This window comes from Rattus norvegicus, chromosome 14 (genome assembly GCF_021556685.1).
Source record: "Rattus norvegicus strain SHRSP/BbbUtx chromosome 14, alternate assembly SHRSP_T2T, whole genome shotgun sequence".
In the NCBI taxonomy this organism is placed as follows: Eukaryota; Metazoa; Chordata; class Mammalia; order Rodentia; family Muridae; genus Rattus; species Rattus norvegicus.
In genome coordinates this window covers 105,891,198-105,963,286 of record NC_141547.1, presented here as the reverse complement: position 1 = coordinate 105,963,286, position 72,089 = coordinate 105,891,198, and the positions used below count along the sequence as shown (strand labels likewise).

Genomic DNA, 72,089 nt, shown 5'->3' with positions numbered 1-72,089 from the left:
ATATATGTGTATATATATATATGTATATATATATATATATATTTGATATTCACCCTCTATCAAATGTAGGATTGGTAAAGATCTTTTGCCACTCTGTTGGTTGTTGTTTTGTCCAAATTACAGTGTCCTTTGTCTTACAGAAGCTTTGCAATTTTATGAAGTCCCATTTGTCAATTCTTGGTCTTAGAGCATAAGCCATTGGTGTTTTGTTAAGGAAAATTTCCCAAGTGCCCATGAGTTAGAGCTTCTTTTCCACTTTTGATTCTATTAGTTGGAGTGTATCTGGTTTTATTTGGAGGTCCTTGATCCACTTGGAATTGAGCTTTATGCAAGGCAATAAGAATGGATATATTTGCATTTTTCTATGTGCTGACCTCCATTTGAACCAGGGCCATTTGTTGAAAATGCTATCTTTTTTCCACTGGATGGGTTTAGCTCCTTTGTCAAAGATCAAGTGACCATAGGTATGTGGGTTCATTTCTGGGTCTTCAATTCTATTCCATTGATCTCTTACCTTTGTATCTATGCATCAAACCAAAGAACACCTAAGTTTATAAAAGAAACACTACTAGAACTTAAATCACACTGACCCCTTACACAGTGATAGGAAGAAACTTTTTCCATAGATAGGTCATTCAGAGAGAAGCTAAACAGAGAAATGCTGGAGCTAACTGACACTGCAATCCAAACTTACCAGACAAATATTTACAGAACATTTCATCCAAACACAAATGAACATAGCTTCTTCTCAGAACTTCATGGAGTTTTCTCCATAATTGCAACACGTTCAGATGCAAGCCTCATCTAGAGAATCATAGGGACTTCCTATAAAAACAGTACTCCACAAAATTGAAAATCCAAAATTTTGGATAATTTTCTCAACTTGCCAAAGTTAAATCAAGATCACAAAGGTAATTAATACAAACCTATTACCTCTAGTGAAAGAGAAGTAGTAATTAAAATTTTACCAATCCAGATGTCCCAGGCCAGATGATATCTCTCTAGAATTCTACAAAATTTTCATGGGGGAGTCAATGCAAATACTCCTATTTATTCTACAAAATCAAAAGGGACGAATATTAACCAATTCATTTTTCAAGGTCACTGTTACCTAATGCCTAAACCATAGAAAGATCAAAAACAATATACATAGATACATATTTCCCTTATGAATATTAATGCAAAAATCTCAATAAGATACTTATGAACCAATTCCAGAAACAAGTGAAAAACATCATTCACCATGAGTAAGTAGATGTGCTACCAGTGATTCAGGGATTATTTAATGTATAAAGATTTAATAAACGTAATGTACTATATATAAAAACTGAAAATCAAAACCAAAAAATAATGTCTCATTAGACAAAAATACAAGACCTTCAACAAAATTCCGCACTTATTCCACCATTTTCATTGTAAATGTCCTGGAAATCTTGTGGATTTCAGGAACATATCTCAACACAATAAACACAGTTTACTATAAACCAACCCCAATTAAATGAAGAGAAATCCAGAGCATTCCCTAAAACAAGACAAGTTTGTCCACTATCTCCATATTTGGTGTTTTAGCAAGATCAAAAATAAAACTGAATGGTCAAAGGATTACAGACAGAAAGAGAAGTCCAAGTATCTTTATATGCATATGAGATGATAATGTGCATACATGACACTAAAATTTCCATGAATAAACTCCTACTGCTATTAACTCTGTTAGAAAAGTAACAAGATACAAAAATCTACATACAAATATCAGTAGCCTTTATACATATATATAACAAACAGAAAAATCATGTAAACAGTAGCTGTCACAAAAGCTTCATGTAAGATAATATCTTATAACGATTCTAACCAAGCAAGTGAAAAGGTTGTATGATAAAAACTTTAAGATACTAAATAGGTAAATTGAAGAATATATGAGAAGAGAGAAAAAATCTACCACGTTCATGGATCTTTAGGATTCATATTGTAAGAATGACTATCCAATCAAAAGCAATCTACAGCTTTAGAGCAACCCCCATCAAAATTTTAACACAATTCTTCACAGAACTTGAAAGGACAATCTTCAGCTTCATATAAAAACAAAGATCCACCACCCCAAAAGATACCAACTTACCAGGATATCTAAAACCTTCATAACTAATAAAATAACTACTTGAGTTACTACCACATCTGGCCTTTAATTGTACTACAGAGCTCTGACAATAAAAGCAGAATAATAGTGGCACACAAAATTTTTTGACACATTGGTAAATAAGATAAAATTGAAATTCACATAGGTGAATAGATCATGAGTAATGTTTAACATCCTTAGTAATCAGCTAAATATCAATCAAAACTCTTTTTGATAATTAATCTTACACCAGTCAGAATGGCCAGGATAAAAAAAAAAGAAAGGAAAAGAAAAAGGATTATGACAAGTCTTGTTGACAAGAAAGGAGAAGATTCATCCATTCCTGGAGAAAGTGCAAAATTTTACAACCACTACGGAAAGCAGCCTTTCAAGGAAGCTGAGACCCAATAAACCTCAAGATCCAGCTGTACCACTCTTGGACACATACCAAAGGACACTTGTTACAGAAATACTTCTTCATCCATGTTTTTATAATTCATATTGTTCATTCATATTTTATTATGAATAATATAATAACTAGATATCTGTCAAGGGATGAATGGATGAAAACAATATAGTAGGTTTATATAGTACAATATTAGCAGACATTAAATCATGAAATTTTCATGTAAGTATATGGAACAAGGAAAAATTCATCCAAAGTGAGATGATAATCTTGATCATGAACAAGAGATATGGTATGTATTTACATATATGTGGATGTTAACTGTTAAGTAAATTATATACAAATTAAAACTCATGTAACCAAAGAGGTTAGGTTTATCGTAAGGGACTGGGTGATCCCAAGGAGATATAGCTAAAACTAAGTACCATTTGAGTGATCCTAGTAGAAGCACTCTCTTTCTTTCTCTCTCTCTCTCTCTCTCTCTCTCTCTCTCTCTCTCTCTCTCTCACACACACACACACACACACACACACACACACACACACACACACACACACCAAGTTGATTCAGATGAATTCACCAAATATTATGGGAGGCCAAGCCCCAACTGGACATGTCTTATCACCAAATGAAATGTCCAGTACCAGAAATGGTTTACATCAATTTCAGTTGTTAGTAAACGGAGTTCCATGGGAAGCCCCAAACAACTAAGTCAGGACACTTGGTTGCTTTTACAAATAGATGTTAAGGCCTTATTATTGGTTCATCTTTGGTAGTTGAAGCATAATGCAGATCTCAGGGCATTTTCTTTTAAAACCTTACAAATCTTTTGCATATACGTTATAACCTATGGTGTACTATTTTTATGGAATTCCTGTGTGTCTGAAAGTATGTGTTTTTGTTCCTACATGTGTTTCTTGTGCTTTTTCTTTTGGTCTTTTTCTTCTCTTTCTTTGTTTTCTTATTCTGATTTGGTTTTTTTTTAACCTAACTTTATTATTCCTCAGATTAGCTTTGTTTTCTAAAGGAAGATAAAGATTCACATGAGAAGGAAGGTAGGGAGGTACTAGGAGCAGTTGTGGTATGGGAAATTATAACAGTACATTGAAAAAATTTCAGTAAAAAATCCAAATTAAATTATATAAGCTATTCAGAACCAAATATACATACATTGTGAATATAAATATTTACATATTCATAAACTTCCTGTATTTTAGGTTCCTTCCTCTTTTCCACAGAAGTCAATGTTTCAGTTGTAAATATTTACACAATAGTACATCAAAGGAAGTGTGATTGGTTCAAGATACCAGTATTATATAAGTAGAACATCCTCACGATCTCTGACAGTGAACAATGAAAGTGAAAAATGGCAGTTTGAAAAGACTGAATGACTGAACCCATTGCAGAAGACAGAATGGAATGCATTGAACACTGCATATCAAACGTTATTTTCTGTTATGTCTGTGATATTAGTGAGTGAAAGAAAGAACGTGTATGTTCTAAGGAAATGCTCTAATTCTCAAATATGTTCTTGACTACTCAGTATCCTTCCAGAATGGCATAATGTATGTGTGTGTGTGTGTTTGTGTGTGTGTGTTTATGTGTGTTTATGTGTGTGTGTGTATGTGTGTGTGTATGTGTGTGTGTGTGTGTGTGGTGTGGTTTGTGTGTGCATGTGTGTTTCTTTCATTTCATAAATTAAGAGAATTCTGAAAGCCTCTGAGAAGCTTTTTTTTCTTTTCTATAGTGCAATGACTAGTAATCCAACTTCTTTGCAGTAAAGAGTCCTAGAAGATCACCAGTTTGCCATGACAGGGATCTATACCCAGATGACTCACATATTTTGTAGAGTGCACACATATCGTGCTATTAGAAAATTCAGGTACTAATGACATGCTTTTAGAGAGCAATGATAATAGAGAAATCATTTGTACATTACAATGATTTTATTGTATTTTAATTGGTCATTTAGATGGAATGCAAAACTGAATATTGTTCCATTGACAATAACAAAATGGCTTTAAAATCTTAAGTATTAGGAAAATAAATATGCAAAAGACCAAAGATCCTTTCAACTCCAAGTTTGAAGACCCTAACATTTTTCTTTCATCTTTTAGCCAATTGGAAAAGTCCTTTTCTAAAGGACTCATACTAAATAATATACAAAGTCCTGCAAACACATGCCTGGCTGGCTGTCCAGATCACACATAGGTGATAGTCATTTCGTACCTTAGTATTTTTCAAAAGCTAAAGATTATAAAAACTAGCATAAAAATGTATGTAGAAGATGCTGTTATTTTATGTCCAATAACTTACAATTTCCTTTAACCAGCTGTTTTGCTTTGATCTTGTCGTAAGTGAGAAAAAAGTAAGAATATCACAGTTATGTGGAGATGACTGCTGACTCATTTTATTTTCATGGAGGAATGCATTTTGAAGTGTTCATAATGCATGTTCACTCTGCTATATTTTTAATTATAGCATGACTAATCCATCTGTTCTATCAGAGATTTTATAAACTGCTAAATATTTTATTTTGAAATAAATAATAATTTTGAGTGTTTTAAGATTTTTTCATAGCTACACACAACATTTTACTTGTAATATTTGCCATAACACAGAAAAAGAATTACTATGCTTTTAATTATAACAGCCATATATTTGACGTAAGACTATGTTCTTCCAACTTGGCAAGATGTAGTTTAGCAAAGTACAGATGCCATCCCTGTTTATATAATGTCTACAAAATTTTCTATTTCTCTTTTCCTCCTTTTCGTTGGTGGAATTAAGATATGAAATTTCAGTGAATGACATTAAATACTTGATTCCTCAGATTGATGTCTTGGGAGTGTGGCAAGAATATATAAATGGTAGGTCTGATTTAATTGTTCCACAATTATTCAGTACTTGTACATGAAAAGCTCAGCTCTGATGAGATAGCTTCAAATTTTTCTTTTACCTTCAATTTGCAAGTTTACACAAATGTGATTTTGGGTAAAAAAGTAAACCTAAATTTGTAGCAAATAGCAACACACTGTAACTTGTGCCTCCTGATGCTAATGACCTTCCTGATACACCAGGACAAATAAGAAAAGGGGAAATGCTTATCACCCTGTACAAAGCTTAAGTCCAAGTGGATCAAGGACCTCCACATAAAACCAGACACACTCAAACTAATAGAAGAAAAACTAGGGAAGCATCTGGAACACATGGGCACTGGAAAAAATTTCCTGAATAAAACACCAATGGCTTATGCTCTAAGACCAAGAATTGACAAATGGGATCTCATAAAACTGCAAAGCTTATGTAAGGCAAAGGACACTGTGGTTAGGACAAAACGGCAACCAACAGATTGGGAAAAGATCTTTACCAATCCTACAACAGATAGAGGCCTTATATCCAAAATATACAAAGAACTCAAGAAGTTAGACCGCAGGGAGACAAATAACCCTATTAAAAAATGGGGTTCAGAGCTAAACAAAGAATTCACAGCTGAGGAATGCCGAATGGCCGAGAAACACCTAAAGAAATGTTCAACATCTTTAGTCATAAGGGAAATGCAAATCAAAACAACCCTGAGATTTCACCTCACACTAGTGAGAATGGCTAAGATCAAAAACTCAGGTGACAGCAGATGCTGGCGAGGATGAGGAGAAAGAGGAGCACTCCTCCATTGTTGGTGGGATTGCAGACTGGTACAACCATTCTGGAAATCAGTCTGCAGGTTCCTCAGAAAATTGGACATTGAACTGCCTGAGGATCCAGCTATACCTCTCTTGGGCATATACCCAAAAGATGCCCCAACGTATAAAAATGACACGTGCTCCACTATGTTCATCGCAGCCTTATTTATAATAGCCAGAAGCTGGAAAGAACCCAGATGCCCTTCAACAGAGGAATGGATACAGAAAATGTGGTACATCTACACAATGGAATATTACTCAGCTATCAAAAACAATGACTTTATGAAATTCGTAGGCAAATGGTCGGAACTGGAAAATATCATCCTGAGTGAGGTAACCCAATCACAGAAAAACACACATGATATGCACTCATTGATAAGTGGCTATTAGCCCAAATGCTTGAATTACCCTAGATGCCTAGAACAAATGAAACTCAAGACGGATGATCAAAATGTGAATGCTTCACTCCTTCTTTAAAAGGGGAACAAGGGATTTAGCTCAGTGGTAGAGCGCTTGCCTAGGAAGCGCAAGGCCCTGGGTTCGGTCCCCAGCTCCGGAAAAAAGAACCAAAAAAAAAAGGGGGGGGGGACAAGAATACCCTTGGCAGGGAATAGAGAGGCAAAGATTAAAACAGACACAGAAGGAACACCCATTCAGAGCCTGCCCCACATGTGGCCCATGCATATACAGCCACCCAATTAGACAAGATGGATGAAGCAAAGAAGTGCAGGTCAACAGAAGCAGGATGTAGATCTCTCGGGAGAGACACAGCCAGGATACAACAAACACAGAGGCGTATGCCAGCAGCAAACCACTGAACTGAGAATAGGACCCCCGTTGAAGGAATCAGAGGAAGAACTGGAAGAGCTTGAAGGGGCTCGAGACCCCATATGTACAACAATGCCAAGCAACCAGAGCTTCCAGGGACTAAGCCACTACCTAAAGACTATACATGGACTGACCCTGGACTCTGACCTCATAGGTAGCAATGAATATCCTAGTAAGAGCACCAGTGGAAGGGGAAGCCCTGGGTCCTGCTAAGACTGAACCCCCAGTGAACTAGACTGTTGGGGGGAGGGGGACAATGGGGGGAGGATGGGGAGGGGAACACCTATAAAAAAGGGGAGGGGGGAGGGGGATGTTTGCCCGGAAACCGGGAAAGGGAATAACACTCGAAATGTATATAAGAAATACTCAAGTTAATAAAAAAAAAAAGGAAAAGAAAAGGGGAAATCAAATTCATGGTTGAAAGTTTTGACATTGAGTACAGCTCACAAGAATATTTTGAGAGCACTTTATGGACTATAAAATAAGGAATAAAATCATGGTTGAAGCTTTTTCGGCATTGAGTATAGCTCACATGAATATTTTGGATCCATTTTATGGATTATAACATTATAAAAATCAATGATTGTAGCTTTAAAAAAACTACATAAAGTGGGGCAAGAGCCTGGCTTGACCTTCGCTACACATTTACATTCACCCTTCCAAAACCTGATTTCCTCCTCTCTGTTTCCTTCTCTAACCCTTTTCCCACTGCCTTCCCTCCCTCCAGCAACCTTCACTGACTATTTTATTTCCCCTCATGAGTGAAATTTAGGCATCCTGCCTTAGGCCCTAAATATTACTTTAACTTCTTTAAGTCTGTGAAATTTAGATAGGTATTATTTACCCTATGACTAATATCCACTTATCAGTGAGTACATACCATGCATGGGTCTGGATTTCCTCACTTAGAATGATGACTTCTAGTTCGATCCATTTGCTCACAAATTTCACAATGTCCTTGTGCTTAATAGCTGAGGAGTATTCCATTTTTTATAAATGAACGCATTTTCTCTATCCATTCTTCAGTTGAAAGACATCTTGGTTGTTTCTAGTTTTGGGCTATTGTGAATAAAGTTGTGGTGACATAGTTGAGCAAATGTCCTTGTGATATGATGGTTATTTATTGGATATGTGCCCAGGAGTGGTAGCTCAGGCTCTTGAGGTAGAACTATCTCCAAATCTCTGAGAAACTAGTCATGTAAGAATTCTGATAAATGGTCCTAGTGGCCACTGCCACAATTGAGCTGGGGTAGCAACCACGAAACATAGATTTTAAAGGATGTTAAATCCAGAGCACTGGAGGTGAGTGTTTGCTTGCAACAGAAGGATTAGAAGTGATCAGCATTTGAGCTGGCAAAGACAAATTAAAATTAACTGGCATGTGTGTGTCTTTCATTCATGAATTCAGAGAGCTCTGGGGCAGCTGCATATATGCAACCCATCATGAGCACAGCACAGGTTAGCTAATTCATGCTACACCTTGAAGCTTTGATCTCTCCAAGACTTTTAACACGAGAGATGTTGAATTTGTCAAAGGTCACTTCAGCAACTAACAATATGATAATGTGTTTTATCTTTCAGTTTGTTTATATGGTGGAATATATCGATGGATTTTTGTATATGGAATAATCGCTATGTTTCTGGGATAAAGCCTAACTGATCATGGTTTTGACGTGCTACTAGATACAGTTTGTGTGTATTTTTTTTTTTGCATTAGTGTTCCTAAGGAAAATTGGTCTGAAATATTGACTGCTTTATGTATGCATCATCGTGACTGTGGCCTCATAGAATTAGTTTGCCAATGTTCCCTTTCTCTCTATTTTGTGGAATATTTTGAAGAGAATTGATATTTTCTCTTCTTTGAATGTCTAGTAGAATTCTGAGTAAAACCATATGGCAGTGTGCTTTGTCTGGTTGGGAGATTTTTTTATACCTGCTTCAAGGACTATTTAGATTTTCTTTATCTGATCTTGACCTAACATTGATAAGTGGAATCGTTCTGGAAAATCACCAGTTTCATTTAGATATTTCAATTTGTGGAGTAGTGGTTTTTGAAGTAATACCTAATGATTCCTTGATTTTCCTCATCATCTGTTGTTATTTCTTCCTTTTCATTTCTAATCTTGTTAACGTGGATATTGTCTCTTTGCCTTTCAGCTAGTTTTGTTAAGGGTTTGTCGATGTTGTTGGTTTTCTCAAAGCTGTTGGTTTTGTTGATGCTTTGTAATGTTTTCCTGGTTTCTAATTGATTAATTTCAGGCCTGCTTTTGATTATTTCCTTCCTCTTGGGTCTGTTTGTTCTTTGTTATTGTTCTACAGCTTTCTGTTGTGCTGTTAAATTGTCAGTTTCTTTCCAGTTTCTTTATGAAGGCCCTATGCCCTATGAACTTTCTTCTTAGCACTGCTTTCATTGTGATTCATAATTTGAGTATGTTTTGCCTTCATTTTTATTGAATTCTAGAAAGTCTTTAAATTCTTTCTTAGATTGAAATTGACAAGAAATAATTTTTGGCATCGAAAACAGCTTGGGGTAGACTAGAAATAATTGTTAATTCTGGGAAGATTTTTGTAACAAGTTCATACTTAAAAATAACATCACTGTAAGTAATTCAAACCAACTCAAATATATTCAGCTTAACTGTTATGTATTGTCCATAAGTGGAATAGAACATGGAATATTCAGACCTTGACATCATTAACAAACAAATAACTATAAATTCAGCCACATACACTATTTGAGAGATAAAATATATTAAAAAATTAAAATGAATAATAAAGCTTATTGCTGCATTCTAAAGACTTTTATTTGCATCTTGTATTCCTAGGAAATTGCTCTATTAATGAATACGTAATTTAAGATTTCTTGAATTAAATCAATTATGGCTGTAGTAATAGCTACCAACCATTTTGTTTCCACAAAACAACCTTTTGTAGCAAAAAGAATATAAGCTGATTATTTTGTCCTGTTTGGTAAAAAGAACTAAACGATAAGATTAGTCTAAGAATAATCAGCATTATGATAAAATTAGCTTGGAAATTAAACAAATAAAATTTGAAGGTTTTTGCATTACTGAAAGCTTTAATATTTGCTTTGATTTTTTGGAGTATACTTTCCTCCATGGTGATCATAAGTCTACCACACTTTTAAATACATGCGCAGTTTAGCCAGTGACGTTCCCCCTCAGATAGGTGGTGAATTCAATTGTACTCTCAGCAAAGGAAATATACAGTCAGCAAACCCTAACTGCACATCACCTACTTTATAGCTTTACATCTGATTTCATCAGTTGCTTTTCACTTGAAGAAATTGTTTTTATCCATTAGTTGTTCAGTTAAAATGTTCTCTTTGTGTGTGTGTAAAATACATGACTCACTCATCAAAAATCTGTCTATTGCATTAGAAATATTAATCTTTATTCATTTAAAAATATCTTACCTAGATTTTGAAATGATTTCCACAACAATTTTGAAGATTTTTAAAATTTGTTCTGAGAGTGAAGGATTATTTAAAAATAATATGTGCATTTAAAACAATTTACAGAATTTTTTTTGTTCTGAAAAACTGATGCCAAAGTAGAATTTTAATTTTAGTATCATAAATAAGAGACGGGAAATTTCTTAACCATGTTAATCACCCCATCAAAGGATTATGTGATATATGAATCTTTAATATTCCTTTATCACAGGATATTGTCTGTCCTAAGCTTTCAGGGACAAATCCTGTTCCTTAACTAGCTTTCACAAAAGCAACAATTGAGTACCTCAATATGTTCCAACTCCATAAATTAAATGGAGTGTCTGACCTCAAACCACCACAATCAAAACATGAAAACAAAATTCTGTAATTGATTTAAATGTATTTAGTAGGTATACTTTTGACACACGATTGTAATTTGCTTATATTACCTAATTTAGTAGTGTATTTTCAAAACTTGCACACCTCTCATACTATTTGATTTCTTATTCTCCTATCTCCATGGAGGCATCTTACTGAAAATCATGTCTTAGCATGTGGACCTTTGAGGACATTTGTTCAAACTGTAGCAGAGGTGAATCATTACTACTACTACTACTACTACTACTACTACTACTACTACTACTACTAATTGTTGGGGTTTAAATCTTGGCTCGCTTCACAGATTGAACACACCAAACCAACATGGTTCCACATGGAAAGGTTTAATGAGAGAAGAGTAGAAGAGGGGAGGAAAAAATGCCAGCCATGAACATGTGGAGGGAAGGGTTAGGGGTAGGGAGAGAAGGGGCAGGAACAAAGGGGGCAGGAGAGCAGAGAGTAAAAGAAGAACAAAGAGCAAAAGAACAAGGAGGGGCTAAGCAGTCCCTTTTATGATGTCAGGCACACCTGGCTGTTGCCAGGCAACTGTGGGACAGAACATACTTGGCTATTGCCAGGTAGCTATGATGGTGGTGCTCAGACAGTATACCAACATTCCTCCATTTTGGTTCAATTAAGAAAAGAAAAATTAGAGTCGATGGTGGAGCAGCAATAGGGTCATTGTGATCTCTAACTACTTCTTGCTTGCTTTGGGATGACATGTCTCTAAGGAACCTAGAAAAATGGGTATGGGATGTTTGTACAGTCTTAGGAGTCAGCTGTTTCCTTGTTGTCCAGGGTCTGGGGAATCATCTGAGGATAGGTCAGAAGAACCGGGCCCAATAGAAGCATCTTTGTCTGTAAGAGGAGATTGGACATCTGGAGGTTGCTTCTCTGGAGCTGTCCTGGGTGTAGTAAGTGCCTGGACTTGACAAGATGCTGAAACACATACATGCACACACACACACACACACACACACACACACACACACACACACACAAACACACATATATATTACATGTAGAGAGTAAGATTAAGTGCCTTTGGGAGAAAACGAAATTTTTTGCTTAGGTGTATATTTGAAACCCAGAGGAATCCCACCCTTTGGAATAGGTAAAAAATGGGAACTTTAGGCAGATGTACTTATCTCAGTGGAGTCTATTTGGTCTATTTGAGAGGTAGTCTGAGAGGGTTTCCTGTAGCTTATAAGTTTACAAAAGAGATAACATAAGTTAACAACATGAGCTTTTTGTGGAGCAAAAGGAGGCATTTGTCCTACATAACATGTCCTGGATGTGTTAAAACATTTTGACACAAAAAAAGGACAGATAGAGAAAGCAGTTTCCAGATCTTATTTGGAAAGACTGTTTAGCAACAAAGGGTTTTGGACCTTCCAGAATTGGGAGTCTACCTGAGAAGCTGGTAAAGGAATCAACATGTCCGTGTTAGTAGGTTAGCCAGCTAGAAGGGCTGCTGGCAAGCCTGAGTTTGAGCAAATGGGTGGAGCAAAAATAGAAGCTTCCAATGTAGCTAGAAGATTCCTTCATAATAAGGGAACAGGGCATGTTGGCACTACCAAAAATGGATGGGTGAGATGTATATACCTTAAAATGTAGCTAAACGAAGGGGTTTGGTGAGGAAGGTAAGGCTGTTCCCTACCCCAACAATGGAGACATGGCAGAGAGAAGTGGGTCCCCAAAACTCTGTTAGGACCAGGTAAGTGGCCCTAGTGTCCAAGAGGAAGGAGATGGGCTATCCGCATACCATGATAGTTACTTAGGGCTCCCTGCTGGTAGTGGCAATAGTCAGGTTCAAGAAACTCAGGTCTCTTCATTGGCCCCATAGCCAAGCCTAAGAAATCAGCTGGAGGTCTGGATGTAATGTCCCCCTGTCTTATGCAGCCTGAGGGCAATTGACAGCCCAATGTCACTTTTGATAGCATCAAGGACACCCCCCCCCTTGGTTTGCAGGTATTAGGGCAAGCACTCACCCAATGACCTTGTTGACTACATTTATAGCAGGAGCCTGGTAGTCTCCTTGCCTTAGAAGACCAGGAGTTCTGGGCAGTGGCTGAGGCTGGTCCGACAGCCTTTGCCAGCATATGGTACTTTAGTCTGCAAGCCTTCTCATCTCTCCCATGGTATATTTGAAAGACCAGAGCCATAACTTCTGCCTGTGGAGTTAGGTGCCCCCCCACCCAGTGTCTTTAAATTTGTATTTTAGGTTGGGGTGGCTCTGGGCAAAGAAATAGGTCATCAGAAGTTGCTTACCTTCAGAGTTTTCAGGGTGTAGATTAGTGTATTGCAGTAAAGCATTGGTAAGGTGTTCTAAAAATTGGGATGGGTTTTCCTGTTTTTCTTGTATCGCCTCTTGTAGTTTTTGAAAATTCACTGATTTTAAGACTGCCCTGTAAAGACTGGCCAGGAGGCAGGTTATCAATCTATCTCTGGCTAAAATACCATTTGTGGAATTATAATTCCATCAGGGATCTTGGTCAGGTACTGCCTCAGATCCAATTGTGTATGTTCATCTGCATATATACTTGCCTCTTCCCAAACTGGCAGGTGTTCCTTGAAAAGTTCTTCACCGCAGGTGGCGGTGTCAGCACACTGGCAAAGACTGTGTGAAAGCTATTTTTCTCAAGGCTGTGGCAGGTTGAACAGGAGAGCAAAGTCCCAGACAGAAAGAGAGAGAAAGAGAGCTTGCACTTGGGTCTTAGCAAGCAGAATCCATGGCAGGATGCAAGGGATGGGGACAGACTAAATTTTCCTGCTGCTGCAAATCAGGGGCTACAGCAGTATAGCAACAATGAGGACCAGTAGAGGGGAAGACTTGGGGATGGGGCCAGACAGAGACACTGTTTTCTGCTTAGTGTAAATTAGACCAAAATATCCGAGGAAATAGGGACAGGCCACCGCCTGTAGACCGATAGACCTGTAGGTGAGAATAGGAATTGTTAATTGCCCCTACCAGTGCTGGGGCTACCCTCAGAGCTGCTGTTGCTGAGCCATACAGCAGTTTATCCAGGTCCAGACTGGCATGTTAAACTGTCTCAAAAAGGGAGGAAAAATCTCACTCAAGGGAAAAGGTCCTAGAACAAGGGTCAGTTAAAGGATCCACCCCCAGAGGCAGCACAGGAGTAGCTCCAAGCTCAAGAATGCTTCCCTGAGACCATCATGGAAAGTCAAGCTCTGAGGTAAAGAAAGCACACAGAGGTCAAGTAGGTCACCACTCACCAGCACGTGATTGAAGAGGGCACTTTCCTCGGTGGGCAGCTGCATGCAGGGTATCACAGAGATGGGGAGGCCTGCTGGGCATTAGCATGAAGAGGTCAGGCGCTGTTTGTTATGTAACTATTTATAGTTACCTTAGTTGAATGTTATGGTTACATGCTCCAAAGTAGGCCCAGAGGCATGGAGGGAGAAGGCCCACCCATGCAATGTGGAATCTCAGAGATTCCCAGGGTTTGAATCCTGTTCACCTCAGGAATTCTTATGCCTATTTGGTGGTACATTCCACATGCCTTACATAGTAATAATACTAGTACTGCTGCTGCTGCTGCTGCTGCTGCTACTACTACTACTACTACTACTACTAGAAGCAATAATAATAGTACTAGTACTACTAGAAGTATATTTTATATGTGTTATCAATATGGGTGTAGGTACATGTATGCCAGGGTGAATATATGAGTTCCAAAGACAACCTCACCTGTCTGTCTCTGACTTTCACCTTGTTTGTTGGTCCATGTTATTTTGTTGTTGTGTCATGTCCTCATCCTCATCCCTCTGTTCCCTTTCCTCTGATAGGGTGCTTCCCCCTGGATATTTCCCCACCCAGACACATCAAGTCTTGAGCAGATTTGGCAAATCCTCTGCTACCAAGGATGGAAAAGGTAACCGTGAAAACTAAGCTGTCTGTCTGCTACATATGTGCCAGGGGTCATATTCCCATACATGTATATTCTTTGGTTAGTGACTCAGATTCTGAGAGGTCCCAGTGGTCCAGGTTTATTGACTCTGGGGTTTTCCTGTGGGTTCTATTTACTTCGGGGCCTTCAATCATTTCCCTAACTCCTCCATAAATGCCCCAAATCTCCCTCTAATGGTTGTGTCTGGGTATCTGTATCTGCTTCAATTGCTGCTGAGTAGAGTCACTTAGAGGAGAGTTATGTTAGGTTCCTGTCTGCAAGCATACAATTAATATCATTAATAATGCCAGGGATTGGTGCTTATTCATGGGATGGGTTTCAAGTTGGACCAGTTATTGGTCGGCCATTCCTTCAGTCTCTGCACCAACCCTACATTTCTTGTAGACAGGATAAATTTGGGCTGAAAAGTTTTGTGGGTAGTTTGGTGATTGAGAATTTTGGTGAGTGTAGCAGTCTGGGCTGACACCTGTGGTCTTTTAGGCTCTGCTAGACATCTGTCTAGGAACTTCTGTCTTTTATAATCATTGTTGAGAATTCACATGTAATTCTCACAGGTCTGCCTTTGTATGTTACTTAGCTCTTTTCTCTTACAACTTTTAATATACTTTCTTTGTTCTGTATATTTAGTGTTTTGATTATTATGTGGGTGGGAGGATTTTCTTTTCTGGTCCAATCAATTTGGTGTTTTGTAAGCTTCTTGTACATATATATTCATTTCTTTCTTTAAGTTAAGGAAGTTTTCTTCTATGATTTTGTTGAAGATGTTTTCTGGGCCTTTGGACTGGTAATCTTCACCCTCTTCTATTTCTATTTTTCTTAGAATTGGTCTTTACATAGTGTCCTAATTTTCCTGGATAATTTTACTTAGGGACATTTTACATTTGTCATTTTCTTTGATCGATGTATCCATTTCTTCTGTGGTATCCTTTATGTCTGAGAGTCTCTCTTACATTGCTTATATTCTTTCGGTGAAGCTGGTTCTATAATTCCTATTTTCTTTCCTAGGTTTTCCACCTCAAGGTTTGCCTCCATCTGTGTTTTGTTTATTGCTTCTATTTCCATTGTTATGTCTTGGACTGTTTTATTCTTTTCCTTTGCCCATTTGATTGTATTTTCTTGTATTTTTAAAGGGACTTATTTGTTTGCTCTTTAAGGGCTTCTACCTGTTTGATTGTATTCACCTGTATCTCTTTAAGGGAACTACTTGTATACTATTTAAAGGCCTCTATGACCTAAATGAGAGGGGGTTTAAGGCCACAGTCTTGCTCTTCAGGTGTATTAGGCTATCCAGGGCTTGCTGTAGTAGGAGAGCTGGGTTCTGATGGTACCATATTGTATTGGCTTTTGTAGATTGTGTTCTTGGGCTTCCCTTCTGCCATCTAGTCTTCTCTGGTGTTAGTTGGCATGAATTTCCCTAATTGGAGTACAACTCCAGCAAGAGAGATGGAATTGAATGTCTTGGGTTTGAGCAGGCATCCCGTGTATGTGTCAATTTAGAGCTGACCTCTTGAGAAGCAGGCAGAGCTGTGGCTTGTGGCATCACGTTTTCTGCACCACAATCTAAAACCATCATTGCTGTTCAAAGTGTGGATAGAAAGAAGATAGAACTCCAACTGGGCAGGGCTGAACCCTTGGCTGATAGGTTTGCTGGGGTCCCTGAAGTCAGGCGGACTGAAGCAGGTTCATGATGGTCTTGCACCTGTGTTTATTGGATTAAAGCCTGATACTTGGGAGGCAGGTAGAGGTTTAGACTTGGGCACTATTCACACTGATGCAACCACCACTGATGGAACACAGGTTTTTTTTTTTTAAATTTAACACTTTCTTTAAGAAAGATAACCATCCCCCTACTTCCCTGCCACTCCTCTAATTGCTTCTTCAGTGCCTGGGATTCTCTTTTCCATCTCTAGCATTCTAGCATTCTCAGATCACTTTTCAAGTTTCTAAATTAGCCTTTGTTTGGATTTGTTACTGAGGCTCTTTGAGTCTTACACTGTTTTGTTCATTTTCTCCTTGTCCTGTTTTTGTTTTCATAGGTTTAGGTTCATGCCGTCTTCACAGATCTCTACAGTATTCATAGTGCTATTGTAAAGTCCATGCCTCGTGCTTTACCTAAATTGCATTTTTAGGGCCTTCTCTAATAGGATTGCTTTGACTCTAGTGAAGAGTTACTGTACAGTCTGTTGTGTTTTTCTGCCGGCATCTAATCATTTGTGTTTGAGATGATTGTATTCCTTAATATAGATATCTGGTCCTGTTTTTGTTAAGTAGAGTTTTTCCTTGGTTTCTGTTACATTTCTTGGTTCATAGAAGGGTGTAGGTTGCCTGCTAGGAAATGATTCTGAGATTCTGCTATTTGTGGCAACTGGGAGTTGTATGTAGAATGTGTTTCTAGTTATTTTGAGCTGACACTTAGAAATAGAAATAGGCTAGACTCATGGATGGGGAAGCTAAAGTAGTCTACCTGAGGAAGGAAAGCAGGATGTTTTGCCAGGATCTGCTTAATGTCTTAGGAATGTGGGTTGAGATCTGAGAGAGGATGTAACAGGTAGACTGATAAAACGTAGTGAATTAGTCTGGGGGATTCGATTTGGACACCAGATGTGAACCGAATGTAGCCTACCTTGACCAAGACAGTTCAGTCAGTCAACCAAGTCCCAAGGGAGAGAATGAGGATTGAAAATAAAAAGACAGGGCTGGGGATTTAGCTCAGTGGTAGAGCGCTTACCTAGGAAGCTCAAGGCCCTGGGTTAGGTCCCCAGCTCCGAAAAAAAAAGAACCAAAAAAAAAAAAAAAAAGAAAGAAAAGAAAAAGACAATTAGATAATACTACAACATGACTACAGCCAGAGCTGAAGCTGAAGTGGGCTTACTTTTTTCAGTGTGCTTTTATATCATTCTATGTACATGCAAAGTATAAGGTCAGTTCTAGGTCAAGAAAGAAACAAGGCAATAATCAAAGTTCAGGGATCAGTTTTTCTAAAGGCTTATCAGGATGCCCAAGATAAAAAAAATAATATATACTCCTCATTTGAGCTTATGTTGAGCTTTATATTAGCCCAAATGTAAATATTCTTATCTGAGCCTACTTTTCTGTCCTGTCCCAAAGTTTAATTCCTGCCTAATACTGTGTCCAGGCCCAATGTCAAATTCTTGGCAAGTTTCTAGAAGCGGTCCCAAGAGCTCTCTACACTACCTACATCTGAACTATTTGTTTCCTGGCTGGCTTGGCTTATATATTCCCAGATAATTCATGATGGAAATAGTGTTATCCCACTGCATAAGAAGACCACCGCTACCTCAATTATTAATCCAAGTATGAAGTATTAAAAAACACTAGTCAGGACCATGGATACTTGCCAGGTCCATGCCCAACACTCATGCTCAAAATATGGAGTCAAATCACATTAGTCATGGGCTTATAAAGACAAACTAATGAGGCTTATGTAATTGCCACCTTCATCCAATCAAAGGCGCCCATACATCCTGCTGTACTTCCTGCATACATACCTTCTGCATGTGTATGATCTCTCACATACATCATGTGCAATTGGGTAACCTTGCTTGTTTGCAGAAGTGAAATGTGTTTTGTTATCTTTCATGAATAAAAGCCCCCAGCATTTCAGGAAATTGTCTGTCCTTGGGCAAGTGAGCCTTACAGATTAGAAGCATTTTTGTTTTATACATTTCCTAAATAGAGTAATTTTAATTTAAAACATAATGTTAGCCATCACATCCCTCCCTTCAGTAGTTCCTGAGTCAAATCCTTAATTATGTGGTAGGTAACTTTTCATAATGAGTTATTATAACCATCAGCTTGATGACACCCAGAAAGGATTTTATGTATCTAGTTAAAACTCTCATGCTGCAAGTACAAATAGTAATTATCAGAAACCAAATAGCCAAAGGTCCTGCAATGGATAAAATCAGAGTTACTGTCCAGGAGGAGCCCAAAAATGTGAAGTGGAATTAGTTGTTTATTACATTGTAAATTCTTTTTGATACTATTATTATTATTATTTTGCACAATTATTTATAATTTGCATAGAAATGTTTTTCTTAAAGTCACAAAATAACCTCCTTTCTGGCATAGAGCAGGTTAAGAACTTATTATATTACAGAATTAGTTTAGCTAATTATCCTAGTTAGGGTTTTTATTGTTGGGAAGGGACTCCATGACCATGGCAACTCTTATAAAGAAAAACATTTAATTAGAGCTGCCATACAGCTTCAGAGTTAAGTCAATTATTAAGCAAGAAACATGATGGCAAGCAGGAAAACATGGTACCATCAAAGCAGCTGCAAGTGCTACACATTTAATCCACAGGGTGCAAAAGATTCTCAGCTTAAACTTTTATGGGACATTATGCTTAGCTAAGCCTTTATGAGACCACAAAGCTAATCCCCACAGTGACATACATCCTCCAAGTAGGCCATACCTATTAATAGTGACACTTCTTATGGCCAAGCTTTCCCACACATGTGCCTATAGAGGCCATTCCTATACAAAGCACTCTATTCCACTTCTTGGCCTCCATAAGTTTGTAGCTATACATAATGCAGAAGTGCATTTAGTCTCGCTTCAAATGTATCTACAGTCCATAAAAGTCTCAAACCTGTTTAACAGTTCATAGTTCAAATCCTCTTCTAAGATACATGAAATCTCTTAACTGTAATCCCCCCAAAACCAAAATCAAAAGGCAGATCATATAGTTCCAACATATGGTAGAGTATATGCATTACACTAGCAAAAGATAATAAAAGGAACATAATGAGTAAATGTTGGGGAAAAGCTAGACTGAAAACCAGCTGGGCAAACTGCAAACTCTCCATATCTGATGTCAAAGGGCTCTTCAGAGGACCTGCTTTCAGCTTCGTTGTTTGCAATATACTTTTATTTCTTGCCTGTTTCCACTCCCTGTGATCAGCCAGCTGTCCTTGGCAGGTATCCCATAGCTCTGGCATCTCTAAAATCTTGGGGTTTTCAAGGCAATCCAGGCTTCACATTTACAGCTTCACACAGTGGCCTATCTGGGCTGCCATGCAGGGACATCCCTCTCATATATCTAGCCTTAATGGCTTTCCTTGGTTATGAAGGGAGACTCCATAACCCCTTCTAATACCAACTCTAAACTCAGAACCACACAGCAAAACATGCCAAGTTTTCCTGCTTGCTGGGACTGGAACATAGCCTCTTCCCTCAATTATATCCTTACTAACTTTCTCCTTTTGATGGTTTTCCTTCACTGCTTAAGATGGGCTGTCCTGTATCTTGCTGTACATACCTTGGACTCAGAGATTTGCTTGCCTCTGTCTCCTTTGTGCTGACATTTAAGATGTATACTACTCTGTCTAGACTTGGGATGCTTTTAATTTTTTCTCAGAAGATGGAAACTTAGCTGGGTAGAATCTTGCCATAAGGTCTCCATTTCCTTTATTCCATTTACAATTAGGCTTTCCTTTAATCTGTTTATCTCCTTGAACAGATATTTTAGATCCATTCTACTTCTTGGTACCGGTTCTCTCCTTAGATTGTACAGCTTGCTCCATTTTTGTAAGAGTGAAAACTCATAACCACATGACAGACTAAATACTATACTGTTTTGAGATTTCTTCTGCCAAGAGAATTAGGTCAAAACTCGACACTTTAGTCTTAGGCAGACTTCTTGGACAAAGGCAAAATGCAGCCATATTGTTAACCAAAATAATCACATGAGATGTCTCTAGAACGCATACTAAATTTCTTCTCCTTGGAAACCTCTTGATCTAGAACCCCACAGTTCAAATTACAGCCAGTACCACTCTCTTCCATATCCTGACTAGTATGGCCCATTAAGTCTCACTTGTCTCCAACTCCAAAGTCCCCAAATCCACATTCCTCCAAACAGAAACATGATTAGGCCTATCACAGCCCATGTCCCCAGGTCCCTGGTACCAACTTCTAACTTCTGTCTTAGTTTATGTTTCTACTGCTATGAAGAGACACCATGGCTATGCCAACTCTTATAATGGAAAACATCCAGTTGGAGCTGGCTTACAGTCTCAAAGTTTAGTCTACTATCATCATAGCAAAAATGTCATCATAGCATGCAGGCAGACATGGTGCTGAAGAATTATCTGAGAGTTCTACACCTTAAGCCACAGGCAACAGAAGACTGATTTACACTGGGCATAGTTTGAACATATACTGAGACCTCAAAAGCTATCCCTACAATGACACACTGTCTCTAACAAAACTTCACTAACACTACCACTTCCTATGGGACAAGCATTCACACACATGAGTCTATGGTGGCCATTCCTATTCACAGTACCAAACTAATGAATCTACCCATCTACATATTTGGTTTATTTAGGTTAATTCAGTTTTAGTGGGTACCTTTTCTTGTATGCCAATAGGCACTATAGGTAGCTATTTTGCCTTATTGCCAGGGAGTTTTCTTTCTAGCTAACCTTCTAGTCTCCTGTTACAGATAAGAAGCTATGCCATGTCTCCTGTAATTATTTCTTAGCTGGATTATGAGTCATTGTCAGGGCACAGAAATGCTAGAATGTAAGTCAAAGGTTGGTTGGGAGTTCATGCAAAGGGGCATTCATCAGAAACATCTGACTTGCTGCCCCAGCTGAAAACAGAGAGCAATCACATCAGGTGGACTGGTTCACATCAGCTTTCAGCAGTTCAAGACTCTCTATTTTGAAAGACTACTTGGGTGTGATGTAGATCACTTTTGGAGTAGTTTATAGTCTCCAGCTGATTCCAGAATGATGTTTTCAGCCAAATGGAAATCTGGGAAAACACATATAGACTGGAGGTAGATGTTTAAGAACATAAAGAAATATGTTACATTTGGAATTCCCAGGCTCATGTTCATTGTAGTTGGGTGAGAGGAGGAATCCCAAGATCAGAAAAAGGGGAAGAGATCCCACCCTCAAGAATAAGCAGATGGGAAAACTGAGGCTGTTGATGGACAGAAATACTTACCTAATACTAACCCATTAGAGCAAGATTTCATCTTAGGTCTGTCTCAAATCTTTGAAGCATACATGATGTTTTTAGTTTACAAAAAGAAAAAGTAGTGCTTTATCAAGTCTAGACTAATAGCTTATCAAAACTCTATTGACTAATGTTAAAACTCTGAAATTTTGAAATATTAGTATAATAACATACAGGATGAAAGAAATTTGAAATATTTCTCATTCTAAATATTTGTTATACTTTATAATTTATATAATCCTGGAACCATTTATTATTAAATTATCACTAGAGACAAGTTGTTGATTACTGAGAGCAGTCATTGCAAAACAAGTTCTTTTAAATAAAGGAATAGTGAAAAGTCATATCTGAAAGCTGATTATCCTCTAATAGGAAGCCTCTTGGCAAGGGAAACTTGACTGATTTGCTTTTCTCACCGAGGGACTTAATAGCTCCAGAAAAGCAAGCCTAGATTTTATATATGAAATTTATTGACCAGGCAACTGCTGAAAATGTGATAAGGCTACAGTTATCCATCACATTATCAGAGATCTAAAAACTATGGGTTATAGCATGAAGTATATACAAGTGTTAGGTATCAATTAATATGACAAAAAATTATCTACTAAACGGTTACCATAGGCTCTGAAAGTCCCCATGATTTCATTGGTGGCATCAGTAACAGGTCTTAAGCTATCATATAAGAAAACATTATATTATCAGTTGCTGCGAAGAGAGCATAGGCCTTCAGTTGCCAGATATAGAGTATCTAAGGGATTATCCTCTGGAGAAGGAATTGGGGAGAATTGACTTCTATTGGCCATGAAGAATAGAGCATTCAACCCAAAGTATGCAGAGTTTGGTTTGAACCCCAGAGGTAATTTTTCCCAGAGGTTAGCATCATCATAATCCAAGTGTGTGCCAAATAATATCCTATAGAGAGAGACCATAGGATTGCTCTAAAAGCTTCTCTCTCTCTCTCTCTCTCTCTCTCTCTCTCTCTCTCTCTCCCTCCCTCCCTCCCTCCCTTCCTCCCTCCCTCCCTCTCTCTCTCTGGACACCACTAGCTTCCTTCTTCTAATGCAGTGACATTGTACTGGTATCTTAGTATTAAAGATTTTTTTAAATTTTTTATTAGATAAATTTCTTTATTTACAATTCGAAGGTTATTCCCCTTCCCAGTTTCCTGTCCATAAGCCTCCGTCCCCTCACTTCCACCTCCCCCATAAGGGTATTCACCCTATATATTCCTCTTACTGCCCCCCCATATTTTCCTGCACTGGGGATCCAACCTTGGCAGGACCAAGGGCTTCTCCTCCCATTGGTGCCCCCACAAGGCCATCCTATGCTACATATGCAGTTGGAGCCCTGGGTCAGTCCATGTATAGTCTTTCGGTAGTGGTTTAGTCCCCCGAAGCTCTGGTTGGTTGGCATTGTTTTTATGGGGTTGTAAGTTCCTTCAACTCTTTCAATATTTCCTCTAATTCCCCTCAAGGGGGTCCTGTTCTCAGTTCGGTGGTTTGCTGCTAGCATTGACCTCTGTATTGGACATGACCTGGATGTGTCTCTCAGGAGAGATCTATATCCGGTCCCTTTCAGCAAGCATTTTTTAGCTTCATCAATCTTATCTAGTTTTGGTGGAGATATGTATAGAGCTATCTATATCTATATCTATATCTATATCTATATCTATATCTATATCTATATCTATATCTATATCTATATCTCTATATCTATATCTATATCTATCTATCTATCTATCATCTATCTATCTATATATATATCTATATCTATCTATCTATCTATCTATCTATCTATCTATATATATATATATGCCATGTGGGGCAGGCTTTGAATGGCCATTCCTTGAGTCACTAAGAAGGAGCGGGAGCATTTGCATTTTGGTCATCCTTCTTCTTGAGCTTCCTGTGGTCTGTGAATTGCATCTTGGATAATTCAAGCTTTTGGCTAATATCCACTTATCAATGAGTGCATACCAAGTGTGTTTTTTCTGTGATTGAGTTACCTCACTCAGAATGATATTTCCTAGTTTATTCCATTTGCCTATGAATTTCATGAAGTCATTGTTTTTGATAGCTGAGTAGTACTCCATTGTGTCAAAGTACCACACTTTTTGAATCCATTCCTCTGTTGAAGGGCATCTGGGTTCTTTCCAGGTTCTGGCTATTATAAATTAGGCTGCTATAAACAAAGTGGAGCATTTGTTGTATGTTGGAGGATCTTTTGGGTATATGCCCAGGAGAGGTATAGCTGGTTCCTCAGGTAGTAGGATGTCCAATTTTCTGAGGAACCTCAAGACTGATTTCCAGAGTGGTTGTACCAGTTTGTAATCCCACCGAAAATGAAGGAGTGTAGCTCTTTCTCCACATCCTTTGTTATTCCAAAAGAATTTGCAAATTGCTCTTTCTAACTCTCTGAAGAATTGAGTTGGAATTTTGATGAGGATTGCATTGAATCTATAGACTGCTTTTAGCAAAATGGTCATGTTTACTATATTAATCCTGCCAATCCATGAGCATGAAAGATCTTTTCATCTTCTGAGATCTTCCTCAATTTCTTTTTTCAGAGACTTGAAGTTCTTGTCACACAGATCTTTCACTTGCTTGGTTAAAGTCACACCAAGATATTTTATGAAGGGTGTCATTTCCTTAATTTCTTTCTCAGCCTGTTTATCCTTTGAGTGAAGGAAGGCTACTGATTTGTTTGAGCTAATTTTATTTCCAGCCACTTTGCTGAAGTTTATGAGGTGAAGTAGTTCTCTGGTGGAACTTTTGGGGTCACTTAATACACTATCATATCATCTGCAAATAGTGATATTTTGATTTCTTCCCTTCCAATTTCTATCCCTTTGATCTCCTTTCACTGTCTGATTGCTCTGGCTAGGACTTTGAGTACTATATTGAATAAGTAGGGAGAGAGTTTCTTTCTATTACAGGACACTTTTTCCAGTAAACAATTTGAATGCTATATTCAGCAAGTTACTGAAAAGTTTTAAAGGTCATCTATATACCATGCCTAATTTTAAGTAAACTTTACTTGTTTTTAGTTGTTTCTTTTAGGTTTAAACCGAAAAATGTATACAAGAGGCTAAATAAAGATTATTCCTGTATATAATTTACATTAGTTCTTATCATGACTTAAAGTATACTTCTAAACACATTAAAGCATTTGATCACTGATTAGTTGGCTATTAACTTATATGTCTTAATTGTCTTACAGCATAAAATAAGTTAGTAGCTTTTTATAACATTAGGATTTGTCCTTTTTATCCCTGTTGGTGTAGCTGTTAAAATTACTATTTTTGAATTGAAGTTCTTTTAGTATAAAAATAAACCTTCAAATCATACAGTGCATAGAGAGACTGACAACTTTACTTTTTCTGACAATATCCCTGTTTCTTTTATCAATCAGTTTACCAGAATAGCATAAGTTTTGCCAAGATAGCAAAGACAAGGAGGCTAAACACACATGATTAGGTCAGTCTCTAGTATCCTGAATAGACCATAGGTAGAAAGCAACATTCTGTAGGCCCTTTGCCATACAATTTAGGTAAGCATCTGGCTGCATCATGAGGTAGGGATATCCCAGTTTCTGGTGTTTTGCTTTTATTGTTTATATCTGTGTATCTGTGTTCCTAGAAGACATACTAATATAAAGCATGTTTATAAACTTAAAATATCCGACAGCCTTATAAATTTAAATATTCTAAGTATGTTTTGAAAGAAGGACAGGTTTTTATTATCATCTGTAAAAGTTTAACATTTTATGTTTTAGAAAATTTAATCAAAAAGTCGGGGGCGGGGGGAGGAGGCCACAATCACAATTTAGACAAGGCATGACCAAACTTCATCTATATGAACAACTCCATGTTAAATATCTGGGTTTCAGTCAGAATCTTCTGGGCTTATCCAAGGGGCTTGGGTAATCTCTCCAGTTCAGCCCTATGCAACATGCACAGCCTGTCTTCTAGTATCTAGCAGGCTTCATGTCATTGTGGCTGTCATTCCTAATTGCTACCACATGGCACCAGCATCTCTAAAACTTCTGGTGCCCCCAATTCAACTGGGCTTTCTTTAAGAACTCCAGCCCAATACATGGTGCCAAGACTCAGCTTTTTTTCTTGATCCCTATATTAAACCAGGAACATCTGGGGTACTCTTACATTATAAAGTCCACCTGGTAGCATGAGGTACATTTTTAAAACATTGAGGTACAGCTTTAATACCTTATTAAACAAGCACTGGTTTTAGATCCTATATTTCATTAACTTTATTTTTATAATTTTGTTTTCAGGACAAGAATAATCTTACAAAATAGTCATCCAAATTAAAAATCTCTAGGATACCTATTGTTGCCTTCTTTGTTGTTTTATCCCACGTGGTCACCATTACTCAAGATGGCAGTGACGTCACATGGCACTTATTCCCACTAACCTTAGTGAAGATTGCTGTAAGCCATGTTTGCCTTCATTCCAATAAAACTAAGTTTGTAGCAAACCACATGATGCAAACAGTCTGATCAGTCAATATGGTCTCATGCCACATGGTTCCATTAAGATTATCTACGTATAGACTTTTAGTTTCCAATCTTTTGTGTTATGAATTTTACATTATTCTCTTATTACAGATCTTCAAACACATCCAATAAACTTAAAATTCTCAAGGTATAGAAATATTTCATTATATTCTTACATATCTTTAAATAAGAATTACATTTTAACAAACATGTTTTAAAGTGAAATTAAACCAATCCTCTATTTCTTTTTTTTAAATTGTTTTGCTTTCCTCTCTTTCCTTGTTACAAAATCAGGTGGTTCACCTGACATAGAACAAGAGAGCACATTTAAATAAACATGCTTTGGTCTGTAGATGGGAAATCCATAACTCAACTCCAGAACCACTTTTTCGATAAAGTAGAACAATATAAAACAACTTCATTATTATCTACAAACAAAAGATATTTGAATCCCTTCTAACATGAATCAAATGACCAGAAAGCTAATAGAAAGGAAAGTTTGAACATTAGCAATCCAATAAGCCACGGCAAGTAACAGCAGAGAAAACACAATCAAAACCAATAAACGCAGAACACAGAAAGGGTAAGGGTTAGAGGCAGTAAAATTGAAAACAAAAATAAGATATGCAAAGACAAAGCAAACAAGAAAAAAAAACAGAGCAAGAATTCCAAGTATGTGGTGTGACCTCTCATTTTTACCTTGGATGGGAAATTATTGGATGTCATCAGAAACAGAACTTGATCCTGCTGTTAAAGATGCAACCTGAAGACTAAAGTGTACAACTGTTATAAATGTGCAGAGGCTTAAATCCATCTCATACATGATCTCTGATTGGTGGTTCAGTCTCTGTGAGTCTCCATGGACTAGGTGAGTTGATTCTATAGAATTTTTTATGGTGAGCTATCTAGAAGATAGATATCAAAAGGTGTCTTGTCAAGTACCAGCCTCGGTTGGAAAGGGGGTTCTTAAAAAGGTGTTTGTGGGAGGTAAAATGAATAAAAAATTGACTCAAAGTCAAATTGTGAGTCCAAGCTGACAGCGTAGGTTCTGTTGAGAGGGCTTTCTAGATTAGATTTCTCTCTCTGTCTCTCTGTCTCTCTGTCTCTCTGTCTCTCTGTCTCTGTCTCTCTCTCTGTGTGTGTGTGTGTGTCTTTGTCTCTGTTTCTCTGCCTCTGTTTATGTGTATGAGAGAGAAAAAGAGAAAAAGAGAGAGAGAAAGAGTGTGTGTGTGTGTGAGAGAGAGAGAGAGAAAGAGAGAGAGAGAGAGAGAGAGAGAGAGAGAGAGAGTTATGCTCTTCTTGTTTGTCTAAAAATACTCTGCTTGAGATAGCTCTCTCTACTAGTAAAATTTCTAAAAGCTCCCTGGATAGCTCATGCGTTTTCTGACGGAAGTCAAAAAGACAAAACAAAACAGCTGCTATAAAAGAATTCTTGGATATTACAGCCAAGTCAAAATCCTGTTAGTAAAATTCTAAAGGTAATTCTTGGGTTTTCTGATCAAAAGAAAAAAAAAGAAAAAAGAAAAAAAACTCTAAAAGAGACATTTTTGGTCTTCAGACAGCCTTGTCTGGTAAGCTTCTAGAAAAAATTTTAGAAGAGCTGTGTCAGCTCTCTAAGTAATTCTTTGGACTCTGACCAAGTCAGAAATCCTGTTAGAAAGCATTTTAAAAGAGCTATAAAAAATTCTGAAGGACCTGTGTTTTCTCTCCATGGATTTTCTGATCAAAATGAGAAATCAGGTTAGAAACATTCTTGAAGAGTTGTTTTTACTCTCTAGAGACCTCTAGATAGCTCACCTCTAGATAGTTTCTAGAGAAAATTGTGAAGGACTGTTATCAGTACTAGCTCATCTCATGTAACAAAAGCCCATTTTTTTAAATTTATATATCAATTGAGTTATTAACTCATGGTTCTCATTTGGTGATCCTATGAATCCCATGACCCTAGCCTCATAGTTCTTAGGAGACAGAAAGCACACATTTTCTTTTAACATTTTAAAAGGATTCAGAGAATTGCCTGCCTCTGGTAAACACAATGCGGTAGCTGGCTTGGACTTCCATCCTGAAACTGCCATTTCTACCACAACTGGGCCTAACCATGCTGTGTCCCAGGCTGACCCTGAACTTAGGAAATTGTCTGCCTTTGTAAGCAAAAAAACAAACAAAACTTAGCTGGGTGGAATCTCCTGCAATCACAACTCCATAAATGTCTTTATATCTTTCTGGCAAGATGACTCATAGCGTAGGTCCTTCTTTTTTTTTATATTTATGAGGTCCCTCATATAATTCATATAGCATCTTTATTTTTGCATACTTGAGAAATTATATATTTTCTAGCTCATGTTTTTAGAGTTCTTTTTCATAGCCTTAAGGTCTGTCCTGAAGTATCCAGCATTTATCAGTTTAGTAAGACATTGACTACACCTTTGCCTCCCAGACTTGTGCTAATTCTGATTATCATAGAATCATTAACGTTAACAGGGAGAATACCCTTTAAAGGAAGACTATAAAATATGTATATTATTATACAAATAAGCCTTATGCCCAAAGCAAGGCATCAGTTCTTGTGGAGGCCCTTGTGAGCTGGTCTTTTCCCAGGAGCAGTAACTGTTTCATTCTTTCCCCACCAAGGCCATGCTGGACTCCACAGCATCCTTGACCTCTCAGACTCCTTCAATTCTTCCTCCCCCAGTTCCACAGGATCTTGGTTGCCTAGGAAAACGCTTGGCTGTGGGTCTCTGCATCTGTTTTTAACAGTTGATGGGCGAAGCCTATTAGAGGACATGCCTATATGCAAGTATAGGAAAATATCGTGAAAAGCATCAGCAGTAGGCCCTCTCTCTCATGGCACGAGTCTCAAATTGGGCCAGTCATTGCTTAGCTGTACCCTAAATTTCTGTTCCATTTTTACACCTGCAACCAATATGATGATAGATTATCTTATGGTAAGGAACTGGTTGTCTGTATTCTGGCTGTCCAGCTATAGTTAGCTTAGCTCTCAATGCATTCAGAAATGTAAGAAGAATACATTATAATCTAGATGTCATATATTAATTAAAATGACAGAGATTAGTCTACAGTCTACTACCTACACTGTCCTCCCAGGTCCCTGGGTCTCCCTTGCAACTTGGGCAGAGGCAGTCTGGCCATCAGGCCTAGAAGATGAGAAGTTTTTTTTTTTTTCTGTGGAGGAGGATTGTGAAAGAAATGACTCATTATGACTTAGTCAATATGAGACATTTAATTCTCCAGGTGTTCTCTGTTTGTCCATAGTTTAGGCTAAGCCCTGGCAGCAAGCAAAGCAATGGAAGGGTCTTTCTCAGTGATTATTATATGATAATTGAGAGCCTCTTGTTGCTGTGCCCACATCTTCTGAGAGACCTTGGGGATGGGGGTCACTGTTAGGATTTTGGGAGCTATCATAATAAGCTTAAACCTTTAAAGTTATGTTTAGCAGATTTCTGACAAGATTGAGAGCTAGTATCAACCAAGCACATCTGGGTTAGATGATCTACATTTGTTTTTTAATTATTTGTTCTATAATATCAGGCAAAGAAATAGAGTGCATTATAACTTAATGATAGTAGCAAAAACAAGGCTAAATGTCTTTAAGGCAATGATTTTAACCTTTTTATTGTAAATCTTTAAATTAATGTTAAAATTTTTCTTTACCGAAGGATAGAAATCATATGAAAACCTATCTGAGTTAAAAAGTGTCTTTGGAGACCTTAACTCAGGCTATTGGAAAGTGAGAAGGCAATGAAGTGGGAACTGCCCATCACAAAGACGCTGAATAGTCTTGAGACTTCTTTTAACCAAGATGGTGCTGAAGCTACGGTCAGCCATATGATGGGCCTTAGCTAAGATGACACTGAAGTAATTCTTCCACCTGTGGAGGAAAGCCCTGTGCTTGGTATACTTTAGAATAGAACAGCATTTTATCTATAGAAGCATGGGTATGTATCTGCAGAGGCAAATAAACCAAGAGACAAACAGACATGTTTTGTCCTGCAGACAGGGCATCATTATGTGAATGTGAGATTTGTCCCTGTCACTGCAGGCAAATTCTGTATGAGGATCAGAAAGGCAACATAGCAGGGTTAGGCAACACATGGCCCACTGGAGCAAGCAGCTGGTGACTGCAGCAGTGGGGAGGAGCAACAGAGTGAATTAAGTCTGAAACAGGATCTGGAGAGTGTGGTTGAGCATCAGAAGGGTGGCAAGCCAGGAACAGACAGCAAAGGAATAAACAGGTTGGGAGCAAAGGTGGGGAAAGCTTCCATAAAAACCTTTCATTTCTCCATATCACTGGTGAAAGAAGTAAAAGCTTTTTTCCCCCCAAAGCACTGTTATCAGGACATTTAGAATTAGTATCTAGTGGGTATTGCAGCCAAATTTGCATGTGAATTTGAAATCTTTTAAAGAGGCATCCCAGTAGGGACCCTGGAAGTAGCAGTAATCTCTTTGAATGAGAGTAGAATTTATCAATTATCCTAAGAATCAATAACTAGGAGTGGCAGCAGCCAGGCCAGATCACCAGGTCATCATTAGGTGAACTAGGGGCTGAGATCCAAGACAGATCCTCAGAGGCAGGGGAACAGGGTTTCTAGGCCTAGGATTTTCCAGCAGTGAGAGAAAGAAACTCTATCAAGGAGAGAAAGAGAGCTGACCCAAGGGAAGAGGTCCTAAGAAAAACAGTCAGTGAGGAGGACCAGTCATGATTGTGAATACCTCTGTCCCCAAGGATACCAAAGGATGGCTGCATCTCAACAGCCATCTCTTGAGACCAGAGGTCATTTATTATGACCAGTGGGGGAAACTTATCAAGTTGCGAGGTGTTTGAATAGATAGGTATAGCAATCTAATGTCTGGAAAGTCCAGGTAATGGCAGTAGGAAATGTGAACCTGTGAGTTTGGAAATCCAGGTCTTGGCACCAAATGATGTGTTTTATAAAACTAGGATATGTTTTGTGGAGCACAATGTGGTATGGTGGGAGAGGGTGACTCAGTGGGCCCATGTTGAAGGATCTATCCCCACTCAAGGTCCCAGTCATATAATGGGCCTAGTATAGAACAAAGTTTATTTGGGAGCATGGGAAAGGTAGTTGAGAATGGAGTAGAGGCAGAGAAAGAGAGTGGAGAGAAAGAGAAAACAAAAGGGAAAGAGAAAAGGCCAGCCAGGAACACATGAAGAGAGAGGAGGGAGGGGGAAGAGGACAGAGGGAAAAGAGGGTTATAGAGAGAAAAAAGGGGCAGAGAGTCACTGAAAGTCAGAGGGAGAGGGAGAGGCCAAACAGTCCCGTTTACAGCAATTTACGCCTACATGGCTGTTGCTAAGTAATTTATAGGTGGATCATAGAAGGAATGTCATTGCCTTCAAGGCTATTCCCCACGTTCTCTTCTAACAAATTTAGTGTTTTCAGTTTTATATTGAAGTTTTGTTCCACTTGGACTTGAGTTTTGTGCATAGTAATATATATTGATGTATTTGTATTCTTCTACATGCAGCCATTCAAACATACCAGCAATATTTGTTAAAGATACTTCCTTTTTTCCAGTATTGTTTTCGCTTTCTTTGCAACAATTCTCTGTAGGTGTGCAGATTTTCACCTAGGTTTTCAATTTAATTCCATTGATCAACCTCTTTGGTTTTATGCAGTTTTTAGTACTAATGCTTGGTAGTACTGTGATGTCTGATCTGAACCCCTTCACGGACCCATTGAGTGAAACTCAATGAGGCAATGATTGATGCAAAAGCAAGAGGAGCTTTATTGATCTAACTCATAATGGAGTTGACTCCCTTCAGAAAGAGACCACCCTGAACGGACTCTAACAGGGAGTTATATACCTTGCAAACAATCTGGGGAGAATTCAAACAATTGGTGCAACATTTGTACAATGTTAACTGGGCAGGGTACTATTGGTGGTGCAAAGCGACCTCCAAACTGACTCGTGGTCAGTGGACCATTCCAGGACTCTCTGAAGGGGTCAGATGGGGAGACACATGTGGCTTTGTTCAACAGTTTGGCTTGCAAGTGTCCCAGGAACTAAACAAGCTCTACTCTTCCTGGAAGGGAGGCATCTTTCTGCACTCAGAGGTTTGTGGTGGAAACTTCCTACTGGCCTCAGATTGACCCAACTCTGGCCCTTTCAGTACAGCTTGAAATCAAGAATGATGATACCCCATACTTTCTTTTATTGTACAGGATTATCTTACCTGTACTGGGGTTTTTTGTTTGTTTGTTTGTTTGTTTTTGTTTTTTTTACTTTCTGTTTGTTTTGTTTTGTTTTGTTTTTAATCTTGTTTTTGCATGTGAAGGTGAGTATTGTTCATTCACAGTTTGTAAAGAATTGTGTTTGAATATTGACAAAAACTGCATTGAATCTGTAGATCGCTTTTGGTAGGATGACCTTTTATTTTTTACTGTTTCTTTTATTGATCCACGAGAATGGAAGATCTTTTCATCTTCTAATTTATTGCTCAATTTCGTTCTTTTAATACAAATATATTTGTCTTTTGCTTGATGAGCTAGAATTGCACCTAGACAATTTATATTATTTATGAATATTGTGAATGATATTTTTACCTAATTTCTTTCGGAGCCTGTTTAGTGCTTGTATAAAGGAGGGCTTCTGATTTATTTATTTATTTTTTACTTAATTTTGAATCTATCCACTTTGCTCAAGGTGTTTATCAGCCATAGGAGTTCTCTGGTAGAATTTTTGAAATCGTTAATGTACATTATCATATTATGTAAAGATAGTTAAATTTTTATTTCTTCGTTTCTATTGTACATCCCTTGGATCTCCTATAGTTGTCTTATTGCTCTAGGTAATACTTCAAGTACTATGCTGAATTGATAGGGAGAATGTGGTCATTCTTGACTTGTTGCTAAATTTGGTGGAACTGCTTTAAGTTTCTTTCCTTTTGATTTGATACTGTGTATCTTCCCCTAATGAATAAAGATTTCAGAGGACCAATCACTAGGCAACTAGTAGGCAGGACTTCCGGCTTGGAGAGGGAAGAGGGAAGACAGAAAAAAGTGACTAACTTTTGGATGAGAGAGAGGTTGCGGAACAACATGTGGCAAACAAGAGGCACAGGCTTAAATGGCATATCTGCCAGGATTCACCATCAAAGGATTTAAAGGTACAGTGGCAGGACACCCCAGCCAGCCACGGCAATTTGAATGCACGGGCTGGCATGGCAGTGACCCACCATGAGAACTTAGAGAGTGAGGTGAAGAGATTTCAGAACTCTGGATCAGTCTATGGAGATGAGAACAGGCCAGTCTCCCCCAGCCCACAACAAATGACATGAGACAGTAGTGTGGGTGATTGGAAGCCATGGAGGCAGCGCGGCCACAAGAGCGAGAGAATAGTCGACCTTAGTATGGGTTGGTGCATTTTTAAATATTTGATGCAACAGGTTGTCACATGCAGCTTTTATTGTTTTTAGGTAAGTGCCTTTTAGCATTGATCTCTCAAAGACTTTTAATATGAAGGGGTACTGAATTATTTTCAAAGGATTTTTCAGGCTCTATTGAGTTGATCAAAGGCCTTTTTCCCCCATTCAGTTGGTTTACATGGTGGATTACTTGGTAGATTTTCATATGTTCATAAAGCACTGTATTCTTGGAACAAAGCCTACATAATTATGGTGGAAGTTTTTTTTATGTATCCTTAAAATTGATTTGGGAGTGTTTTGTTGAGTATATTTACACCAATGTTCCTAAGGGAAATTGGTTTGAAGTTTCATTCTTTATTGTGCTTTTCATGGTTTAGGTATCAGGGTGACTGTGGCCTATAAAATTTGGCAATGTTACTTCAGTTTCTATTTTGTTCAGTAAAACTTTGGTTTGTTGTATTTATTGAGAAATCCATCCATTTCATTTAGATTTTCCATTTTCTTTGGAATAGTCTTTTGAATTAAACCAGTGATTATTTGTAATGCATTGTTTTCTTTTGTTATGTCTCCTTTTTTTCTTCTTCTGATTTTGTTAATTTGGATACAGAGACAGTATCTGTGCCTTTTCATTAGTTTAGCCAAAAGATTGTTTATCTATCTTCTTGATGTTTCTCAAAGAGCCAGGTCTTGGATTTGTTGATTCTTTGTATCACTTACCTTGTTTCTAGTTGATTGATTTCTGCCCCAACTTTGACTACTTCCTGCAGGCTATTCATCTTGGGTGTGCCTATTTCTTTTTTGTTCTAGAGCTTTAAGATGGGCGATTATGTTGTTTCTTTGTTACGGTACTTAGTGCTATGCAATTTCCTCTTGGTACTGCTTTCACTGTTCCCCGTAAGTTTGGGTATATTGTACCTTCATTTTCATTGAATTCTAGAAAGTCTTTAATTTCTTTCTTTGCTTATTCTCTGACCAAGTTGTCACTGAGTAGAGAGTTTTTCAGTTTCTGCCAGTATGTGGGCTTTCTGTTGCTTCTGCAGCTGTTGAAGTCCAGTCTTAATCTGTGGTGATCTGATAGAATGCAAGGTGCTATTTAAATCTTCTTATATTTGTTGAAGCTTGCTTTGTGTCTGATCATATAATTTGGACAATGTTTCCTGAGCTGTTGAGAAGAAAATATATTCTTTTGGATTGAAAAGTACTGTAGATATCTGCTTAATTGTATCATAATATCTGTTAGCTTCATGTTTCTGTTTATTTTCTGTTTCAATGACCTGTCCACTAGTGAGAGTCAAGTGTTGCAGACCTTCACTGTTATTGTGTGGGTTTCAATATGTGGCTGGAGATTTAGTAAAGTTTCTCTGATGTATGTGGGTGCCCATGTATTTGGGGTATAGGTGTTCAGAATTGAGGCATCATCTTGGTGGAATTTTTCTTTGTTGTATATGAAATTTCCTTCCCGATTTTTTGTGATAGCTTGATTTGGAAGTCTATTTTATTAGATATTAGAATGACTACTTAAGCCTGCTTCTTGGGTTTGTTTAGAAAACGTTTTTCCAGCCCTTTATGGTGAGGTAGTAGCCCTTTATGGTGAGGTAGTGTTTATCTTTGTTGCTGGGGTATGTTTCTTGTATGCATAAGAATGAGGGACTTTGTTTACATTTCCAGTCTGTTAGCCTGTATCTTTTTATTGGTGAATTGAGTACATTGATCTTGAGAGATATTAATAACCAATGACCAATGACTATCAGTTCCTGTTGTTTTGATATTGGATGTGTTGCCGTGAGTGTGATTTTCTTCTTTTGGTTTTGCTGTGACATAACTCATTTCTTGTGTTTTTGTGGTTATAGTTACCATCCTTGTTTCGAGCTTTCCTTCTAGTATCCTCCGTAGAGCTGGATTAGTAGAAAGATATTGTTTAAATTTGGTTTGCCATGGGATATCTTAGTTTCTCCATCTATGGTGATTGATAGTTTTGCTGGCTACAGTAGTCTGTGCTGACAACTGTGGTACCTTAGTGTCAGGAGGACATCTGTCCAGGATCTTCTGGCTTTTAGATTCTGTGTTTAAAAATCAGGTAAAATTCTCACAGGTCTGTGTTTATATCTTACTCGGCCATTTTCTCTTGCAGCTCTTAGTATTCTTTCTTCCTTCTTTACATTTAGTGCTTTGATTATTGTGCGGTGGGAGGATTTTCTTGTCCAACTATTTGGTGTTCTATAAGCTTCTTATACATTTATAGCAATCTCTTATTTTAGATTAGGGAATTTTCTCCTATGATTTTGTTGAAGATGTTTTTGGGCCTTTGAATCTTCAGTCTTTTCTATTCCTATTATTCTTAGGTTTGGTCTTTTTCTTAGTGTTCCAAATTTCCTGAGTGTTTTCAGTTAGTATCTTTTTACATTTAATATTTTTGTAGTGTCCCAAATTTTCTGGGTGTTTTCAGGGAGCATTATTTTACATTTGGCATTTTCTTTGATTGTTGTATCCATTCTTTCTATGGTATCTTTTACACCTCAGATTTTCTCTTCCATCTCTTGTATTCTCTTGGTGGTGCTTACATATGTAGTTCCTGCTCTTGTTTCTAGGTTATCCATCTTCAGGTTTGACTCCATTTGTGGGGATTTTTTTTTTTTTTTGGCTTTTATTTCTATATTTAGGCCATGAAACAATGCATTAATTTCCTTCTCCTTTATAGTTGTATTTGCTGTATTTCATTAAGGGGATTGTTTATTTCCTCTTTTTTTTATTCCCCTTTCCCCCTCTACCTTATCCTCCTGCTCTGTCCCCTTCTATCCCTAGTCCACCCATAAAATCTGTTCTCTTTTCCCCTTCCAGGGAGATCTATGTGTCTCCCCTTCCTACACCTCAGTCCCTTCCTCTATGCCTGTCTTCTTTGGGTCTTTGGATTGTAGCTTGGTTATCATTTATTTAATGGTTAATATTCACATATAAGTGATTATACACCGTATTTATCTTTCTGAGTTTGGGTTACCTTCCATGGGATGATTTTTTTCCTAGTTCCATACAATTACCTGAAAATTTTATGATGTCATTTTTTTTTTATTAACTTGAGTATTTCTTATATACATTTCAAGTGTTATTCCCTTTCTCGGTTTCCGGGCAAACATCCCCCTCCCCCCTCCCCTTCCTTATGGGTGTTCCCCTCCCAACCCTCCCCCCATTGCCGCCCTCCCCCATAGTCTAGTTCACTGGGGGTTCAGTCTTAGCAGGACCCAGGGCTTCCCCTTCCACTGGTGCTCTTACTAGGATATTCATTGCTACCTATGGCATCAGAGTCCAGGGTCAGTCCATGTATAGTCTTTAGGTAGTGGCTTAGTCCCTGGAAGCTCTGGTTGCTTGACATTGTTGTACTTTTGGGGTCTCGAGCCCCTTCAAGCTCTTCCAGTTCTTTCTCTGATTCCTTCAACGGGGGACCTATTCTCAGTTCAGTGGTTTGCTGCTGGCATTCGCCTCTATATTTGCTGTATTCTGGCTGTGTCTCTCAGGAGCGATCTACATCCGGCTCCTGTCGGTCTGCACTTCTTTGCTTCATCCATCTTGTCTAATTGGGTGGCTGTATATGTATGGGCCACATGTGGGGCAGGCTCTGAATGGGTGTTCCTTCAGTCTCTGTTTTAATCTTTGCCTCTCCCATCCCTGCCAAGGGTATTCTTTTTCCTCATTTAAAGAAAGAGTGAAGCATTCACATTTTGATCATCCTTCTTGAGTTTCGTTTGTTCTAGGGATCTAGGGTAATTCAAGCATTTGGGCTAGTAGCCACTTATCAATGAGTGCATACCATGTATGTCTTTCTGTGATTGGGTTAGCTCACTCAGGATGATATTTTCCAGTTCCAACCATTTGCCTACGAATTTCATAAACTCGTTGTTTTTGATAGCTGAGTAATATTCCATTGTGTAGATGTACCACATTTTCTGTATCCATTCCTCTGTTGAAGGGCATCTGGGTTCTTTCCAGTTTCTGGCTATTATAAATAAGGCTGCGATGAACATAGTGGAGCACGTGTCTCTTTTATATGTTGAGGCATCTTTTGGGTATATGCCCAAGAGAGGTATAGCTGGATCCTCAGGCAGTTCAATGTCCAATTTTCTGAGGAACCTCCAGACTGATTTCCAGAATGGTTTTACCAGTCTGCAATCCCACCAACAATGGAGGAGTGTTCCTCTTTCTCCACATCCTCGCCAGCATCTGCTGTCACCTGAGTTTTTGATCTTAGCCATTCTCACTGGTGTGAGGTGAAATCTCAGGGTTGTTTTGATTTGCATTTCCCTTATGACTAAAGATGTTGAACATTTCTTTAGGTGTTTCTCAGCCATTCGGCATTCCTCAGCTGTGAATTCTTTGTTTAGCTCTGAACCCCATTTTTTAATAGGGCTATTTGTTTCCCTGCGGTCTAACTTCTTGAGTTCTTTGTATATTTTGGATATAAGGCCTCTATCTGTTGTAGGATTGGTAAAGATCTTTTCCCAATCTGTTGGTTGCCGTTTTGTCCTAACCACAGTGTCCTTTGCCTTACAGAAGCTTTGCAGTTTTATGAGATCCCATTTGTCGATTCTTGATCTTAGAGCATAAGCCATTGGTGTTTTGTTCAGGAAATTTTTTCCAGTGCCCATGTGTTCCAGATGCTTCCCTAGTTTTTCTTCTATTAGTTTGAGTGTGTCTGGTTTGATGTGGAGGTCCTTGATCCACTTGGACTTAAGCTTTGTACAGGGTGATAAGGATGGATCGATCTGCATTCTTCTACATGTTGACCTCCAGTTGAACCAGCACCATTTGCTGAAAATGCTATCTTTTTTCCATTGGATGGTTTTGGGTCCTTTGTCAAAAATCAAGTGACCATAGGTGTGTGGGTTCATTTCTGGGTCTTCAATTCTATTCCATTGGTCTATCTGTCTGTCTCTGTACCAATACCATGCAGTTTTTATCACTATTGCTCTGTAATACTGCTTGAGTTCAGGGATAGTGATTCCCCCTGAAGTCCTTTTATTCTTGAGGATAGCTTTAGCTATCCCGGGTTTTTTGTTATTCCAGATGAATTTGAAAATTGTTCTGTCTAACTCTTTGAAGAATTGGATTGGTATTTTGATGGGGATTGCATTGAATCTGTAAATTGCTTTTGGTAAAATGGCCATTTTTACTATATTAATCCTGCCAATCCATGAGCATGGGAGATCTTTCCATCTTCTGAGGTCTTCTTCAATTTCTTTCCTCAGTGTCTTGAAGTTCTTATTGTACAGATCTTTTACTTGCTTGGTTAAAGTCACACCGAGGTACTTTATATTATTTGGGTCTATTATGAAGGGTGTCGTTTCCCTAATTTCTTTCTCGGCTTGTTTCTCTTTTGTATAGAGGAAGGCAACTGATTTATTTGAGTTAATTTTATACCCAGCCACTTTACTGAAGTTGTTTATCAGCTTTAGTAGTTCCCTGGTGGAACTTTTGGGATCACTTAAATATACTATCATGTCATCTGCAAATAGTGATATTTTGACCTCTTCTTTTCCGATCTGTATCCCCTTGATCTCCTTTTGTTGTCTGATTGCTCTGGCTAGCACTTCAAGAACTATATTGAATAGGCAGGGAGAGAGTGGGCAGCCTTGTCTAGTCCATGATTTTAGTGGGATTGCTCCAAGTTTCTCTCCATTTAGTTTAATGTTATCAACTGGTTTGCTGTATATGGCTTTTACTATGTTTAGGTATGGGCCTTGAATTCCTATTCTTTTTTTTTTTTTTTTTTTTTGAATTCCTATTCTTTCCAGGACTTTTATCATGAAGGGGTGTTGAATTTTGTCAAATGCTTTCTCAGCATCTAATGAAATGATCATGTGGTTCTGTTCTTTCAGTTTATTTATATAATGGATCATGTTGATGGTTTTCCGTATATTAAACCATCCCTGCATGCCTGTGATGAAGCCTACTTGATCATGATGGATGATTATTTTGATGTGCTCTTGAATTCGGTTTGCCAGAATTTTATTGAGTATTTTTGCGTCAATATTCATAAGGGAAAATGGTCTGAAGTTCTCTTTCTTTGTTGTGTCTTTGTGTGGTTTAGGTATAAGAGTAATTGTGGCTTCGTAGAAGGAATTCGGTAGGGCTCCATCTGTTTCAATTTTGTGGAATAGTTTGGATAATATTGGTATGAGGTCTTCTATGAAGGTTTGATAGAATTCTGCACTAAACCTTCTGGACCTGGGCTCTTTTTGGTTGGGAGACCTTTAATGACTGCTTCTATTTCCTTAGGAGTTATGGGGTTGTTTAACTGGTTTATCTGTTCCTGATTTAACTTCGATACCTGGTATCTGTCTAGGAAATTGTCCATTTCCTGAAGATTTTCAAGTTTTGTTGAATATAGGGTTTTATAGTAAGATCTGATGATTTTTTGAATTTCCCCTGAATCTGTAGTTATGTCTCCCTTTTCATTTCTGATTTTGTTAATTTGGACGCACTCTCTGTGTCCTCTCGTTAGTCTGGCTAAGGGTTTATCTATCTTGTTGAATTTCTCAAAGAACCAACTTTTGGTTCTGTTGATTCTTTCTATGGTCCTTTTTGTTTCTACTTGGTTGATTTCAGCTCTGAGTTTGATTATTTCCTGCCTTCTACTCCTCCTGGGTGTATTTGCTTCTTTTTGTTCTAGAGCTTTTAGGTGTGCTGTCAAGCTGCTGACATATGCTCTATCCTGTTTCTTTCTGCAGGCACTCAGCGCTATGAGTTTTCCTCTTAGAACAGCTTTCATTGTGTCCCATAAGTTTGGGTATGTTGTACCTTCATTTTCATTAAATTCTAAAAAGTTTTTAATTTCTTTCTTTATTTCTTCCTTGACCAGGTTATCATTGAGTAGAGCATTGTTCAATTTCCACGTATATGTGGGCATTCTTCCCTTATTGTTATTGAAGACCAGTTTTAGGCCGTGGTGGTCCGATAGCACGCATGGGATTATTTCTATCTTTCTGTACCTGTTGAGGCCCGTTTTTTGACCAATTATATGGTCAATTTTGGAGAAAGTACCATGAGGAGCTGAGAAGAAGGTATATCCTTTTGCTTTAGGATAGAATGTTCTATAAATAGCCGTTAAGTCCATTTGGCTCATGACTTCTCTTAGTCTGTCGACATCACTGTTTAATTTCTGTTTCCATTATCTGTCCATTGATGAGAGTGGGGTGTTGAAATCTCCCACTATTATTGTGTGAGGTGCAATGTGTGTTTTGAGCTTTAGTAAGGTTTCTTTTACGTATGTAGGTGCCCTTGTATTTGGGGCATAGATATTTAGGATTGAGAGTTCATCTTGGTGGATTTTTCCTTTGATGAATATGAAGTGTCCTTCCTTATCTTTTTTAATGACTTTTAGTTGGAAATTGATTTCATTTGATATTAGAATGGCTACTCCAGCTTGCTTCTTCTGACCATTTGCTTGAAAAGTTGTTTTCCAGCCTTTCACTCTGAGGTAGTGTCTGTCTTTGTCTCTGAGGTGTGTTTCCTGTAGGCAGCAGAATGCAGGGTCCTCGTTGCGTATCCAGTTTGTTAATCTATGTCTTTTTATTGGGGAGTTGAGGCCACTGATATTGAGAGATATTAAGGAATAGTGATTATTGTTTCCCTTTATATTCATATTTGGATGTGAGGTTATGTTTGTGTGCTTTCATTCTCTTTCTTTTGTTGCCAAGACGATTAGTTTCTTGCTTCTTCTAGGGTATAGCTTGCCTCCTTATGTTGGGCTTTACCATTTATTATCCTTTGTAGTGCTGGATTTGTAGAAAGATATTGTGTAAATTTGGTTTTGTCATGGAATATCTTGGTTTCTCCATCAATGTTAATTGAGAGTTTTGCTGGATACAGTAACCTGGGCTGGCATTTGTGTTCTCTTAGGGTCTGTATGACATCAGTCCAAGATCTTCTGGCCTTCATAGTTTCTGGCGAGAAGCCTGGTGTGATTCTGATAGGTCTGCCTTTATATGTTACTTGACCTTTTTTCCCTTACTGCTTTTAACATTCTTTCTTTATTTTGTGCGTTTGGTGTTTTGACAATTATGTGACGGGAGGTGTTTCTTTTCTGGTCCAATCTATTTGGAGTTCTGTAGGCTTCTCGTATGTCTATGGGTATCTCTTTTTTTAGGTTAGGGAAGTTTTCTTCTATGATTTTGTTGAAGATATTTACTGGTCCTTTGAGCTGGGAGTCTTCACTCTCTTCTATACCTATTATCCTTAGGTTTGATCTTCTCATTGAGTGCTGGATTTCCTGTATGTTTTGGACCAGTAGCTTTTTCCGCTTTACATTATCTTTGACAGTTGAGTCAATGATTTCTATGGAATCTTCTGCTCCTGAGATTCTCTCTTCCATCTCTTGTATTCTGTTGGTGAAGCTTGTATCTACAGCTCCTTGTCTCTTCTTTTGGTTTTCTATATCCAGGGTTGTTTCCATGTGTTCTTTCTTGATTGCTTCTATTTCCATTTTTAATTCCTTCAACTGTTTGATTGTGTTTTCCTGGAATTCTTTCAGGGATTTTTGCGATTCCTCTCTGTAGGCTTTTACTTGTTTATTAATGTTTTCCTGTGCTTCCCTAAGTGTGTTCATGTCTTTCTTGAAGTCCTCCAGCATCATGATCAAATATGATTTTGAAACTAGATCTTGCTTTTCTGGTGTGTTTGGATATTCCATGTTTGTTTTGGTGGGAGAATTGGGCTCCGATGATGGCATGTAGTCTTGGTTTCTGTTGCTTGGGTTCCTGCGCTTGCCTCTCGCCATCAGATTATCTCTAGTGTTACTTTGTTCTGCTATTTCTGACAGTGGCTAGACTGTCCTATAAGCCTGTGTGTCAGGAGTGCTGTAGACCTGTTTTCCTCTCTTTCAGTCAGTTATGGGGACAGAGTGTTCTGCTTTCGGGCGTTTAGTTTTTCCTCTCTACAGGTCTTCAGCTGTTCCTGTGGGCCTGTGTCTTGAGTTCACCAGGCAGCTTTCTTGCAGCAGAAAATTTGGTCTTACCTGTGGTCCCGAGGCTCAGGTTCGCTCGTGGGATGCTGCCCAGGGGCTCTCTGCAGTGGCAGCAACCAGGAAGACCTGTGCCGCCCCTTCCGGGAGCTTCAGTGCACCAGGGTTCCAGATGGTCTTTGGCTTTTTTCTCTGGCGTCCGAGATGTGTGTGCAGGGAGCAGTCTCTTCTGGTTTCCCAGGCTTGTCTGCCTCTCTGAAGGTTTAGCTCTCCCTCCCACGGGATTTGGGTGCAGAGAACTGTTTATCCGGTCTGTTTCCTTCAGGGTCCGGCGGTGTCTCTGGCAGGTGTCCTGCTGCTCCTGGGCCCTCCCCCACGGGAGCCCAGAGGCCTTATACAGTTTCCTCTTGGGTCAGGGATGTGGGCAGGGGTGAGCAGTGTTGGTGGTCTCTTCCGCTCTGCAGCCCCATGTTTGTTTTGATGGGAGAATTGGGCTCCGATGGTGCCATGTAGTCTTGGTTTCTGTTGCTTGGGTTCCTGCGCTTGCCTCTCGCCATCAGATTATCTCTAGTGTTACTTTGTTCTGCTATTTCTGACAATGGCTAGACTGTCCTATAAGCCTGTGTGTCAGGGGTGCTGTAGACCTGTTTTCCTCTCTTTCAGTCAGTTATGGGGACAGAGTGTTCTGCTTTTGGGCGTGTAGTTTTTCCTCTCTACAGGTCTTCAGCTGTTCCTGTGGGCCTGTGTCTTGAGTTCACCAGGCAGCTTTCTTGCAGCAGAAAATTTGGTCTTACCTGTGGTCCCGAGGCTCAAGTTCGTTCGTGGGGTGCTGCCCACGGGCTCTCTGCAGCGGCAGCAACCAGGAAGACCTGTGCCGCCCCTTCCGGGAGCTTCAGTGCACCAGGGTTCCAGATGGTCTTTGGCTTTTTCCTCTGGCGTCCGAGATGTGTGTGCAGGGAGCAGTCTCTTCTGGTTTCCCAGGCTTGTCTGCCTCTCTGAAGGTTTAGCTCTCCCTCCCACAGGATTTAGGTGCAGAGAACTGTTTATCTGGTCTGTTTCTTTCAGGTTCTGGGGGTGTCTCAGGCAGGGGTCCTGCCGCTCCTGGGCCCTCCCCCACGGGAGCCCAGAGGCCTTATACAGTTTCCTCTTGGGCCAGGGATGTGGGCAGGGGTGAGCAGTGTTGGTGGTCTCTTCCGCTCTGCAGCCGCAGGAGTTCCCACCTGACCAGGCGGTTGGGTCTCTCTGTTTATTTCCTCTTTAAAGACCTCTATTATCTTAATGAGATGAGGTATATGGTCTAAGTCTTGCTCTTCAGGTGTGGTGGGCTCTTCTTGGTTAGGTAGGAGAGTTGGTTTCTGATGGGTACCATATTTTATTGGCTTCTGTTGATTATGTTCTTGTTCTTCCCTTTCACCAACTAGTTGCCTCTGCCTTTGGTTGCTATGAATATCCTCTTGGATCCGTTGTCTCAAGCAGCATATGGAACTGAGTGTGTCAATTTAGATGGCCTCTTGGAAGGCTGGCAGTGTGGCAGTGTGGTGAGGTGGAATACAAACCACTCTTGCTGTGGTCCCAGACCACGATGATGCTGATACTCTGACCAATGGTAGTACAAATCCCACAGCTCCTAGCCTTGCTGCAGTCTTTGCTGGGGGTTATTGTGGAGGGTCTATGGGGATGATCTGTGTCTTGGGTAAGAGCCGGCCTCTTTGGGTATATGCAAGGTGGTTCAGTGGGGGTTTGAGAGTTGTTTTTTTGAATTACCATTAGAAGATTATTACTTCTATTATTATGGTCAAATCCATTGTCTAGAGCTACAAACCATCATTACAAGTAATAGAAGATCCAGATAGAATCTGTAACTATATGATGTTCCAGTTTAGAATTTATTATATCAATACATCAATTTAAGAATAATTAGTAGGAATGAATCTGAAATAAACATCAGTTCCCTTCTTTCGCCTTCTTAATTCACAGTTGCACTTTCCACAGGCAAAGGCCACAGGGAGACAAACCATGAGGAAGTTCATAAAGATTATTTATTACCTGTTTTGTCTGACTGCAAGCCAAGTTTCTACACTTCTTGCAGCTTCAAACACCAGGAATATACCCTCTTATAATTCTGCAGGTCAACAATTTGAGCAGGCAGAACTGGGGCCTGTGATTGCTTCTCATTTCATTTAGTTACATACAGGATGTCAGCTTTATAGGATGGAGGTTTTTCTGAATATAATGCCTTCATCTTATGCATGTTGTGGCAGAATTCAGTTGCTTTGGTTACAGTGCAAAGGTCTATATGTCTTCAATTCCTCAATATCTTCATCTCCAAACTCGAGATGGTGGGTTAACTACAGCTCATGCTTCATGCCTCTCAGCTATTTACTCTGCTATTTCAACGTTAGGAGTTGTATCATCCAACTTTGTGGTTTTTCTAGGCTTTCTTTATATTTTAGGGTTCCAGGAAATTCTGTGGCAAATACAGTATATGAATTATCCCTTTCTGCAAAAGAGTGTGGTTTGAACTTTTATAAGAGTTTGCATCAAATCTATGTATTGATAAGTAATATTCTTACTAACTTTGATATGCTCATGAATTTTATATCTATGTATTTTGTCTAAGCAGATATCAAAGTTTCCTAAATCCCTAATATTTTAAACATTATTGAACGCCTTAATTCATCAAGAAAATTTCTCACTATTCTTCATCCCAGGGATTAGGAGCTCTACGATAAATCAATCATAATTTATTTTTGACCCATGGAAATATAGACTTTTTCATGCTTTCCAACATTTTCTGTCAGTACTTGTAAAACTGTAGACTGAATAGCTTCTGAGGAAATTGAAACAGAGAGGAGACATGCCATAGTCCTTCAAATAAAACCAAGACAGCAATAAACATAACATAATAACATTAAATTAAGGTCAATTTTATCATGTTAGCTGTGATACCGGTTACTAAGCTTCTATAACAGTAACCAAGGGAACTGTCATCAAGAATACATCAACTTAAAACAGAGTATAAGTTTTACCATTTTGTATGATTGGCATATAATTTATATTGGTTTGAAATGTGCTTTGAAGATAAATCACCTTATCCTCTATCTTTACTTTTATTTTCCCTTTCTCATTAGTCTCTGTTACTGCCTGAGATACTATAGCTTCTGTTTTCATGTCATATATATGTCCATGATTCCATATCTTAATATAAAATCAACTAACTACAAGTTACAGAGTGTATGATGTTTGTAATCCTGAGTTCGACTTAAAATATTTAATATAATTCTCTCTAGTAACACCAATTTTTAGCAAACATCATAACTTTATTAATCTTTATGGGTGAAACCAATTTCTCCAAGGTATGTCACATTTTCATTTTCCTTCCTCCTTTGACTACTTTCTTCAATATGTTAAGTCTTACTTCTTTGTTTTCTTTCTATATTGTATATTAATTTTTACTAGTTTGACCAATGCCTTACTACTTTATAAATTTTTAATCACAATCCAGTGTTTTAACCTCACCTTTGACCATTTAGATCCCAGATAAAGGACATATACACAACCTTTACATGTACAATAAGCCTTAATCAGCACTAGATTAGTGGTGTAAAGATATCTATCAATTGTGCTACTAGAATAGACTTTCCTATCTGTAGTAATCCTGAGTTATTACTTATTTTGGTTCACCTTGGCTGTCTGTAACTCCAATTGGCTAGTCCTTAGGGCATTGAATTCTTGACTCCTCACCCATGGCATCTTCCTCCTCTGATCTCAAGCCCAGGAAACCTCAACCTCACCTGTGTCTCTTCTTCCCAACTATTGCCTGCTGACATCTTTATTTACTAGCCAGTCCTAACTAAATTAGAATCTAATATGACCATGAGTTTGACCATCTGACTTGGATTACTTAATTATTCTAAACAGTTTGTAATAGCAGCTATTAAAAGGAGTGGGACCAAGCCTTGCATTGTTAAATGAGTGGGGTAGGTACAATGCCTACCTAAAAGCTCAAAATGATCCTTAAAATTCATTTCAATAACAAAATTCTGTGTCAATGTAACAAAATATAACCTCAATTCTGCATCAAAATATAAAGATCTCTTCCAATGATAGATTATGGCTATAAAATGCTTTTGTTTAAAAGTAGATTTTTATAAACCTTCCATATTTGTCTAATTTCTGTAATATTACTGTATCCCCTTTTTTTCTGTTTCCACCTCTTTCTTTTTACCTAAGAATGAAAAAATAGATAAGAGGAAATGAAAGATAGAAATTCCTGAGTCTAAGCTCTCTCTTTAGTGTCTTTTCTGTCAAAAATTAAAATTATTTGTAAATTATCCCTTAAAATGACAATATATTCATAATTTATAAAATAACCAAAGTCATCTTCCCCACCTTAAAGGATTGTATCAATGATGTTCTTAGAATTACTTCCTGCTGAATTGGGGTAGAGAATTCCTTTTTAGGGCTCAAAGGTGAATTAAAAAATGATTAAATCAAAACAATGTTTCCTAGAGTTATTTGTTATGCAGTCGTTATGTGTTGAGACAGTTCAGGCCTTAACTGAAGTCTAGGCTGTAACTGTCTAAGTAGCAGGATGAACTGAGTTCACTGGGGATTAGCAGCCATTACTGAAGCAGTTCTAGAAGCATGTCTCTGGAAATAGCATCAATTGACACAGAATAGGGCAGGGAACAGGAACTGCAGGTCATTTCTTCTTTCCCTAGGGTGAATCTTGTCAGAGCTGCACTATTGTTGTTTAATTCTGTAATATATAACTGTTACAGCCGATATTTAGTTCTATAAAGACATTGTATGGGATGTGCAAGGTGTACAGATCAGTTAATGATGAATTTTTGCCTCTTGTATGAGCAGGTGAAAGACAGTTGTCTTTTTGTTGATATCAGGAACTGCTTTTGCCTCCAACAGTGAGGTCACCTGATTGCCTGTGCATTGTTGCCATGGCAACGGCCACACATTCCCAGCCTACCTTTGGCTTAGTTCCCACCTTCACCTGGGAGCAGTCATGTCACATTTCAAATAAAAGGCAGACATATTTTACCCCTTCCTCTTCTTTCTCTCGTTCCTCTCACTTGTCTCATCGTTTCATTAAACCTCTCCATATGGACCATGTTTGCCTCATGTCTGGATTCAAGCCAAGATTTCTGTCCAAACATTGATGGCCTGTACAGAGAACTTGACCTACCCATGACCATGCCTGACCCTGTGCTCTGCCCCTCTGCCTCTGTGCACCTGCCACAGCCGTGGGTGAGAGCAGGGCTGACAACAGTGCTTCCCTTCACCTCCACTTGCTGTGCACCATCCAAATTTGATGTCACCACCACTTGTTGGCTGTTGTGGGACTCAGGAATTGATGCTGCAGCTGGCTCTATGTGAGCTGCTGCCCTCAGTGGTTCACAATGTAGTGCTAGCTCTTGCCATGTGCGTCATGTAGCACCCACCAACCACATGGTTTCACGTTTCCTGCTACCATATCACTGTTAAAATTCTCGCACAAGTACTGGCAGATTGGTAGGTTTAGTCCTCCTGCATGGATAATTCAATAACTCCCCCAATGGGTAATTCAATGTCTCTGAATATACTGCCAGACTCCCCAATGGGTTGTCTCCTGGAAATTTTCAAATCTCTAAAACTAATGCCTCACCTGAGGATATCAAAAACTGATATATCTTTGCAAGAATATCTGGACTCAGTATCTATTAGACAATGGTTCACATAATGGCACACTAGATCCCCAATTTTACAGGATCTTCATACTGCCAGTGGTCTCCTAAATGGAAAGAGGTCCTTTATGTTCAAGTGTTTATCTACCTTCTATCCAACACCCTCTTTGTGTTCTCTTATAGTCCCACCCAATTCCTCTTAGCCATGAGACATACAACAGATGACACTACAACCCTTGACCCAGATAACAAGCCACATCCTCTTTGCCACAGGCCTGTTTCTACACTTCAGAAAATCCAAGCTGCCGCATTAGCTTCTCTTCCTCACCAGGTTACCTCAGAACCTTCTTGATCGACCTCTCCAGACCCCTCCTCCTGTACCAGCTGAAGGATGCTCCAATCTTCCTGCATTGAAACATACCTTCACCCCTTCCATCACCCACTCCAAGGCCACAGCCAAAGCCCCAAACCCTTCATTGCTAGAGATGCCTGATCCAGCACCAGTCCTTCCATTAAGAGAGGTAGCCGGTGTAGATGGGCTGGTCAGGGTACAGGCTCCTTTTTCCCTGAATGGGCTTTCTCAAATAGAAAAGAGACTAGGTTAAAGAGTTCCAGTACATTTCCAAATCTTATAGCTTGACTTTCCATGATGTACATATGATCCTTAGTAATAATTTACTTCCTGGGGAATGCTGGTGAGTCTGGAAGGAGCTAAGAATACATGCAGACAAGATCCATCAAACAGATGGATCATATTCAGTTGGTTCTGAGGCAGTACCTGACCAAGATCACCAATGGAATTATAATTCCACAGGTGGTATTTTATCCAGTGATAGGTTCATAACCTGCCTCCCGGCTGGTTTTTGCCGGGCAGCCTTAAAACCAGTGAATTTTGAAAAATTTCAAGAGGTCATTTAGAAAAACAGGAAAACCCATCCCGATTTTTAGAATGCCTCACAAAAACTTTATTGCAATACACTAACCTAGACCCTGAAAACCCAGAAGGCAAATTCTGATGATCTATTTCTTTTCTCAGAGCTACCCCAACATAAAAGACAAACTTAAAAAGCTAGAGAGAGGGCCCCTAACTCTACAAGCAGAAGTTTTGGTGCTGGCCTTTAAAGTGTACCATGGAAGGGATGAGAAGTCTCACAGACAAAAAATACCATATGTAGGTGAACGTTGTCTGACCAGCCTCAGCCACTGGTCTTCCGGGGCTAAGGGACCACCAAGCTTGTGCAACAAATGTGGTCAAAAAGGTCACTGAGCGAGGCCTTGCCCTAACTTCTGCAAACCAAGCTGGGCATGTCCTAGGTGCCATCAAGAGGGACATTGGGCTGTTGACTGCCATCATGTTGCACAGGACAGAGGGACATTCTGTCCAGATAACTCTCCAGCTGATTTCCTAGGCTTGACTATGGCTTACTCAGTCCTAATGGAGTTTTGGGGATCCACTTCTCTCTCTGATTTCCCTATTGTCAGTGTAGGGAGTAACCTTAACTTCCTCACCAAACCCACCACTTAGTTTCATTTCTAGGGGTGTACCTCTCATCCATTCCTTTTTGGTAGTGCCAACATGCCCTGTCCCCTTATTGGGAAGGGGTCTTCTAGCTAAGTTGGGAGCCTATTTCCTTTGCTCCCCCATTCGCTTAAACCCAAGCTCGCCTGCAGCACCTCTGCATTTTTCCTGCTAGCAAACCTACTAACATGAACATGTTGCTTTCTTTACCAGCTTCTCGGGTAGGCCCCAAGTCTAGTATGTCCAGAACCCCCCCTCTATTGCTAATCATTCTGTTGCCATGCAATTACTGAACCCTACCAGGTATATAACCCCCTCTCTCTCTCCAGAACCTCAGGGTTCTTAAGCCAATCATTTCTGGACTCTTAAGGAAAAAAAACCTCCCTCACCCTACCTCTTTCCCCATTAACACCCCTATATTAGCAGTTAAAAAACCAAATGTAACCTATCACCTGGTTCAAGACCTCAGGCGCATCAATTCTGCAGTTGTTCCCTTCTATCCTGCTGTGGCTTACCCTTATATACTTCTTTCCACTATCCCCTTGGGGACTTCCCATTTCTCAGTCCTAGATCTCAAGGATGCATTTTTCTCTATCCCTCTAGATGCCCAGTCACAGGACATACTTGCCTTTTCCTGGACAGATCCTGACACACATTTCTCTATGCAACTTACCTGGACTGTTTTACCTCAGATATTCTGGCCAAACCTGTTTGGCCAGGCCCTGACTTCTAAATTATCATCCTTGCCTCTCCTTAAATCTAAGCTCATATTTTACATAGATGATCTTCTCCTTTGTATCCTTCCTTAAAAACTAGCCAAGCTGGCATCTGTGTTCTTCTAAATTTCCTTTCCAGGCCAGGCTATAGGGTTTCAACTCATAAAGTCCAACTGTCCACTCCTCAAGTCACCTATTTGGAACTAACAATTACCCCAACCCACAAGGCTTAGATAGAAAGAACCTAATTCAGTCTCTAACTGTCCTTTCTACGAAGAAAGAAATTTTTATCATTTCTAGGAATAGCTAGTTTTTTATGTTCCTGGGTTCCTTCCTTTTCCCTCCTTTCTCACCCTTTATGTGAAGATGCATTGGGCGACCCCTGTGAACCTCTTCTCAAACCTGTTATCAAGCTCTTTCAAAGACTCCACCAGGCTCTCCTTAAGACCCCAGCTTTGCATCTCCCTGACCTGACTGGTCCTTTAATCCTCTACATAACTGAAAAACAGGAATTTGCCATTGGGGCCCTAGGCCACCAACTGGAACCCTCTTTTGCACTTGTACCATACCTGTCAAAAAAAAAAAAAAACTAGATCTAACCATTCAGGGATGGGCACCCTATATTTGTACCTTAGCAGGTGCTGAACTCCTTACTGGAGAATAAAAACAAACCCTAACCTTTGAGTCACCTATAACTATCTTCTCATCGCATAACCTGTCACATCTCCTAATTTACAAAGGCTTACAGACTTTCCTCCCTCCAGGGTTCTTTTTCTCCAGGTAGCACTAATAGACAATTCCACATTCATCTTCCAATCATGTCTACCTCTCAATATTTCCAGTCTTCTTCCTGGGCCAAATACTAACCACTCCCTACCTCACTCCTGCACTGAAACTTTAGAGGAACTATTACCTCATCTTTCACACATGCAGGAAGGCACACTGCCTGAATACTATACCCAGTATTCAGATGGCAGCTCCTTTCTACAGGAAGGGCCCAGAAGAACTGGATACTTCATAGTGTCAGATATTGACCTGGTGAGGCACAGGCCCTCCCTGATTATACAACCAACCAACAGGCTGAGCTAATAGCCCTTACCTGTGCCTTTCAATTGGCACAGGGACAATCCCTCAACATCTACACAGATCCCGAATACGCTTTCCAAATCTGCCTGTCCCACGCTGCTATCTGGAAGCAACACAGGTTACTTATGACTAAAGGAGGATTAGTAACTAATGCAAATCAAATTATGGCCATGCTAAAGGCTTCCCATCTTCCCTCAGCTATTGGAATTGCCCACTGCAGATCCCACCAGATGGATGAGTCTATTGTCTCCAAGGGAAACAACTGAGGTGATGAGGCAGCGAGATCTGCGAGCCTTAGGGTCCTAGACTCATCTCACCCTCTCCAGGACATTCTTACACTACAACCCACAACCACACTTTCACTCCCCTGACACTCACCAAATTCTATCCTATCTTCACTAAGTCTTTCATCCTAACCACCAAGTGTTGTCTTCTTTTGTTAAGACCCACCTATAGCCTACTCCTGAGGATTTAACATCTAGTTTCTTAAAATCTATCACTGCTTCTTGCAAAGTCTGTCAGATGTCAGACTCCAACTCAAGGTATCCTGCTGGCTCTTTGCCTACCCATCAGGCCAGAGGTTCTCTTCCTGGAACTGACTGACAACTTGACTTTAACTACAGGCCCACTGTCGAAAATGCCAAGTACCTCCTGGTCTTGGTACACACCTTCTCAGGGTGAGTAGAGGCATTTCCCACAACTAACAAAAGGGCTCAGACAGTCTCTGATCTCTTCTGAGAGATCATCCCCCAACTTGTTGTCCCAGATTCCCTCTAGTCAGGCAATGGTCCTGAATTTACCTCCCGAATCTCTCAAATTCTGTCTAAGGCCATAGACATCTCCTGGCACTTTCATAAGCCTACAACGCTCAGCTTTGGATAAAGTAGAAAGAACTAACCACTCTTTAAAAACCACTCTTGTCAAGCTGCCACAGGAACTTCACTTTGATTGGGTAAAATTCCTACCTCTGGCTCTTTTCAGACTATGAGCTCTCCCTAAACAACCTCTCTAAGTCTCATATTTTGAACTCATGTATGGAAGTCCAGGTCTAACTCCTGATCTTTCACCTAAATGTTCTCTCTTCCCAGACCATATACTCACCCCATTACTTTGCCACCCTCACTCTCTCCTATGGGACTTTGCTGACCACCTTCTACCTCAGCCACATACTGTTCCTTTGTCAGCTTCCTGTCAACATTGGAGACCAAGTTCTGCTATCTCCCCCAGACCATCAGCCCTCACCACTCTCCCCTAAATGGCAGGGTCATTTTAAGGTGATTCTCGTGACACCTACAGCTCCTAAACTCGAGGGACTCTCACTGGGGTCGTCTGTCCCACCTCAAACCTTTTACTCCTCCACCTAAACGTTCTTCATAAACATTGACCGTAACAGGACTATGTTCTGTTAAGCTCCAGAAGACATCAAGACCTTGTCTCCAATTCCAGAAAATGACTCTATTTCATCAGTTGCGCTCAACACCACTGGACTAGACATGGGTTTCTCATCCTCCCCTGGCTGTTTGTTTCTATCCAGGGTAACCTGTACATCTGGAGATTTGAGGCTCAAGAAACTCCCACAGATAATAAACAGTCTTTCTAAATAGGGTCTGGAAACTGCTCCATGTCTGGAGGCCAGGAGCCAATCCAAATTGCTGTCATCCCAATATAGGTTATCCCATCTAAGTATTATGATCTCTTTACTTGCTTTCTGTTTGACCAGAGAAAAGACAATTGTAAAAAATGGCCAGATGAATATGGGGGCTGCCAATAGTGGTCTTGGCAGATACATATTCTAGGATCATGGACCAATCACTTCTATTAGCAGCGCAAGACATGCTTTTCTACATACAAGATCCATGGAATCCCAGGTGGAGTTGTTGGTAAGCTCTACTGAAAAACATCAAGCAGGGTCTCCAGTAAGTATTATTCACATTCAGAGAAAACATGTCTCAATTGCTCAACCTCTAGATACCAGAAAAGTACAGGAAATAAACACTCCTTTGAGGCCCTTGCCTCTTTGACATACCCCCTCATAAGTGGCACCAACTTGTCACTTCAGACCTTGACCTCAGCATACCAACTCCTAATGTCACCTGACTTGACGGCTTCAAATATTGCTGGCTATGTGTACCTCCAGTTAACCCACAGCTGCCACTTAAAGCTTCTCCAGTGGTATTACCCAATAACCTTACCACACCCTTTGCCAGCTGCCCTGACTTTGATGTCACTTTTTCTCTATCCCTCTTTTTGGTGTGGCAAACTGTTTTAAGATACCCACGGCATGTTCTGTAGGAACACTTGGCTCCCTAGACTGCAGTAGAACCAAAATCCTTGAAACCTCATCTTTGCCACAATGCCTAGCAGTCCAAAACACATCAGTCCACTGTGGCACCCAGGTATATCATCATTTGCCTTCTAGCTGGTCAGGAGTTTGCACGTTTGTATTTCTTTTCCTTGAATTAGGGGTAATCCAGGGAAATGAGCCCCTACCAATATCAGTTGTAAATATGATAGCTGCCCAACATGAGAGGACAGTTCAGGTCATGCCACTCTTGGTTGCTACAGGAATAGCCATAGGTGCTGGCACTGGGATTGCAGGGATAACTACTTCCATGACCCAATATAATAAGCTCACTTACAAGCTTGACAAAGTGTCTGAAACCATGCTTACTATCCAGAACAGATTCTTTGGCAGCTGTGGTGCTTCAGAACCAATGGGGGCTGGGCATTGTGATAGCTAAAGAAGGTGGTCTTTGTCTGTTCTTCCGAGAAGAATGCTGTTTCTACTTCAACCAATCTGGGATAGTGAGGAGTTTCAATCAAACATACAGAATTTCAAGGAATGTAAGGCCTCCAATTCTGGGATTTTCAAAAATTCTACACAAAAGTGGATACTCCCTAAAATAACATCTTTTCTAGTCATCTTCCTGGCGTTACTATTCACTCCCTGTCTCATTAATCTTGTCTCTACATTCTTTCAATGACAGATACATAAAATTCTGTTACAGGATTACCAGCCACTGTCAACTGAGGAGCCTGAAGTGAATGGTTACCAAGTGGACTCTGATGGTAAAAGTCAGCTATACCGCAAAATTGATGACACCCCAAGACAAGAGGAAGTAGCCTAAGAGACATAGCACCCCATTCACTTTTTTTCCATCAGCTTCTCCCTCCTCTTTTCCTTCTTTTTTATAATAAGAAAAAGGGAGGTATGTTGGTATCAGGAAGTGCTTTTGCCTTCAACAGTGACCTGGTCACCTGTGCATCTATTGCCATGGCAACTGCCATACAACCCCAGCATACTTTTGGATTAGTTCCCACCTTTACCTGGGAGCAGTTATGTCACATTTAAATAAAAGGCAGACATTTTCTGGCCCTTCCTCCTCTTCCTCCTCCTCCTCTTCCTCCTCTCTTCTTCCTCCTCTTCCTCCTCTCTTCCTCCTCCTCCTCTTCCTCCTCTTCCTCCTCCTCTTCCTCCTTCTCTTCCTCTTCCTCCTTCTCTTCTTCCTCTTCCTCCTCCTCCCCCTCTTCCTCCTCCTCTTCCTCCTCTTCCTCCTCTTCCTCCTCCTCTCTCTCTCTCTCTCTCTCTCTCTCTCTCTCTCTCTCTCTCCCTCCCTCCCTCCCTCCCTCCCTCCCCCTTGTCTCATCATTTCATTAAACCTCTCCATGTGGAACTGTGTTGGCCTGGTGTGGTTTGTCCAGACACAAGCCGAGATTTCTATCTCAACACTTTATGAGTTAGTTTGATAAATAACCAAATTGTAATAAATCTTGATTCATACCATAGAAAATGATGGCATGATTAATTTTGAGGATTCTGTAGCCAACTGGATCCTTTAGCTATGAATAGTTGAAATGCTGGCTTTTTTTTATGTCTCAGTCAGTTTTGGGGATGTTCTTTCATAGAGGAATCAGCAAATCATGTTACCTGTCCTGTTTGATTTTCTTGATTTTTTTTTTATTCCTATCTGCAGCCAAGATCTTCTGGGTGTTTTCCTCTATCAAACCCAATCCTTATTACCTTTGAAGGAGTCTAAAGCATTTTTTTCTTTCTTACTAACACAAATATAAAACTTCTCCCCAAAACAGCAAGTCCTCAGTCTAGCAACCCAAAGTCATCAAAAGTATAAATGGATTTACCAGCCTCTTTTTTTTTTTATTTAGGTCTATTCTACTTTGACCTCTCAAAAAAGGATTTTTAAATACCATTATAACCACTAAACTTATTTTAATAATTAAAACAATTACAGACTACTTTTATTATTTATTGATATAGGGTTTCTCTGAGTAGACCAAGCTGAATTTGTTTGTAGATTAGGTTGGCTTCAGAGTCACAAGAAACCTATTTCTAGCTTTTGTCTCTTACATGTTGAGATAAAAGTCTAGGGTTTATTAATTTCTCATTCTATCATTAACATTTATATTAATTTCCATACATATTTCTCTTCTTTCCTTAAAAACATGGAATAAATTTCCCTTTATCTTTCCCTTCTTTGGGCTTTAATCCTTCTGTAGTTAAATATACTTATATCCCCTGTCTCTTTACATAATTAATATTATTTTCTATATTTAACTTCATTTAAATTCCTTTCTATTCACTGTATAAGCCTATCCTCAGTCTAACACACACACACACACACACACACACGTGTGTGTGTGTGTGTGTGTGTGTGTGCTAGGATCAGCATTTCCAATATTCTTGTGGAGACCATATTGAAAGGAACTAGTTCCTTAAGATAAAATTGATATCTTAATTTATTTTATTCTGTATAATTTTTTTTATTGCACGAGGCATGCAGTGCTGCTTTCTGCCCTGTGAGCAGCAGGACTTTGCCTGCTTCATTTCACAACAGGAGGTTTTAGCATGCACAAAATTTAGTTGAATCTCCAAGGCAGTGTAACCCAGCGTTTGGAAGTACCCCAGGCTGGAATCTAAGCCTGCAGCCCCCTGTGTTGTTTAGTTTGGTTTTGAGGGGTCAGCTGTGTCTTAGCTTTCACGGTGAGCCCCAGAATCAAGCATGCCAAATTAGCATGCATTTTGCCCTTGTGCTGAACCTGCCTTCACCTTGGGAAAAAACTGTGCAAGTAAGAAACCAATTTTCTACACCTCCCAAACTTAAAGGGACAGTGTGTGTTTTCCATTTGGGAATCTGAATTTAATTATTTTTTAAAGTTTTTACTAGACATTGAGGAGGCAATACTTTACCAAATAACTTAATATCAACCCAGAGTTTCAACCCTGATGTTGACCATGAAGTTCCCAGATAAAAGCTACACACACAATCTTTATATCTACAATAAGTCTTAATAAGCACTAGAGCTGCACAGATATCTACCTTTTATGCTATTAGAATCTATATTCATATCTATAATTTTAAGTTATTACTTACTATGTTTCATTTGGGTTGCTTTAACTCCAATTGGCATGAAATGAGGGCCTATTTTTTACTCTTAACCCATGGCATTTTCCTCCTCCCCCTTCACCTTCTTTTCTTCCTTGTGGTTTTCCTCCAATGTCAAGTCTGGGAAAACTAAATGCCACCTCTTTGTCTTGTCTTCTGCCCAGCTATTGGCTCTTGGCATATTGGTTTACCAATCAGAAATTGGTAAATGTCACTTGGGCCTACATCCAGACTCCAGATCTTGGGGGCCGGCACTTAACATTACAGTGCAGAGCAAGACCAAATCTCAGTATCTAAGTATGAATGAAACCAAATAAATGCCTTATGCTGTTAGGTCTAGATTTCTGATCTTGATTCCCCATATGTTAAGAGTCAATAAATACTCCTTGTAACCAACAAAATATTGGTTTCCCACTATTATTCAGTAGACATCTTGTATATCCTTAGTCATTTTGTGTACTAACTTCCCAAACGTATTGGTTTTTAATATATATTTTATTTAATACCAATAAATGCATATCCATTCATATTCTTTCCCACATAATGCTTGAGTTATTCACACTACCCCTTAAAAAGAGTTGTCTTTTTGAGTTGTTGGTCAGGGGTATTCCACAGAAGCTACAAACATTACAGTCTACTGCCATTGTTATTGGTTACCTTCCAGAATTTTATGGTATGAATTTCTTGCTGAAGATACCAAGAACTTGAGACCAAGTTCTTGTGAAATCAAGGTGGGACAGGCCTGGAAGTTTCACCCTACTGGTCAACTTTCATATTATTAGACTGTTCTATGTGTGTTACTAGGGGAGAAAATTAATCTAGTTGTGAAAATTATAAGCTAAACAATGACTGCTCTAGCAAGGTTCACTGACTGGCTTAATACTAATACAAATACTGTTTAGTGTCAATCATCTTTTTACTAGATTTGAACCTTATTCCACAAGATGGAATACATGCCTTGTCTTCATTATTAACTGAAACAAAATCCAAATCCAATTTTGGTATTCTTAGCATGTTCTTAACTTTCCTCTCTTTTCCCCCTTAGATTTTATTATTGTGCTAAAGTTAGCAATTAGTTAACTTTTAGCTACAGGCAGAACTATATTTTATCTACTGTGTTCTTTTACTATTAGTGATATCAGATGAACTTTATCCAAAGTTATGTCTTCTCCATCTATGTTTCTTCTTCTTTCAACTCCTTTGTATCTTTGACTCTAGTCTAGTTGGAATGTAAAAGTTAGCTTTTATCCATTTCTCAGAATTGCTGCCTCTGAAATTCACTATAGAAATTCAAAGAATAAGTCATTCCCAAGGTAATGAAACTTAATAAACTAGCTGCCTAACTGGAGGATTTATCAGAGGCTCCAGTGAATCTCCCTAGAAGCACCTGACCGCTTAGCATGCTTTGATATAGCTTTGTTCCTTTCCTGATTCAACACACACAACAGAAAGGAGGCAAGATAGAAGAGCAGGGAAAGTCTTGGACCTGTAAGAAGGGTAAAATGAGCCCCTCATTCTGAAATCAAGAGTAGAGCAAGAATTCAACACACTTAACTACTAGATAATACATTTTCCCTTCCTAGTCAGTAATCTACACTTTCTAGGAATCTCACATGAGACCCAATTTAGATGGAGATATATAATCTACACTCCATGAAAGAGAAGGGAACACAAACACACACACACACACACACACACACACACACACACACACACACTCAAACACAATTTTCCGTATCTTTCTCCATCTCTTTCCCACTCTCTCCTAGAGAGAGACTGTCTCTCACTCTCTGAGAGACAGAGAAATAGCGAGAGACAGAGAGCAAGATTATTATTGTTATTTTATTATAGTATAACTTCCATTTAATTTTTCCAAGGTATTTTTCCTTCTGCCCTAACAAAACCACTTCTTTACCTGGACTTTGGTGGAAGTTGTGGTGCATTACAGCAGGTATGAACAGGGGTAGGGGTTTCCTGTCCTTCCAGACTTCAGGAGATCGATTCCTAACAACCTTGCTATGAATGGCACAGCTCATGCAATAATGCAGCTTGATATAAGCTTCTGAAGCATATATAGCATTGAAGATGCTTGCTTCAGGTACGTCCCTGACAGCAGAAACCTCTACAATGGCCTGAGTGACGAACTTCTTTTTTTTTTTTTTTTGGTTCTTTTTTTTTTTTCTTCAGAGCTGGGGACCGAGCCCAGGGCCTTGCGCTTCCTAGGCAAGCGCTCTACCACTGAGCTAAATCCCCAACCCCGAGTGACGAACTTCTAAAGTCCTTATCCCTGGGGACGCACGGGCACAGTTCATGCAGGGAATTTACTGCATATGGCCACGGCCCTTTGGCACTGCCCTTGATTCTTCTTTTAGTTATCGTGGAGCCAAGAACAAGAGCAAGATTCTTATCTACTATTTAGATGTAAAATGAGAGCCACCAAAAGGGTGCACAAGACTAATGTACCTTGAGAAACCTTCAAACACTCTTGGGTTTTATTCTCCAGTCTCCTTCCTTTAGAAGCACATATGTCACTTGAGTGTGCTTTAATTTCTTGTGCATGCCTTTCATTTTCTTAACATTCATGTTCAAGCTGTATTAAAGGAATTTAATAAATCTTTCATCTTTGCTTTATTATGTGAACTAGTCCTAAAAGGCTTCTGCACTTTGAAGACATGGATGTCAATTTGGCCTGACAGTCCTTTAAATCTCTAGGGGAACTTAGAGTAACAGTGAGGAGATAAATTGCTCTCTCTTCACTATTGAAAGAATGAAAGCTGTCCCAGCCATCGCTAGCTCCTGCCCATGTTATCTCCTACATGGGGATTTTTATTAATAAAAATAAAGCAAACAGATGACTTTTAGAAACAAAATAATGGCTTGGTTTTTTTTTTGAAAGACAGAAAATGTACATAAAGAAATCTGATGCCGAGAATATACCTTCCTGTGTCAGCATAATATAGCATCTGTAGGTACTTAGCCAGAAGCCACTCTAATGCTAACACACAGTTTATCCCCCACATCTACCTTCCAATGCTGGGGGAGAATCGTGACTCCCTTGCATGTTCACTTTCCAAATGTCTTTCAATAACCCCCTCTAGTGAAACTAAAGAAAACCTGGAGAACTAAGGAGCCTAATAAATGAGGCCCAGTTTCTGCATGTGGAGAAAAGTAAAAATTATGGTTGGAATTTTCAGTCTTATCACCTAATGTCTGAGGTGGAGAGATTATCTGGGTTCATCACCAATGGCCACAGTAAATCAGCCATACGTACATTGTGACATCTTCATTAAACCTGCAAGGGCAAGATTTGATGTGCTGAGTAGCTAACATATGGAGAATCAGTTAGGGAGTTTTCTAAGAGGGCAACAAAGCCCACAAATCATTTTCATATATCTCGTGTTTGTGTTTCCTCTATCTGTTCATCTTCATATTTTATATTTCAAAAAGTAGACACAATCACATGTATTTACTTAGATATGTTCATGTATATTGGTGTGTGCTCACATGCTGAGGTGCACCTGTGGAGATCAGAGCAAAACATGCAGGAGTTAGTTCTTTTCTTACACCATGTGGAGCCTAGGGTTTAGATTCAGATTGCCAGGCTTGGTGACAAGAGCCTTTTTCAGCTGGGCCATTTCACAGGTCATCACCTACTTCTTTTCTGCCATCTATAATTAATCACCACATGGAATTGAAGTGTTTTCTTGAGTACCATAAGCTGATCTATTAAACTATTGAGATCTCAAGAAATTGTAGGAACTCTGGTTTAGAGTCACCTGGACAGAAGTCCTACTCAAAATACAGAGCTGTCAACAGTTGTTTCCAGTTGGGGCAGATGTGTAGGGGTAGGGCCTTATCCATACAATGGAAAGTAGTTCCAATTTGGCAGTGTCAGAACCAAGTTAAATTAGATGACACAGATTTAGTATCAGAAGTTTTCTGAATGCTATGTTAACTGTGTTAGAGTAGATAAAGTTAATGGTTTCATATATACTCTCCAGGTTTCAATATGGTTTTCAAGCAACTGCTCTGCCAAGATATAGCTTAATAAGAGAAACAGAGAAGCATGCACACACACACACACACACACACACACACACACACACACACAAACATACAGAGAGAGACAGAGAGACAAAGAGACAGAGAGACGGCATCAGTATGGAAAAAATCAGTAGGGAAGAAAGAGAGAAAGATCTAGTTATCAATTCAAGGCAATATGCCTTTATTTTTATTTGTTTCTGTATATTTCTAAACTTTTATCAGATATATCAAATAGCTAGAAAGGAATATGTCATATTTTACTGACAACAGCTTTACAAAAAAATAAATAACGAGATTCTCATTGATTTTATTTTTAAATGTCTTTTCTACTTCCTCTCACTGTAAAATCCACAGCAAATATCCCATGTCAAAATGGGATTCTAACCCCGTATCATATTTGGGTTATTTATATTCTGGACTTTGGAAATACAGTGGAAAATAAGAAAGAAAATTCTGCTGTAGAACCCACTTAAAAAATGGGAAGAGAAGACACCTGAATACAGAAAATTTCTTGACAAAGAGGCATCATATATTTAGGGAAAATGGGAAAAAACATGCCAGAGAATTACTGATGTAAAAACCAGCTCAGAGGAACTCGAGGGACTCTTTTTTTCTGAGCTCAGCATGAGTAGTGAAAACACAGGAAGACAGACTACAAATGACATGATTGAGGTTTAGAGAAATTTTGTTCCACTAGCATGGCTGTTGTGGCAAGGGATCACATCCAAAGGTCTTTTAGACCTATGTGATCTGGCCAGAATGCAGACTTTCCCTGGATTTTAGCATGGTCTTGCTGGGATACTGACATGCCCTTAGTATATACCGTTAATACCTTTAATACCACTCAATATAAGCAAGGCGAATTTGTATATGGATGCAGCCATGTTTGAAAAGTGACATACAATTGAGGGGCAGACAAAGTGAATCAGAGAAGGATTTGAGAGCATTAATCAAAAGATACACTACACCCGATTCTCATGAAAACAAACAGCAAAGAGAGACCATTTAAGAGCAGGGAAGAATGACAGAGAGGAGCTGGAAATCAGTCAGTTCTGTTTAGTTGAGTCAGTCAGTGCAGAAGTATGTACAATGGAGTCCAATTCATTTCTGTTCAATTTGTTTAGCAGAGGTAGTTGAAGAAAGAAACAGAGTCAGAAGAGTAGAACACACTGCTAGAGTTAATTTGACACCAAGCAGTCCCTACACTTCTCAGTCCACTTTGCAGAGTAGTTCAGCTAATGTCAACCACATTGAATCCTCTAGCTTGCCTGGCATCTGGAATTTTCTAGTGGCTACTACCAGTTCCCCAACCTCCACTGCTACACATTCTGGTCAATTCCCTGATGCTCTTTACTTCTTCTTGATCTCCTATCAATGTGACCCTACACCATTTTGTCTCCCCCTCCTCTCTCCCACTCAGGTCCCTTTCTCTCTACTTCTCATGATTATTTGTTTCTCCCTTCTAAGTAGGACTGAAGATTCCACACTTTTGTCTTCCTTCTTCCCGAGCTTCATACAGTCTGTGAGTTGTACAGTAGGTAGTGTGAGCCTTTTTCCTAATATCCACTCATCAGTGAGCACATACCATGTATGATTTTTGTGTGTGTGTGACTGTGTTACCTCACTCAGGATGATATTTTCAAGTCCCATTCATTTGCCTAAGAATTTCATGAAGTCATTGCTTTTAATAACTGAGTATTATTCCACTGTGTGAATGTGCCACGTTTTCTGTATCCATTCCTCTGTTGAAAGACATTTGGGTTCTTTCAAACTTCTGGCTACTACAAATAAGGCTCCTATGACCATAGTGAAGCATTGTCCTTGTTATATGTTGGAGTGTCTTTTGTGTATATGCCCAGGAATGATATAGCTGGGTCCTCAGATAGTACTACGTCCAGTATTCTGAGGGACCTCCAGACTGATTTCCAGAGTCGTTGTACCAACTTGCAATTCCACCAACAATGAAGGAATGTTCATCTTTCTCCACATCCATGCCAGGATTGGTAAAGATCTTTTGCCAATCTGTTGGTTGCCATTTGGTCCTATTGAAAGTGGTCTTTGCCTTACAGAAACTTTGCAATTTTATGAGGCCCCATTTGTCGATTCTCGATCTTACAGCATGAGCTACTGGTGTTCAGTTCAGGATATTTACCACACTGCCCATGTGTTCAGGGCTCTTGCCCACTTTATCTTCCATTAGTTTCAGTGTAACTAGTTTTATGTGGAGGTCCAAGATACAATTTGGCTTCATCATTGTACAAGACAGTTGAATCAACATCATCTTTTGAAAATGTTGTCTTTTTTTTTCACTGATGGTTTTAGCTCTTTTGTCAAAGATCAAATGACCATACGTGTATGGGTTCATTCTATTCTTCAATTCTATTCTAACCACCTACCTGCCTGTCTCTATACCAATACCATACAGTTTTTATCACTATTGTTCTGTAATACAGCTTGAGGTCAGGTAAGGTAATTCCCCCAGAAGTTCTTTTATTGTTGAGGATAGTTTTGGCTCTCCTGGGTTTTTTGGTTATACCAAATGAATTTGCCAATTGCTTTCTAACTCTCTGAAGAATTGACTTGGGATTTTGATGGGGATTGCATTGAATCAGTAGATTGCTTTAGGCAAGGTGGTCATTTTTGGTATATTAATCTTGCCAATCCATAACTATGGGAGATCTTTCCAACTTCTGAGATCATGTTCAATTTCTTTCTTCAGAAATTTGAAGTTCTTGTCATACAGACCTTTCACTGGCTTGCTTAAAGTCACACAAAGGTATTTTATATTATTTGTGATTATTGTGAAGGGTGTCATTTTCCTAATTTCTTTCCCAGCCTGTTTATCCTTTGAGTAGAAGAAGGCTATTTATCTCTTTAAGTTAATTTTATACCCGTCCATTTTGCTGAAGTCGATTATCAGCAGTATTCTAGTGGAATTTTTGGGGTCACTTAAATATACTATCATATCATCTGCAAATAGTGGTATTTTGATTTCTTTTCCAATTTGATCCCTTTGACTGTTTTTTTTTAAAGATTTATTCATTTATTATATATAAGTACACTGTAGCTGTCCTCAGATACACCAGAAGAGGGCATCGGATCTCCTTACAGATGGTTGTGAGCCACCATGTGGTTACTGGGAATTGAACTCAGGACCTCTGGAAGAGCAGTCCGGTGCTCTTAACCGCTGAGCCATCTCTCCAGCCCCCTTTGACTGTTTTTTGAACATTTCTTTAGAGGTCTCATTGCCATTTGAGATGGCTAACATGAGAATGTTTTGTGTAGATCTTTACATACCCAAGTTGTAAATAGGGTTTTTTGGTTCTCTGGAGTCTAACTCCTTGTGTTCTTTTTATATAGTGGATATTAGCCCTCTATCTGATGTAGGGTTGATAAAGCTATTTTTCAAATGTGTAGGTTTTTGTTTTGTACTGTTGACACTGTCCTATGCCTTACAGAACTTTTTCAATTTTATGAGACCCCATTTGCCTATAGTTCATCTTACATATTACACAATTCGTGCTTTGTTCAGGAAATTATCCCATGTGCAGATGTGCTGGGGGCTCTTTACCACTTTTTCTCCTATTATATTCAGCATATCTGGCTTTATGTATAGGCCCTGGATCAAAATGTACTTGAACTTTGTACAAGGAGATAAGAATGGATGAACTTGCTTTCTTTTACTTGCTGACCTCCACTTGAGACAGCACCATTTGTTGAATATGCTGTCTTTTTTCCACTGTATAATTTTGGCTTCTTTGTCTAAGATTAGGAGACCATAAGAGTGTGGACTTAATTCTGGGTTTTTAATTCTATTCATTAATCTACCTGTCTATCTCTACACCAATACCATGCTGCTCTTATCATTATTGCTCTGTAGTACAGCCTGAGGTCAGGGATTGTGATTCACCCAGAAGTTATCTGATTATTGAGAAAAGTTTTTGCTATTCTTGTGCTTTGTTATTTCAGATTAATTTGAGAATTGATCTTTTTATCCCTTTGAAGACTTGAGTTGGGATTTTGATGGGAATTGCAGTGAATCTGTAGATTTCTTTTGGTAAGATGGCCATTTTCACTATGTTAATCCTGCAGACCCATAAGCATGGGAAGTCTTTCCATCTTCTGTGGTCTTCTTCAATTTCTTTCTTCAGTGACTTGAAGTTCATTTTCTACAGATCTTTCACATGTTTGGTTAGAGTGACACCAAGATATTACACATTACTCGTGACTATTGTGAATGGTGTCCTTTCCCTAATTTCTTCGTCAGCCCATTTATCCTTTGAGTAGAGGAAGACCACTAATTTGTTTGAGTGAATTTTATATCCAGCCCCATTGCTGAAGTAGTTTATCAACCCTAGGAGTTCTCCGTTGGAATTCTTGGGGTCCCTTATTTATTCAATCATATCATCTGCAAATAATATCTAGACTTCTTCCTTTCGAATTTGTACCACTTTGATGTCCTTTTGTTTTCTAATTGCTCAGGCTAGACTCTATTGAATAGAAAGGGAGAGAATGTGCATCCTTTTTGTGTCCTAGATTTTAGTGGGATTGCTTCAAGTTTCTCTCCATTTAATATGATGTTGGTTTTGGTTTTCTGTATATTGCTTTTATTATGTTTAGATATGGGCCTTGAATTCATGATCTTTTCAAGACTTTCAACATGAAGAGGTATTGTATTTTGTCAAATGCCTTTTCAGCATATGAGAAGATCAAGTAGTTTTTTTTCTTTCTGTTTGTTTATGTAGGATTATGTTCATTGATTTCTGTATATAGAACCATCCCTGCATCCCTGGGATGAACCATACTTGATCATGTTGAATGATGTTTTTGATATTTTCTTGGATTTGGTTTGCAAAAATTTTATTGAGTATTTTTGCATTGATATTCATAAGGAAAATTGGTTGGAAGTTCTCTTTCTTTGTTGGGTCCTTGTGTGGTGTAGGTATCAGCATAAATGTGACTTCATAGAAAGAATTAGAGAGTTTTCCTTCAGTTTCAATTTTGAAGAATAGTTTGAAAAGTATTGGTATTAGGTTTTTTTTAAGATCTGAGAGAATATTGCACTAAACCCATCTGGTCCTGGCCTGTTTTATGTTGGGAGACTTTTAATGACTGCTTCTATTTTTTTTAAAAGGTTATGGGACTTTTTAGATGGCTAATCTGATCCTGATTTAACTTTGGGACCTGGTATCTGTCTAGAAAATCATCCTTTCATCTACATTTTCCAGATTTCTTGAATATAGCATTTTTGAGTAGGACCTGAAGTTTTTGTTGGTTTGTTTGTTTGTTTGTTTGTTTTTTGAAGTTTCCTCAGTTTCTGTCCTTATGGCTCTGTTTTCATTTTTGATTTTGTTAATTTGGATTTTTTTCTCTGAATCCTCTTGTTAGTCTTCTAAGAGTTGTTGATTTTCCCAAAGAACCAGCTCCTGACTTTTTTGATCCTTTGTATATTTCTCTTTGTCTCTACTTGGTTGATTTCAGCCCTTCCTTTCATTACTTCCTGTTATCTACTCCTCTTGCATACATTTCCTTCTTCTTTTTTCTTTTTTTTTTTTCTAGAGCTTTCAGATATGTTATTAAGCTGCACATCTAAGTGTATGATCTCTCCAGTTTCTTTATGGAGGCACTCAAAGTTATGAGTTTTTCTCTGAGCAGCACTGCTTTCATTGTGTCCTATACATTTTGGAATGATGTGCCTTCATTTTCATTAAATTCTAAAAAGTATTTTGTAAGGTTCAAACATAATGACTTTGGTCACCTTAAGGAAAACACTAGGTGGCTGGGATTTGCCATTATCAGAACCAGGGAGTTTCCAAAGTATTTAGAATAAAACCATGCTACAGGAAATGAGCTAACCATGAAGAGGGCAGGGCCTTTATCAGTACACCGTCCATGTGCCAAAGATATCTCTCCATTAAAGAGTATAAAGGTCAAGGTGCATCATCAAGGTCCAACTCATGCTGTTGCCAAAAGCTGTCCTCTACAACTGTATAAAAAGTGTGTGCTTTTGCTACTCATGATCGCCTCTGTCCCAATTATAGGGCAACCCCAGTGAGCTGGATCATTAAACCTCTTGCTGGGACTAGTGACCTGAGACTGGAGGATAGCTCAAGCAGATACCATGGTTGTCTCTGTCTGCATCTTGTCTAAATGTCTGTTTCATTTTTCTTGGTTCTGTGAATCTGTGCAGCCACTGGGAAATTTGTTTTGGTTTGCAACTGAGTGAGAGTTGCCAACCTGAGGTAGCCATAAGCAGCGGGCATATGTGCCTGAATGTTGCGTGCTACAGGAGTCCTAGATGATGCTCCGGATTCTTTCTGGGAATTTGGGACTGAGAAGGTTCATCTTCATTGGGGGACAGCGGTCAGGAGTCCACTGCCGAGTTTTTCAGTTTTTCTTCTATGACACTCGTGACAGGGACACATCAGTATTGTACTTTCTGTTTGTCTGTTTGTGTGTGGACTTAGATTGACAGTATTTTTGGACAGAATGGGACAGACTATATCAATTCCTCTGAATTTGATTCTCAAATATTGGGCAGAGGTTAAGACCAGGACCCATACCCTATCAGTAGATGCAAAGAAACAGAAATGGGAAACTCTTTGTGTCTCAGAGTGGCCCACTTTTTAGAGTGGGTGGCCAGCCAATGGCTCTTTCTCCATGACTCTTGTAACAGCAATCAAGCAGTGTGTGTTTGGTGTTGGTCTAAGAGCTACCCAGACAAAATTCAGTATATCCTTGTCTGGGAGGATTTAGTCCCCGATCCACCCCAGTGGGCCCATCCCTTTGTTCCTTTTTCAGGACCTGCATGGGTGCCTGTCTTCACTCTCCAAGACCAGTCCAAGAAAAACGTCCTCCCGATGCAAGCATTGACCTTTTCCTTCTGGGTGCCCTTCCTCCCTGTCCCCCTTCTCTCCAGCCTCGAGTGGCCCCAGTTGTGGGGCCTCAAGCAGAGTTACCTGCAGGCACCTCGGCTCCACAAGAGGAGGTAAGGGAAACAGAAAATTGATCCTCTGGGTCAGAGGCACCAAGGAACTCACAGTTGAAGAGGAACTGGGCCTGACCAGACTCACAGACATAGGCCTCCGGGCCTATGGTCCCCTTGATGACCAAGGTCATCAACTCTTACAATATTGGGCATATGTGCCTGAATGTTGCAAACTACAGGAGTACTAGAGGATGCTCCAGACTCTTTCTGGGAAGTTGGGACTGAGAGGTACACTGCTGACCGTTACAACTGGAAGACCCATAACCCCTCCTTCTCTGAAAACCCTCAGAGTCTGACTAACCTGATTGATTCACTTCTCTTCTCCCATCAACCCACTTGGGATGGTTGCCAGCAGCTCCTTCAGGTCCTGCTCACCACTGAGGAGAAGCAGCATATTCTCCTCGAGGCCACTCTTCTCCTACCAGTGGATATAGACATAGGTTTCCCGTTAACCAGACCAAACTGGAATTTCAACATACCTGAAGGTAGGGAGCACCTGAAGGTCTATCGCCAGGCTCTGATGGCAGGTCTCACAGGGGCAGCATGATGCCCCACCAATTTGACTAAGGGAAGAGAGGTAGTGCAAGGGCAAAATGAATCTCTCTTGGCCTTCCTGGAGAGATGCATGGAGGCTTTTCACCAGTTCACCCCTTATGATTCTAGCAGTGAGGAACATAAGGCACCAGTTACAGTTGCTTTCATTGATCAATCCAGCAGAGACGTCAGGAAAAAGTTGCAGAAACTTGAAAGGTTACAGGACAAGTCTTTAAGAGAGTTAGTGCAGGTAGCTGAAAAAGTGTCCCATAACAGGGAGTCTGAGGAGGACAAGGAAGTAAGAAAGCAGAAAGAGCAGGAAGCTAGAGAGCTTAAAAGACAAAGAAGACAGAAGAGGAATCACCATAGGATCTTGGCCACAGTAGTTAGGGAAACCAGAGAACCTAGTAAGACAGTACCTGGCAACCTCAGGGCTTCAAGAACTCTCCCACCATCTTTGACGAATCCCTACATCAAGATCTAGCCGCTTTTCAGGCAGATAACCAACAGGTGATGCTCTTGCGGTACACCTTCTCTTAGCAGCATCCAGCAGAGAACTATGCCTAAAAGGAACCAAATGCCTTGTCACTGAACTGCGGGAACTGAGCTATTGTGCCTCAGCAAAGAAGACCCAAATCTGCCGCCAACAGGTCAGTTACCTATATCAGCTCAGAGAACGAAAGAGGTGGTTGTCAGAATCTAGGAAAGAGACTGTGTTCCACATCCCGCCACCCTCTAACCAAAGGCAGGATAGAGAGTTCTTGGGCACAGCGGGCTTCTGTCAATACCTGGGTTTCCTGAGATGGTGGCCTCCCATACCCACTCACCAGAAACAAGGAACCATTTGTTTGGGGGCAGAGAGAGCAACAGGTGTTTAATGACATTAGAACAGCTTTGATATCAGCACCTGCCCTAGACCTTCCAGATGTGACTAAATCGTTCCATCTGTACGTGGCTGAGAATAGGGGCATAGCAAAGGGGGTCCTAACACAAAAATTAGGACCATGGAAGCAGCCAGTGGAATACCTTTCCAAGAAACTAAATCCCATGGTGGTGGGATGGCCTGCTTATTTGAGGATTGTGGCTGCAGTCATGGTGCTAGTCAGGGATGCAGACAAGTTGACTTTGGGACAGAACTTGGTAATATCAGCCCCACGTGCCATGGAGAACATTGTTCTCCAGCTTCCCAACCTGTGGCTCACTAACACCAGAATGACTCATCATCAGACTCTGTTGCTCAACTGTGACAGGATTACTGTTGCACTTTCCACAGGTCTGAACCTGGACACCCTGCTCCCAGATCCTGACCTTGAGCCTCCCAACCATGACTACCAGCAAGTGCTAGCTGAAGCACAAGGCTGGTGCAAAGATCTGTCCAATTGGCCCTTGGCAGATGCTGAGGCTACCTGGTTTATGGATGGAAGCAGTTTTCTGGAAGGAGAACAGAGGAAAGTGGGTGCTGTCCTGGTGGATGGACAGCAAATGGTGTGGGCACAGGCTCTGCCTGGAGGGATCGCTGCTTAAAAGGTGGAGCTCATCGCCCTCACCTAGTCCCTTGAGTTGGGAGAGGGCAAGAAGGTCAACATCTATATTGACAACAGGTATGCCTTTGCCACAGCACACGTCCATGAGCAACAAGGACTGTTGACCTCTGAAAGGAAAGAAATGAAACATAAAACTGAAATCCTGGCCTTGTTAAAGGCCTTGCGTAAGCCAGCTAAAGTGAGTATTATACACTGTCCAGCTCACCAGAAGAGTGACTCCCTTGTGGCCAAGGGGAACAACTTAGCCAACCATGAAGCCTGAGCTGTGGCTTCAGGAGCCATCCTGGTGACAATAACCGGTGATCCCAAACCAGCCAAACCCAAACTCTAATACTCTGCCGAAGATCTAGTGATTATCACAAAAAAGGATCATAGCAACCACTTTGATCAGAAGAAAGACTCTGGTATGCACCGTCAGGGTAGAAGATGTTACCTCAAAAGCAAGCATGGAGGATGGTAGTAAATGAACCAGTGATCCCACCTGGGGCTGAGCAAACTAACCCAGACAGCTTTAAAATCTAAGTATCATATTCCAGGACTGAAACATCTGGTAGAACAAGTAGTCCACAACTGTGTGCCCTGTCACAAGGTAAATGCTTGCAAAAGTAGGACTGACCCTGGTAAAACGTTCTGGGGAGACAGACTGGGAGTCTACTAGATAGTAGACGTCACTGAAGTAAAACCAGGCAAGCATGGGTACAAATTCCTCCTGTCTTTATAGACACTTTTTCAAGATGGGAAGAAGCCTTCCCTACAAAGCAGGAGACTGCTACATTAGTGGTCAAGAAAATACTGGAAGAAATCTTTTCCCGGTTTGGAGTGCCCGAAGTAATTGGATCTGATAATGACCCTGCTTTCAGTGCCAAGGTAAGTCGTGGAGTGGCAAAGTACATAGAGGTTGATTTGAAACTGCATTGTATTTACAGACCTCAAAGCTCAGGACAAGTAGAGAGGATGAATAGAACTCTAAAGGAGACCATAACTAAATTAACCACAGAGACTGGGTGGTGCTCCTTCCCCTGGCCCTGTTTAGGATCAGAAACACTCCTTCCCATTTTAGCTTGACTCCTTTTGAGATCTGTACAGGACCCCTGGCCCCCTGCCCTTATTGGGAGACACTGTTGAACCCACTTGTCACAGTAACAGTGATTTGTATGCTAGGTTAAAAGGTCTACAGGTGGTACAGAAGGAAGTGTGGTCACAGTTGTCAGCTGCCTACGAGCCAGGGACTCCTGAGACATCTCATCATTTCCAGGTCGGAGACTCAGTCTACGTGTGGTGACACCAAGCCCAGACAGTTAAGCCCTACTGGAAAAGACCCTGGTGCTGCTAACCACGCCAACAGCTGTCAAGGTAGATGGGATAGCTGCCTGGATCCATGCCCTACATGTAAAAACAGCCCCCCTAACAGGATAAGGAAAAGGATCACTCTAGCTGGAGAGCCCAGACCACCGAGAACCCCCTAAAGCTAAAGTTCACCAGGAAATCCAAGGATGTGGTTCCTCCCCTTAGTGCTGGTACTGTGCCTTAGCTCCCTCCCCTTGTGTCCTGTTGGCTCCAGCCTCCACATGTCCCACAATCTGACTTGGCAAGTGGTGAATGGGTTTGGGGACGTTATAGACGACACGTCCAAAGTAACTTATCCCGGTACTTGGTGGCTGGACCTATTTCCTAGTGTTTGTAAGCTGGCCTTTGGGGGCCCTGACCAACTGGGTTGTGGAGGGGCACAGCCTCACCCAAAAAGCACTAAACTCAGCCTCGCCGCCAGGATGGTGGGGCCTGGATCCCTGGGGAGGATGTGCGAGTTGAATGCCGTCACCATATATGCCCCAGGTTTCATTGGAGAAGATCCTTAACCCCAAGTGTGGAGGAAAAGTGAACTTCTATTGCAAAAACTGGGGTTGTGAGACCACGG

At 39.6% G+C, this 72,089-nt stretch overlaps 1 long non-coding RNA gene across 2 annotated transcripts; it reads left to right on the top strand.

Moving 5' to 3' along the window:
- Window positions 1-11,412: 11,412 nt before the first annotated feature.
- Window positions 11,413-55,336, top strand: LOC102550092 (uncharacterized). 2 transcript variants are annotated; one of them, XR_015637738.1, is made up of 3 exons: window positions 11,413-11,609; window positions 14,673-14,758; window positions 54,671-55,336. It is a non-coding gene; the product is annotated as an uncharacterized LOC102550092 (long non-coding RNA). The 2 variants fall into 2 exon arrangements; XR_015637737.1 differs by lacking the exon at window positions 54,671-55,336 and adding an exon at window positions 26,081-26,288 and having other exon boundaries at window positions 11,418-11,609.
- Window positions 55,337-72,089: the final 16,753 nt, after the last annotated feature.